Source organism: Pseudonaja textilis, chromosome 6 (assembly GCF_049901715.1).
Source record: "Pseudonaja textilis isolate UNSWEBS1 chromosome 6, rPseTex1.2, whole genome shotgun sequence".
Lineage (NCBI taxonomy): Eukaryota > Metazoa > Chordata > Lepidosauria > Squamata > Elapidae > Pseudonaja > Pseudonaja textilis.
In genome coordinates this window covers 2,416,347-2,487,451 of record NC_141995.1, presented here as the reverse complement: position 1 = coordinate 2,487,451, position 71,105 = coordinate 2,416,347, and the positions used below count along the sequence as shown (strand labels likewise).

Here is a 71,105-nt window from a genome sequence, read left to right as displayed (position 1 = left end):
AAACACTCGGCTCTGAATGGATCAACAACCCAGGGATTAGATCAGTGGCTGATGTCGCATTACGATGGGCTTGTTCAATGAGCTTTAACAAAGCCATTTAGTAGTTGTTACAGAGGGTTTTGAGATCTGCAAGAATTTCCACTGGCTTTGTCTCTAAAAATTCCCTCCGGGGTGGGTGTCTGTGCCCTCCAGATGTCCCCTGGGCATACAGAGGCTGGATGGATGGTGGCTGCTTTTTAAGCAGCCTTGGGATATTTCATTTCTATGCCTGTATTAAAGGAAGAGGTGACTGAGGCACAGAATGTAAGGGCTTCAGGCAACTCTGGAATGGTCAATCACCAGGAGACGGGGAGTTCTAGTCCTGCCTTAGGCATGAAAGACAGCTGGATGACTTTGGTCCAATCACCAGGAGATGGTGAGTTCTAGTCCGTCCTGGCGTTAGGTTCAGGAATGGTGAGTTGAAAACAACTAGGTGATTTGTCCAATCGAGCGTGAGTTCTAGTCCGGGCATGAAAACCAACTAGGTGACTTTGGGCCAATCACTTTCTTTTCAGAGAAAGTTGGAATGTGAGCTTCCATCTTTGAGAACTATATTTCTTAATCTTGGCCAGTTTAAGATGTATGGACTTCAACCCCCAGAATTCCCCAGCCAGTCAGTATGCACTGAACTACCTTATACTATGGTATGTAAGTTACTACGAGCCCATTCTTCTTGCTGGGTGAGCTAGCAGTACCTTCTAAGAAGTTAATTTTTGTTGTCTTCAGGGAACTCGTTCACACTTTTTATTATACAGCTGAAAAAAGGTGTGAACCTAATTTAATGCTGTCTTCAAACATTGTAAAAAAAAAAATTGTCTCAATATCTGCCCCATATATTCCAGAAAGCACATTTCATTATATGTGTCTGTGTGTAAAACTAGGAGGGGAGACCCGAATAATCTCCAAATCAGAAAGAAATTTGGTGACGGGAGCTTTCTAGATTACAAGCAGTCTTCCACTTACAACTATTCATTTAGTGACTTTTCTAAGTTACAATGGCACTGAAAAAAGTGAGTTAAGTTATGCCCGTTTTTTTATACTTACACTTATGACCATTATAGCATCACGTGATCTAAATTCAGGCGCTTGGCAACTGATTTTGCGACCTCCTGATAAACCCTATCAATAGGGATGCCAGATTCAATTAATGACCAGTTGCTTTGACCATCTTACTCAATTAAATTCTCTATTACCGTGTTGGCAAACCTATGGCACTCATGCTGGAAGGGGCATGCAGTGCCATTTCCCCTGGCACACGAGAGGTAGCCCGGAAGCAGGGGTGGAATTCTACCTGGTCGGACCGGTTCTATAGAACCGGTTGTCATGATTCTGCCTTGTTCGGAGAACCGGCAAATTGCGCCACTGGCTGGCCCCTCCCTTCCCCTCCCAACCGACTCACTCCTTAGCCGGCAAACTTGCCGGCTAAGTTGCTATTTTTCCTTTTTTCCCCACCCGACCATCAGCTGTTCTGCTGTGCCGGGAGATTTAGATGAGCTAGAAAGCAGGAAATCTTGGGATTTCTTGATTTTTAACTAATCTAAAAGCAGAACTGAACCTTCCTTAGGATTGAAGCTTCTATTTTTCAGTATTTTTCAGACTCAGGTAGCAGATTGCAGATAGATAGATCACTGAGTGAATCTGTGATTCTGTGAGCAACTCAATCTGCCTGACTGCTTTGCCTGATTTTGGGTAAAGGTTGCTCTTTTTTAAATACAAAATTAAATATTTACATAAATATTTACAATATTTACATACAAGCCATACCCAGCCAGTCACATGATCACTAAGCCACGCCCAGACAGCAAGCCATGCCTATCCAGTCACATGACCACTAAGCCATGCCCACAAATTAGGCCATGCCCACAGAACCGGTTGTTAAGAAATTTGAATCCCACCCCTGCTGGAAGTGCCCCACTGCGCATACACACGGGAGCCACCACCCGACAGCTGATTGTCGGATATCTAGTGCGCATGCACAGGGGACAGAGGGGGGCTATGCAGGAGACGTGTGCGCATGTGCATGGATGCGCTGTGCATGAGGGGATCGTTGTGCACGAGGGGGAAAAGTGTGTGCATGTGCAGACGTGCAGCGCATGAGGAGGGAGTCATGCATGCATGTGCAAAGGTGCACGTGCACAAGGGGGGAATTGCACAAGCATGCGCAGATGCATGGCGTGCGAGGGGGGAATTGTGTGAGCATGCGCAAAGACACACGGTTTATGAGGGGGGAATTGCGCAGGCATACACAGATGCATGGCGTGTGAGGGGGTCACACGAGCATGTGCAGGGGGCATGGGGGGGAGGCCAGCATGTATTGCCTTCTAGGTCCTGGCACACAAGCGTGTGCAAGCGAGCGCACGCATAATTATCAGTACGGGAGCCGAAAAAGGTTAGCCACCACTGGTCTATCATATCACATTCTAGATCTATTCATCCTGATTACTTTTTGTTCCCACCTCTTCCTCTCTTTTGCAACCAATGATATAACTTGTTCCAAGTACCATAGTATTCTGTTTCCTCCTTGTTTTTCAATTCTAAAGTTAGTCTATCTAGTTCTGCACAAGCCAGTATTTTCCTTATTATCTCTCCTTCTGATGCTGTATTAACATTCTTTCATTGCTGCACCTAAACCATTCTCGCCGTTGTCAGTATATGTAATATTAAATATGTTTGTGTCATGCCCCTGTTGGAATCTGATTCTGAGGGGGAGGTTGAGCAGCTGACAGGGAGTGGGAGTGTGGCTCTGGTGGCTGTGGAGGAAACTGGGGAAGGGCACACTCCGGCTGGGCATTCAAAGGAAGATCGAGGACAAACCCCTCTTCATCCTAGGGCACGCAGGGAGGAATGGAGAAGGGAGCAAACTGGCTTACAGGAGAGAAAAGGGTCCTGATCCCTTTCATTGGTTGCAGCTGGGAGAACAGGGTTTAGAAAGGGTGTTTGCGCACAGCAACTTGCTGGAAGCAAAGCGTGAATTATCTTTGTTTGTCAAGTCTTATCTGGGTTATGGTGTCCTCCCAACTATGTGTGTTTCGTTATCTTCTGAAGTCTTCAATTCCTTATCCTGCCTTATCTCGTTAATCGCTGCAGTGTGGTTTGTGTTGGTTTTTATTTATAATTTAGATGTACTTTGGGTTCGGACTGAATTTCTTCCCTTTAAAAACTGTTCTTGGGAGTGTTTTTCTCCGGCCGATGATAACTGGACGTTGGGGGCCAAGTTGGAGGAATTCAAGGGACTTTACCTACTTTTGTGACTTCGTTGCTTTTGTGTCATGCCCCCTTGGGTCATCACAGTTGAGCCTTTACTGTAGCTCTGTTATTATTCCTAATAGGAATCATTCTTATCATTGTATATGTTCTCCCACCGTTTGCCCTAACCATTTCTGACTCTGTCGCCAATATTTCCTTGCATGGTTACACGTCCACCACATGTGATAGTATGTTCCCGATACAACCTTGCATTTCCAACATTTCGGTGATAGATTTCTGAGCATTTTGGCCAGTCCTGCTGAAGGGAGATGCCACCTATAAAATAGTGGGCTCGATTGCGGTCACAAGTCGAGGACTACCTGCAGCAGGGAACAATTGTGCAATCCTCGGTGCCTCTATTTCAAAATAAGCAATTCCCTGCCCTAAAAAAAGGGATATGAAGTTAAGGGCCTAACAGCAGCATCTACCTCTGAAGCTGAGGCTGCCACTTGTAAAGAACCCACATCAAATGTTCTTGCCGTGCTAAAATATGCTTTGCGATTTCTGACATGTTTTCTTACCCTAAAAAAAAAAGAGGCTTTCACTTTTTCTGTGTTCTTTTAAGAGATTTGCTTTCATCTTTCTCTGGTGTTGGTTTTTGGGGGGTAGGGGTTGCTGACTTTATAGCTGGAAGCAAGCATTGATGCTGTTGGTTGAGATGGTTTTTGGGTGGGTTTTTTTTTAATGCTTACGCTTTGCAAGTTGAAAAAAGACACAGGAAAAGTTTCTTCTGTCTTGGACAAGAAGCGACGGATGGAAAGTAATCAAGGAGAGAAGAAACCTGGAACTAAGAAGGAATTTCCTGACAGTGGGAATAATTAATCGGTGGAATAACTTCAGAAGTTCTGAATAAAAACACTGGAAGTTTTTTAAGAAGAGATTTGTCTGAAATGGTACAGGGTCTCCTGCCTGAGCAGGGGGTGGTGGACTAGAAGTCCTCCAAGGACCCTTCCAACTTTGTTTATTCTGTTCTGTTCTGTTCTATTCTAGTCTAGCCTATATTCTGTTCTGTTCTGTTCTATTGTTCTATTCTATATTTCTATTCTATTCTGTATTTCTATTCTGTTTTTTGTATTCTATTCTATATTCTGTTCTGTTCTATTGTTCTATTCTATTCTGTATTTCTATTCTGTATATCTATTCTATTCTATATTTCGTTTTGTTCTATTGTTCTATTCTATTCTGTATTTCTATTCTAATTCTATTTTATTCTATTCTAAATTCTGTTCTATTGTTCTATTCTGTATTTCTATTCTGTATTTCTATTCTATTCTATTTCTATTCCATTCTATATTCTGTTCTGTTCTGTTCTGTTCTTCTATTCTATTCTATTCTATTCTATTCTATTCTATTCTATTCTATTCTATTCTAATTCTATTCTATTCTGTTCAATATTCTGTTCTGTTCTATTCTCCTTTGCATTGCATTGCATTCTATTCTATTCCATTTCTTCTATTACTATTATTTCCATTTCTATTTTGTTCTTAGGTGGAGATATCACTGAAGCAGCAAGCTGGGGACAAATCATTCTCAGGAAAGTCAGTTTTTGTGCTTTCTAAAAGTGGATAAATGGGAAGCCTGGCCGGCTGCAGAGAAGCAAATAAACAACGAGTTATGGGAGTTTATTTTAGTAGATTTTTACCCTGCCTTTGTTACTTTATCAGTAATTTAAGGTAGCGAATTTGCTTAATATTCTTTCCTCTTCCCCCTTTCCCACACAACAACCACCCTGAGAGGAGGGCTGACCCAGTTACCCAGCTGAGTTTCATGCCTAAGGCAGGACTAGAACTCACCATCTCCCTGTTTCCAGGCTGGTGCCTTCACCATTAAACTAAACCAGTCCTTTGAAGTAGGCATTACCTTTTCATTCATCCACTCTGTGCAGTTCACAAACTTCCTTGGGTGGCCTCCATTTTTGTGCAGGTCTGTGCAACTATGAAATCCCTCCTCTGTGCTCCCATTCCCTCCAAGGTCACCAAAGGACTTTCCGGGCTATTTGGAGAGTGAAATTTAGGTCACTGGTGATAATATTCTTAGTCTTCTGTCACCAGAACGGTTAGCATTCATAGGTTCTTGTTCTATATTAACATTTTCCAAATCCTGAATTCTGATTGGTCCGCACGGACCACAACCTGATTGGCCGACTAAACGGCCGGGATTGGTGCACTAAGAATCTACCACGATTGGCCAAGCCGATCGTGGGAGATTCAAAGCGATGTCATTTCATCTAGGTGCTTTTCCTTCCTTCCTTCCTTCCTTCCTTCCTTCCTTCCTTCCTTCCTTCCTTCCTTCCTTCCCTCCCTCATCCCTTTTTCTGCTGGTGCAGTGGTTAGAATGTAATATTGCAGGCTAATTCTGCCTACTGCTGGCAGTTCGATCCTAACCGGCTCAAGGTTGACTCAATCTTCCCTCTTTCTGAGATTGGTAAAATGTGGGCCCAGATTGTTGTGGGGCAAGAGGCTGACTCTGTAAACCGCTGAGTGGGCTGGAAAGCACTGTGAAGCGGTATATAAGTCTAAGTGCTAGTGCTATTCTCATAACAGAGATCGAGCTACAAACCCAGCCTCAAAGCTGTAGTGGGAACATATGTGTGTGTGTGTGTGTGTGTGTGTGTGTGCAGCGCGCTTCGGTTTACTATTAGAGTTCCAAAAAGAGATAGAAATCTCCCCTTCAGTTGCGAAACGGAGTGACTCATCGCTCAATTAAATTAAAAACTTATGTAATCTATTAACGTTATTTTAAAAAAAGCAAAAGTTAGTCCCTGAAGCGAATTGTGCAAGCTATGGTTTTTCACCGTGACCCTTCTCTGTGGAAGCCAAAGTTGGACTTGAAGGGAGAGAAAGGCAGCTTTGAATTTTGGTGTTGAGAAGATGCCTGAGAAGACGGTGGAGAGTCACGAAACATGAAAGCCATGAAAAAGTAATGGAGCATTGAACCAATGAAAGAGTGCAGAGAAGAGCAACAGAGATGGTTAGGAGACTGGAGGATAAAACATCGAAAGAACGGGTGCAGGAACTGGGCCTGGCTAGTCTGATGAAAGGAAGGACCAGGGGAGACAGGAGAGCAGTCTTCCAATATCTCAGGGGCTGCCCCAAAAGAAGAGGGAGTCAAGCTGTTCTCCAAAGCACCCAAGGACAGGACAAGAATCAACGGGTGGAAACTAATCAGGGAGAGAAGCAACTTAGAACTAAGGAGAAATTTCCTGACAGTTAGAACAATTAATCAGTGGAACAACTGGCCTCCAGAAGTTGTGGAAGCTCCAACATTAGACGTTTTTAAAAAGATGTTGGATAATCCTTTGTCTGAAGTGGTGTAGGGTTTCCTGCCTAAGCAGGGGGTTGGACTAGAAGACCTCCAGGGTCCCTTCCAACTCTGCTATTCTATTCTATTCTATTCTTATTCTATTCTATTATTCTGTTCTATTCTATTATTCTATTCTATTCTATTCTATTCTATTCTTATTCTTATGCTATTCTATTCTTATGCTATTCTATTCTTATTCTATTTTGTTCTTATTCTATTCTGTTCTTATTCTATTCAATTTTTATTCTATTCTATTCTTATTCTATTCTGTTTCTATTCTATTCTATTCCATTCCATTCCATTCTGTATTCTATTCTATTATTCTATTTTATTCTATTCCTATTGTCTACTCTATTCCTATTCTATTCTATATATTCTGTTCTATTCTATTCTGTATTTCTATTCTATTCTATTCTATTCTATTCTATTGTATTTTCTATTCTATTCTATTTTATTATTCTACTATTGTATTCCTATTGTATTCCATTCTATTCATTCCATTATTCTATTCTATTTTATTATTCTATTTTATTCTATTCCTATTGTCTATTCTATTCCTATTCTATTCCTATTCCTATTCTATTCCATTCCATTCCATTCCATTCTGTATTCTATTCTATTATTCTATTTTATTCTATTCCTATTGTCTATTCTATTCCTATTGTCTATTCTATTCCTATTCTATTCTATTCCTATTCTATTCTATTCTATTCTATATTCTATTCTGTTCTATTCTATTCTGTATTTCTATTCTATTCTATTATACTATTGTATTCCTATTGTATTCCATTCTGTATTCTATTCTATTTTATTATTCTATTTTATTCTATTCCTATTGTCTATTCTATTCTATTCTATACTATACTATTCTTTTTTTAAAAAAAATAATTGTCAATTGCTTACAAGATAATAGGTACAAGTAAAAAGATAATTGTATTCTATTCTGTATTCTATTTTCTATTCTATTCTATTCTATTCTATTCTATTCTATTCTATTCTATTCTATTCTATTCTATTCTATTCTATTCTATTCTATTCTCTCCTATATTCTATTCTATTTTCTATTCTAAATTCTATTCTATTCTAAATTCCTATTCTATTCTATTCTGTTCTGTTCCGTTCCGTTCCATTCCGTTCCATTCTATCAACCCAGAGATGTCACTCAAGGCACAAATGACCAAATGATCGAATTAGCCTCCTTTATGGACACATGATGTTTTCAGGGAATTGCGTGGCTGGTGTCTAAACTGAGTCAGAGACGCTGACAAGAACTTGTGGTTTTATTTAGAATTAGGATTAGAATTCTTTTTTGGCCAAGTGTGATTGAACACACACAAAGGATTTGACTCCAGCGCCGAAGCTCTCTGTGTACATACAAGCCATATGTGACAAATCATGATCGTTACAACCATAAGAAAGACATTTGTCACAAATCATAAGATACAACCGTCTCAGTGGTGGTCATAGGCTACTCAATAAGCAATCGACCCAAATCCAACTAGGATACTAAGTAAAGCAATTAATACAAATCATAAGATACAAGCCACGAAGTTATAGTCACAAGACGAGAAGGATAATAGTACTACTGCTCTACTAGGCAGTTTTGACATTGTGGGAATTAGTTGTTTGGCAAAGTCAGACGCAGGTAGTCCAAGAGTTGGAAGGGACCTTGTAGGTCATCTAGTCCAACCCCAAAGCGATGGCATGGTGGGGGAAATCAATATGTCCGTTTGTTTTGGCATGCAATGCTCTATAGCGGCCAATAGTACAAATAAATAAATACATAGTACAAAAAAAAAGGTACAAATGACAGACTCCATTATTCTTCTGTAGAATTGTATCAGCAGGTGCTAAATAAATACAGTATATAAATAAATAGATAAGAGAGGCAAACAGGAGCCTCATGAGGTAAATCATGGAGAGCCCCCTCGGCACATGAGGGGAAAAAGGCGGGAAAATAGGTACCACCCCCTTTACACTCAGCAACCAATCACAGCTCAGATTCCCTCATGCAGCGGCCATGCAGCAGCCTCTTTAATCAATTAGCTACACCTGCACAGTCTTTACTCGTTGTCTAGTCCTTCACTACTCCGTCTTTTAAATTTTAAATATCTAAACAGAGATTAAGACCCAGCTGTGTTGCGGGTGGTTCATGATCCAGATGTTTTGTGGGAGATTTTTTTAAAGAAGAAAACATCACCTAACTAATGTCTCCCTTAACAACAGAAATGTTGGGCTTCATTGTGGTCGTCACTCGAAGACTATCTGTATAGTTATAGGCACATGGTCATCGGCAGGCGAAGGGTCCTCCCCTCAGATGACTGCAAAGCATATAAATCCATCGTGTCATCACTTGTCGACAGCTACTTGTCTGAAATGGTATATAATAGGGTCTCCTGCCTGAGCAGGGGGCTGGACTAGATGGCCTCCGAAGTACCATCCAGCTCTATTCTGATCGATCGATGGACTAAAAACGTTGGCAGCTCTCTGGAGAAGGCTCCGATGTTGTATAAAGTAGAAGGAAGGAGAAAAAAAAGAAGACGACACAATGGATTTATATTCTTTGCAAAAAAATATATACCGGTAGTCCTCAACGTATGGCAAAAATGGAGCCAAACTTCCTGTTGCTCAGCGAGACTTTTGTTAAGGGAGTTTTGCGACCTTCCTTGCCACAGTTGTTAAGTGAATCACTGCAGTTCCTACATTAGTCACCCAGTCTTGTCACGAAAAGGTCACAAAAGGGGATCAGATGACCTCAGGACACAGCAACGGTCATAACTATGAACCAATTGCCAAGTATCTGAATTTTGATCACAGGATTATTATACGGGGAAGATCGTAACTGTGAAAAACGGTCATAAGGCATGAACGGTCACTAAATGAACTGTTGTAAGTTGAGGACTGCCCAAAATCCCAACAGCACTGGGAAAAAGTGAATGATGACCGTTTTTCACCCTTATAACCATTGTAGCATCTCTGTGGTGACAGGATCAAAATTCGGATGCTTGACAACTGGTTCATATTTATGACGGTTGCAGTGCCTCGGGGTCATGTGATTCGCCCCTCCTTTTTGACCTTCTGACAAGCAAAGTCAACAACCGTGTTACTAACTTAACAACTACAGTGATTAATTTAACAACCGTGGCAAGAAAGGGTGTAAAATGGGGGAAAACTCCCATGTCTCACATAGAAAAAAAGAAATTTTTGGCTCAATTGTGGTTGTAATTCAAGGACTACCTATCAATCTTTCCTTTCCCTGCCATTCACTTAGAACTGAAGAAGCTTCTTAAATGAGAAGTGAAACATTTTCAAGGGGAAAAACAAAAAACGAAAAAAAGTCCAGTTGCCTCTGGACATTTTTGGGATAAGACGTCAGGAGGGAATTCTTGGCTGAGGGGGTCTTATTGACTAATGCAGCTTCTTCTGTCACTTCTAAAGCAGAGTTCCTCTGAAATTGAGAGATTTTCCTCCATGGCAAAAGAAAAAGAAATTCAGAAAGAAAGAGAGAGAGAGAGAGAGAGAGAGAGAGAGAGAGAGAGAGAGAAAGAAAGAAAGAAAGAAAGAAAGAAAGAAAGAAAGAAAGAAAGAAAGAAAGAAAGAAAGAAAGAAAGAAAGAAAGAAAGAAAGAAATCCATTCCAATTCCTCCACCCACAAATATGCCAGAGAAATCAGTGGGAGATCTTGGCAAAAAGTAATCGCTCCTCAGCTAAATAGAAAAAGAAGATGAGGGAGAATGGCATTTTCTAATTTAAAATGGAAGGTGGAGGAGGAAAGGAAGGGAGACAGGCAGCTTGGCCCAGATGTGCCTTTCCCCCCCACCAGTGTTTGGGCATTGAAGCCCAGAACATCTGGGAGTATTTGTGTTAGGTATTTGTGGGAGAGGAAGGGAGGGAGGGGAGAGAAAGAAAGAAGGAAGAAGAAAGAAAAAAGAAAGAAAGAAAGAAAGAAAGAAAGAAAGAAAGAAAGAAAGAAAGAAAGAAAGAAAGAAAGAAAGAAAGAAAGAAAGAAGAAGAGAGAGAGCGGAGGTAGGGAGAAAGGAGGGAAGGAAGGAAGGGAAGGAAGGAGAGAGAAAAGGGGAAGGAAGGAAGGAGAAAGAAAGAAAGGGGAAGGGAAAAAGGAGAGTGGGAGGAAGAAAAAGGACAGGAAGGGAGGAGGAAGAGAGGGAGGAAGAAAGAAAGGGAGAAGGAAAAAAGGAAGGAAGAAAAAGGAGAGGGAGGGAGGGATGGATGGATAAAGAAAGGAAGGGGAAGGAAGGAAAGAAGGAAGGAAGGAGGGGAAAAGATGTTTAAAATAGCTACCGAGACATTTTGCAGAAAAGAAGGAGGGAAAACACTTTGAAGTATCCCACAGTTAATACCTGGATGGGAGACCACCAGAAGATCCCAAGGAAGAGGCCTACAAGAGGCTCCTTCGTCCATGTTTTTAATGCACCCTGCTAGATTGTCCTGGAGGGGCTGAGCTAGAATAGGAATGGTGAATAAGACAGTGCTACTATACGTCCTGCACAGACCAATCAACCTTCTACGGCGACTCGGTGTGTTGTGCGAACACAAACCAGCAATTCTGCCTGCAGGACCTGGGACAGCCTTCTCTTCTGCTACGTTTTGCGCCTGAGCAAAGGAGCCCGTCGAAAGCTGTGCCTCGGAGCCTCCATAACGCCTACAAATGTTCTCCTGCTGGATGAAAACAGATCAAATGCCAAAAGCCGCAGTTGGCAAAATTGCACCAACACGCAGATACTTTACCAGCGGGAATGTTCCAAAGGGGGAGGTTTGCAAACATGGCCTCCCCTGAGGTGGTATCTTAAACCTGGAGCTCCTTTCCTCCAGTTTCATGAGTGGGGTGGGGTCACCTCGCTAGGTGTTCATACACCATGCAGAAAACTCCTCTCCAGCATCCAGATAAGCAGGGATTAAGCCCCAGACAATCAAACAATCAAGCAGAAAACCATACCTCAATTAAGGAACTAAAAGGTAAAGTTTCCCCTCTAGTCGTTTCTGGCTCTAGGGGGCACCAGTGCTCATCTCCGTCACAAAGCCGAAGAAGAGCCCGCACTGTCCGAAGACGTCTCCGTGGTCACGTGGCCGGCTGGACAAAACGCCAAAGGCGCACGAAACGCCGTTACCTTCCCACCAAAGGGATCCCTATTTTTCTACTTGCATTTTTTTACGTGCTTTCGAACTGCTAGGTTGGCAGAAGCTGCGACAAGGAACGGGAGCTCACTCTGTGACGTGGTGCGAGGGATTCGAACCGCCGACCTTTCTGATTGACAAGCTCAGCGTCTTAGCCCCTGAGCCACCGCCTCCCTAATTAAGGAACTACCAAGGAGAAAATACCACCCTCCAATTAAGAGGGCATACTACTGTATATAATAGACATCATACCTCACTCTTTTCTAGCATTGATTATGTTACCTTGTGGGGTCATGAAACATCCGCCAGCAAACAATCAAGTGCAAGGACCCCACAGCCTTGCTCTCCCCTGCAAACTCCACTTCCTTCTAGCACTGATGATATTACCCAGTTCGGTAACACAACATCTGCAAGAAAATGATAAGAAGAACTCTTCCCGCAATTCTTCTTCTTTCAAACCCTTCTCTACCTTCAGGATCCTGACTTCTGCCTACCTCTTACCTTACTCCATAAAAATCGTGCCAAGTATTCCCGCCCCGGTTGAAAAAAAGACTTGTGATGCACCGGCGGCATTGCCGTTGTATAATGACTTTCACTCGTGTGCTTAGCAAGTTGGAGTTTATTTCAGCCCTGTCTCTATAGCAGCATAATATCCGTGGGAGATGGGAAAAGCCAGTGCAGGAATGGCAAAAGTACAGAACCACAGAGTTGGAGGTCTTCTCATCCAGCCCCTTCCTCAGGCAGGAGAACCAATAGCCGTCCAGGTGAATGGCTGTCCAGTCTCTTCTTGAAAACCTCCAGTGAGGAAGCACCCAGAAACTTCTGGTGGCAGGCTGTTCCACCGGTTTAATTGTTCTCACTGTCAAGAAATGATCCCTTAGTTCTAGGTTGCTTTTCTCCTTGATGAGTCTCCATCCGTTGCTTCTTGTCCTGTCTTCAGGGGGTTTGTAGAGTAGGTGGGTGCCCCCCTCCTCTCTGTGATAGCCCCTCCAAAGTTGGAAGACAGTTACCATGCCGCCCCTACTTTGTCTTTTCCTTAAACTACGAGACACACCCAATTCCTGCAACAAAGCTGGGTGCAAGGGTGCGAATGGGGGGGGGGGGTTTCCTGTGTGGGACCCTTGTCAAATTCATTACTTTATTAGCTGGAAGATGACCTGCCCTGTCCCCCCCCCGCCCCCCAAGAGTCCCCCGCCAGGAGATGGAAATTCAGGAGAGGCTCAGACTCAATCCAAGCAAGAGGGAGGAGCCGGTGGATTCCTCAGCCCACCAATGCCAAGATTAGATGGGTCACTGATGTTAGCCAAAGTTGGTTAGTTGCTGCCACCAGGCAGAGGAGCGACGGTAGCTTGGAGGACTTTTGACCAGCTCTGCATCACTTTTGCCTTGAACAGGGGCCACTCGGGGCGATTGCTTGCACCCTTGGTGTTCCTGGATTAGATTACTGCAATTCACTCTCCACGGGGCTGCCCTTGAAGACTTATACACAGCACCATCAATCAAGTGGGAATATCACTATCTATCTTTCTTTCCATAATATCGATCCTCCATCCATTTCTCTTTCTTTCTTTCTTTCTTTCTTTCTTTCTTTCTTTCTTTCTTTCTTTCTTTCTTTCTTTCTTCTTTCCTTTCTTCTTTCTTTCTTTCTACAATCTACTCCTTTGTCTCTCTCATCTATTCATCTACCTGTCCATCCATCCATCCATTCATTGTCCTATCTATCCATCCATCGTCCCATCCATCCATCCATCCATCCATCCATCTACCGTCCTATCTACCTACCTACCTACCTATCCATCTATCTACTGCCCTATCTATCTATCTATCTATCTATCTATCTATCTACCTACCTACCTACCTACCTGTTTCTATCTCTATCTACTGACCTACCTATCCATCCATCCATCCATCCATCGTCCTATCTACCTACCCACCCACCTATCCATCTATCTATTGTTCTATTTATCTATTATCTGTCTATCTATCTATCTATCTATCTATCTATCTATCTATCTATCTATCTATTTCTATCTCTATCTACTGACCTACTGACCTACCTATCCATCCATCCATCCACCGTCCTATCTACCTACCCACCTACCTATCCATCTATCTACTGTTCTATCTATATCTATCTATCTACCTACCTACCTAATCTATCTGTTTCTATCTCTATCTACTGACCTATCTATCCATCCATTCATCCATCCATCCACCGTCCTATCTACCTACCCACCTACCTACTCACCTACCTATACATCTATCTATCTATCTATCTATCTATCTATCTATCTATCTATCTATCTATCCATCGTCCTATCTATCCATCCATCCACTGTCCTATCTACCTACCTATCCATCTATCTACTGCTCTATCTATCTATCTATCTATCTGTTTCTATCTCTATCTGCTGACCTACCGACCGACCGACCTATCCATCCATCCAATCCATCCATCTACCGTCCTATCTACCTACCTACCTATTCATCTATCTACTGATCTATCTATCTATCTATCCATCGTCCTATCTATCCATCCATCCACTGTCCTATCTACCTACCTATCCATCTATCTACTGCTCTATCTATCTATCTATCTATCTATCTATCTATCTATCCATCCATCCATCCATCCATCCATCTATCCATCCATCCACTGTCCTATCTACCTACCTATCCATCTATCTACTGCTCTATCTATCTATCTATCTATCTATCTATCTATCTATCCATCCATCCATCGTCCTATCTATCCATCCATCCACTGTCCTATCTACCTACCTATCCATCTATCTATCTATCTATCTATCTATCCATCCATCCATCCATCCATCGTCCTATCTATCCATCCATCCACTGTCCTATCTACCTACCTATCCATCTATCTACTGCTCTATCTATCTATCTATCTATCTATCGATCGATCCATCCATCCATCCATCCATCGTCCTATCTATCCATCCATCCATCCACTGTCCTATCTACCTACCTATCCATCTATCTACTGCTCTATCTATCTATCTATCTATCTATCCATCCATCCATCCATCCATCGTCCTATCTATCCATCCATCCACTGTCCTATCTACCTACCTATCCATCTATCTACTGATCTATCTATCTATCTATCTATCTATCTATCCATCCATCCATCGTCCTATCTATCCATCCATCCACTGTCCTATCTACCTACCTATCCATCTATCTACTGCTCTATCTATCTATCTATCTATCTATCTATCTATCTATTTCTATCTCTATCTGCTGACCTACCGACCGACCTACCTATCCATCCATCCAATCCATCCATCTACCGTCCTATCTACCTACCTACCTATTCATCTATCTATCTATCTATCTATCTATCTATCTATCTATCTATCTATCTATCCATCCATCTACTGTCCTACCTACCTACCGACCTTCTATCTCTACCTACCGACCTATCTATCCATCTATATACCATCCTACCCATCCATCCATTTACCATCCTATCTACCTACCTACCTACCTACCCATCTATCTACTTTCCTGTCTGTCTGTCTGTCTATCTATCTATCTATCTATCTATCTATCTATCTATCTATCATCTATCTATCTATCTATCTATCTATCTATCTATCTATCTATCTATCTATCTATCTATCTGTTTCTATCCCTACCTACTGACCTACCTTTCCATCTATATACCATCCTATCCATCCATCCATTTACCATCCTCTCTACCTACCTCTCTACCTACCTATCTACCTACCTATCTATCTATCTGCTTCTATCTCTATCTACCTACCGTCCTACAGATCCATCTATATACCGTCCTATCTATCCATCCACCCACGTATCTACCTACCTACCACCCTAGCATCTGTCTCGATAATCTGTCTATCTGTCTGTCTCTTTCTATGATCTCCCAGTTCTGTATTTATCTGTCTACTCTCTACTCTATCCTCTTATCTGTGCCTGTCTGTCCATCCATCCAACCTATTCTATCATCTGTGTATATAATAGATAGATAGCTGGGCAGGGTGTCTGCACGCATCCACGCAACGACGCGCGCACACACCCGCAGGCATATATATATACCTGCACACGTGCAGCGCAGGCTGTTCGCCCAAGCCGATGCAGGCCCAACACGCAAGCGCGAAGGTCAGCCCCTTTCACACGACACCCTGCCTTTCGCTTCCCGGTAGGGGACCAGTCCCCGATACGCACCACCCAACCAAGCAGCACGTGGGGGGGGGGGCTTCTCCTCCGAAGCAAGCACCCCCTCCCCTTTGCATTCCCACGTTACGCTCCCTTCCCGCTTGCTGCACGTGGGAACCACCGGACCCGAAGCCACTCGCAGCCCCGGGGGCATCGCTCTGCGCGGGGCGGAGGGGTGGGGGGGAGAGAGAGTTACAAAGCCGGCGATCCACCCTCCTCCTCGATCCTGCCCGCTGATAGGCTGAGGCCGGAGCCGGCCGGGAGGGGGGGGCGTGGCCGCCGTTTGCCGCAAGAAAAGGGAGCAAAAGACGCGTGTCGGCGAGGGGACGCGGTTCGCGGTTTTGCCATGCCAGCCCGCCGGTCGCGGCGCTCGCTTTCCTCCTCGCCGGCTTGCGCGGGCCGTCCGGATCGCTCCGAGAACCGGCGGCGGGTCTGCCTGGGCTGGGCTCGGGGTTGAGGGAACCCCCCCCCACGCGATCCTATCCCAGCCGCCTTTGGATTGCAAAAAAAAAAAGCGCCCGAGCACCTGAGCTTGCAAAGAGTAAGGAGGGCAAAGCGCGCTGGAGGAGGAGGAGGAGGAGGAGGAGGGTGGGTGGGTGGGGTGGGGAATCCCAGGGGTTCCCCCTTCCCCTCCCTTTGCACCCCAGCCGGAGGGGATTTGGGGCAAGGGAGGGAGGGGGGCGTGGAAGAGGGAAAGCTCCGCTGGGGGGGCCGGGGGGGGGCTTTTGCAACCTGCCCCCCCCCGTGGCTGCTGCGTGAACATCCGCGGCTCCTCCGTGCTCGCGCCTGTGTGTGTGTGTGTGTATACGTGCGTGCAAAGCACACCCACCTGGGGGGAGAAGCAGCTACCTCGCGGGTGGGGAGGAAGGATGCTCGTGTGTGTCTGTGTGTGTGTGTGCGCGTGTGCATGCGTCGGAAGAGGAGTGTTGTGCGCTCCGTTGCAAATAAATAGGCATCGCCTGCAAAAAAAAAACAACGTTTGCTCGTTCCCCGTGCAAAAAAAAAAAAAAAGGTTGCACGGACGAGGCGCGTGCCTGTTTGCGTCTCCCCGGGGGTGCTGCAGACGCGTGTCCAGAGAAGGCGTTGTGAGGATTGGGGAGGGGGGGGAAGGAAGAGAGAGTGTGTGTGCGGGGTGGATGGGTGTGTTTGTGGAGAAGAAGAAGGATGCGTGTTGGGTGCAAGGGAGGTTTGGGTTTAGTTTGGATTTTTATAAATCGATTTTAAAAAAATGGGTTTGATTTGGGTCGGAGGAGGAGGAGGTCGTAAAGGCGGGGACCGTCCAGCGTCCGGGAGAGGATGGGGGGGGGCTGGATTTTGGAGAGCAGCCGGCGGCGGCTCCGATTATGTCATCCTGTGTGGGGAGGCTGCCTGATCACGCCACCCTTTGGGGGCTGAGTAATGATGCAGAGAGATGGGAGAAGAGAGCGGAGAGAGGCAAAGAATTTTAATCATAGAGAGACAGACAGACAGACTGACAGATATTTGCAAACCTATCTGGGCTTAGGACCAAAAAAAGCATCCTCTGGTTGTCATTGGGAATGCAGGCGGAGGCAGGATATAGAACCCCCCCCCACGATAGGGGTGGAGGGGGAAGAAGGACTGGACTTTATTTAAATATTGACCGGTCACTTTTTAAATATTGTAACCTCGGAAATAAAGTCCAGTCTTTTCCCCCCTCCTGATCGTTTGTGTGTGTGTCTATATCTATATCTCTATTTATCTCTCTCTCTCTCTCTCTCTCTCTCTCTCTCTCTCTCTCTATCTATTTATATATATATTTTCTTAAGTTTTCGCGGGTACTTACATGTATGGTATTCAGCTTTGTTCGGGTATTTTCCCACATCATTATAGTTGTGCTTTTAAAGTTGTAGCAACGTTTCGGCAGAATCTCATTTGACATCATCAGGCTTCTGTATAGTGTTCATCTGAAGTCTATACAGAAGCCTGATGATGTCAGATGAGATTCTGCGTCAAACGTTGCTAACTTTAAAGCACAACTATAATGACGTGGGAAAATACCCAAACAAAGCTGAATACCATATACATATACATATAGATACACACACACACACACACACACACACACACACACACACATACATACATACATATATATAAAAGCAAAAGACCACTCATGCATCATCACAAAATCTCCAGAACCGTCAAGCCTACAAACTTGAAATTTGGCCCGTTGGTTCCTCTTGGCTTCTAGGGGCTCCCTAAGAAAGGATTTTTCCAAATGACCATCAGAGCATTTAGAGCATTTTCTATATTATTGTTATTGTTATTATTATTATTAACACGCTCTAATGCTAAGGAGATCTACTCCCCCTCCCCACCTGGAAAGAAGTCCAAGGGTGGGATTCTACCAGTTTGCACTTACTCGCTAGAACAGGTTGTTAACATTCTAAGCAGTTCGGAGAACCAGTTGTTAGAAAAAATTCCTGGGCTAATCCTGTAAGGAAGGCAGGAAGGAAACATTCTGGTGTTGCTTACAGAAACTGCCTCTCTGTTAACCCTTATTACATTCTTGGCAGGTCTAGACTTCCTGTCTCTGGAACTTCTCTGGAGTTTATTTCCCCTCCTTTGCTGGTACTTTGCTTGTGTGGAGGGACCATTCCAAGTCACAATGGCACTGAACAAAGTGACTTATGACCATTTTTCACACTTACAACTGTTGCAGCATCCCCACAGTCATGAGAGTCCAGGCGAGGAGATGTGTGCCTCGATGCGAGTGATGTTGAGTTGGCCACACCCAGCCAATAACATGACCACCAAGCCATGTCCACCCAGTCACATGACCACCAAGCCACACCCACCACCTAAGCCACGCCCACAGAACCGGTTTTTGAATCCCACCCCCGAAGAAGTCTCTTCCAAATGCAAACAGCAAGCAGAGGAGAGGAGTTTCAGTCTCAGTCTCACAGCAGCACCAAGCAGCGCTAGTACACAACAGTTGAGCTCAGCCCTGCCCAGGCTCCTTGCTGTCTCCTTGCTCACACAGCAAATATTCTTTCACCCCTTCACTCTCTCACACACTGACAGGACGCTAGCCAGATGAATACCGATGGAGGCTGGTAGGCAGAGGCAGAATTTCCCCCTTATTTTCCTCCCCAAAAACTAAGCCCGACCACATAGTTTCATACATACATGCATACTTACACACACACACACACACACACACACGTACACACACACACACACACACACCGGTCTAGTATCTGATTTTTTTTCACTGTGCTTGGAGACAGATAGATGGCCTAAGACACTGGTATTTTTTTGAAAGTTTGTATTTTACTGGTTTTAATTGAGGTGAAATGTTAATATGCAAATCCCTGTTAAGATATGCCAGTAAGCTAAATAAATAAATACATTTAAAAAGTATCCTTTTGCTTTTTTTTGTTTTGGGCAAGTCTTTTGCTTTTCCCCTTGGTCTTTGATCCTATCCCCTTGCAAAAAAAACAACAACTTTTTAAAACCCTTTTAGCTGGAATGCAGGTGGGTCTCTCCTGCACGCCAAAAATTTGGGGTGTGTTTAATTACATTTTTTTTTCGTCCCTGGCGAATGTTTTAAAAGTCCATTCTTGTGCCTCTCTGGGTGGATTGGAAATTGGTCTTATTTTCCCCCTCCCTCAGAAAAATGTTGTTTTTTAAATCTCCTGTTGGAAGAAATATCCTTCCAAGTGGGGGAAAAAGACACTGGAAACATGGAGGCGGTTTGGAAGGTTTAATGGTGGACAGCAGGACCACGTGGCTTGAAGATCCAAAGTGAAAAGGAGGATCCCCTCCTTCAAGGGGAGGAGAGAAGGTCAAGAAAGAGGACCGAGATGCTGAGAGCGCCTGGGTTTTATACCCTCTGTTGGGATTTGAATTGGAGCTTGTATTCTGATTGGTTGTCAGACTCCCATGGGGCCGTGCGGGGGCAACTCTATAGGCTGTCCAGAGTCCCAAGCTTGGTTGAGCCTTGCTGGATGATGATGTCATGAAAAGGGCTTTGGGAAATTCCTGTTATAGCTCTACGTGGAGTAGATCTTTGTTATGTAGACTAGGCTGGCCCAGGCCTTAATGGCCCACTTATTAATGAAGGTTGGGGTGAACTTCTGCCTCTCCGAGTTTCTACTTTACTCTTTTTTAGGGGAAATATTCTGCCTTTTTAATATTTCCTAGGATATTTCATTTTTAGGAGAGGGGCAGAGGCGAACTTCCTATACTGAGCTTGCACCGATGTCGGGAGAGACATAAATTTTTTTCCTGACTGTCTAGCTAGCAGGAGAGGAGAGAAATAAAACGGCTTATTCTGCTGAATCTTATTATTATTTATTATTTTTAGATTCCTCACCCCACCCCCGCCCCCAATCGTGGTCCGGTCTGGTGGATGGCATGGCTGCAGGACAGATCCAGAGAGGGCTATTTTGTGTAGCTCGGCATCTAATCCCAGTGCTTTGGGGAGTGTGTACGTGCATTTTAGTGGCAGCTTTTTTTTTTTTTTTTTCCTTAAAAGAGTGAGAGCAACTCAAATCTGCAGGGTTGCGTTCAGGAAAAATCTAGGAAATAAATCCTTTTAGCTGGGTTCCGAGCGCTTGTGTTTTATTTCCAGACTGGCTGGGCATGTTATAAGTGTATTGGCAGGAGCAGAGATGAGGAACACACAAACACACACACACACACACACACACACACAACCGCACAGAGCTTGGCACCCTTGTCTGAGGCCGAGCAGTTTTTATTACAGGTAGTCCTCGAACTTACGACCACAGTGAAACAGTGGTTCATTTGAGCTTTGCCTCGTTTTAACAACCTTTCTTCCCATCCTGGTTAGGTAGACCCCCCCCCCCAGTTTTGTTTAGTTAATAATCCGGTCGTTAAGTGAACCATCTGGGTTCCCCATTGACTTTGCTGGTCAGAAGGCCGCAAAAGGGGACCTCACGTGACCCGGAGACCCGGCGGCCATCATAAGTGTGGTCACGTGATGCTTTCCCCCAAATGACTGCTTCATTTAGACCCGTGATGGAGAACCTATGGCACACGTGCCAGAGAGCTCTCTCTGGGGCACGCGCACCATTGCCAGCTGCTCGTCTGGTTTCTGGCATGCAGATGTGCGCCGGCCAGCTGGTCTTCGGGGTGCTGGAGCACCAGAAAACAGCCTGGGAAACGGCCATTTTCGGACCTGTTTCAGGCCTTTTTCAGGCCGTCCGCCGGGGCTTTTTCAAGGCGCTTTCAGGCTGTTTTGGGGGCCAAAAACGGCCTGAAATGGCCCGGAAAACAGCCCAGAAAACAGCCTGAAAATGGCCTCCAAAGCAGCCCAAAAACTGCCTAAAAATGGCCTGAAATGGCGCAGAAAACAGCCTGAAAACAGCCCCAAAAAACTGCCTGAAAATGGCCTGAAATGGCCCAGAAAACAGCCTAGAAATCAGCCTGAACATGGTCCCAAAACAGCCTGAAAACACCCCAAAAAACTGTTTGAAAATGGCCCCCAAATGGCCTAAAAAGGCCCAGAAAACAGCCTGAAAATGGCCCCCAAAACAGCCTGAAATGGCCTGAAAAACAGCTCCCAAATGGCCTGAAAAACGCCCCCCCCCAGGGCCAGAAACAGCCAAAAAACAGGCATGCGCGCATCGGCCAGCTGGTCTTTGGGTTTCTGACACTCTGGCGCATGCACCCATGTTCCAGTTTGGGCACTCGGTGCCGAAAAGGTTCGCCATCACTGATTTAGACTGTGGTCGCAATTCCAGTCTCGATTGAGGTTGTTGAGTGAGGACCATCGTGTGTATGTGTGTAAAAGCGTAGCTCAAAATTTAAATATGTGCTCCTTTTTCTTCCTTTCTTCATTGTTTTTATCATTATTATTATTGGACTGCCTACTGTAACTGTCAGGTACAGGGAGTCTTTGAGTTCATATAGTGACCGTTCGAAGTTACAACATCGCTGGAAAAAAAGTGATCGCTTTTCACATTTAACGACCGTTGCAGCATCCGTTACAATTTAGGTTGTCAACATTACGAGTATGAAAGGATTTGCCTTTTTCATCCAAAGGAGAGTAGAACAGGCAGCTGTGATTCCCATCCAAATAGTTGCGATGCAATAAAGATTTCAATCTTAACCTTGATTATTGTACACTAAAGTCTCCATTGTTTTGTTTCCTAGCATCTGTGTGTCTTTGTACATGCCGATGAAAGGAAGGAGAAAAAAAATAGAGAAATGAGGCAAAGTTAACAAGAATTAAAACACCAGAAAGAGGTGGTGGGGCGGGAAGAAAAGAAAAGGGAAAGTAAAAAAAGAACAGTTGGGTTTCTGATTTTTTTTTTTCCCTTTTAATGTATCTACTAATTTGCAATTTTTGTAGACAAAATATTCTAAATATTCCCATTTAGAAGCCAGACTGCAAGGGATTATATTGGGCCCGCTGTTCTTTAAACGGGATGCAAAACAGGCTCCAATAATAGTAATAACAGCAATTTATTAAATTGATATACCTGCTGACTCCCGGGGACTCTATTTTAATTATTTATTTTAATATGACAAATGGCATTATAAAATGCTAATAACAGCCTCTGCCTTTCTTGGGCCTTAAATATATACTTGTAAAAACCATCACTCTTGACACGTAGGTATTTTTCTAGGGGTTCACATACATTAAAAGGCAACCTTGTGTGGTGTTCATGTACTCGTACAAGCTCTGGTTTTGAGCAAAACCATATAGGTAATCCTCAACTTGTGGACACAATTCAGCCCAAAATTTTTGTTGTGACGTGAGACTGTCGTTAAATGAATTTTGCCCCATTTTGCTTGCCCCAATCCCATCAGTTGTTCGTTAGTCACACGGTTCTTAAGTGAATTTTGCCTTCCCCGTGGGCTTGGCTTGCAACTGTCATAACTGTGAGTCAGTTGCCAAGCGTCATAAATATATTTTTTTTGCAATCAATTTTTTATTTTTACATTTTAGAAACATCTTGTTCCGTGACCAATGTGGTTCCAGGTTTTTACATTTCACCACAAATATGACCTTAGTATATGTTTATCTTTCACATTCAATTATCTACTTCCATTTGACAATAAATTTTCTCCAATATTCTTACTTTCTTTACACTTATTAAATCCATGTTCAATTTATATCTTAACTTAACTCCTCTTTCTGTAAATATACTTTGTTTTATAGTCTAACATGCATATTTTTTTTATTCTAAATTCATTATTCCTTTATACTTTTATCTGTCATATTTGCAATTTTATCACATACTTTTGTTTCATTATTCAGTAAATTTCAACTTAAATCTATTAATACCAAAAATGTCCCCCTTTAATTACCAATTAGAGCGTGCCACCCTTTTATCTTATACACCCCTCAATTTATTCCCCTTTAATCCATAATCAAAATTTATAATATGATCACTATATAATTACCACATTCTAGTTTAATAACAACAATCTCCTAGCTACTATATGTCACATGTGCATATATGTATTTTAAGCAAGATTCTGCATGACATTCTTTTCCCTCAATTACTGTCTGAGTCATTTATTATTTCAAGTATATCAATCTATTCAGTTAATTATAGAAAACTGATATTAGTCTCTTCACTAGGATCCTCATAATTCATTTTAACGATAGTCTTTGTGTTCTTATCCGGATATAAATTAAAAATAATCCTTAAAAAACAATTAAAGAAAAAAGAAAATATATCAGTTTCATTCACATTTAAAAACTACATTCTTATGGTCATAAGTGTGGAAGGTGGTCATAAGTCTTCTTTTTTTTTTCCCAGACTCTTTTTGCAGTGACTTCTCCTCAGGCCTCAGTAGGCCTCCAGGCAGCTGCTAGGACACATGCGCTCCACACATCTGAGAAATCCTTTAATGCACCTCCATTTCCCTCCTCTTTCCCCATCGTTCCAAGTCGTGTGGCTTTTTAAGCATGGAGGCGAACACATTGATTAATTTAGTGGCCCCCGTGAATCAACTGACGAACGCGGCCATATATCAATTATTAGAAGAGACTGGGTAGGTCGTTGCAAGGCCATGTTCGCAGCTGCCCTTTTCGTCTCTTGCATAAAGAGTCACGGCGTGTATGAATAAAATGTATTTATAACATGCATTGGCTGCCCATCGTACCACAGGGTAATTCTGGGCAGCTCACAGTCCCAAAAATGTATCTCTGCATATACAGGTAGTCCTCTGCTTATGACTAGCGATTCTGTTGTTAAGCGACACATTTGTTAAGGCCCCCAAATTTCCTGCACCGCACAAGGAATCCTTGGTGCTCTCTCAGCTTGGTGGTTTTTCTTGCAGACGTTTCATGACCCAACGAGGTAACCGCATCAGTGCTAGAAGAGAGTGGGGATTGTGGAGAGGAGGAGGAGGAGGAGAAGAAGGAGGAGGAGGAAAATGACTGTGGGGTCCTTGGTGCTCTCTGAGCTTAGTAGTTTTCTTGCAGACGTTTCATGACCCAACTAGGTAACCTCATGAGGGCTAGAAGGGAGTGGGTTTGTGGAGAAAGGGAGGAAGAGGAGGAGGAGAATGATGACAATGGAGACTTTAGGGTCCTTGGTGCTCTCTGAGATTGGCTGTTTTTGTGCAGACATTTCATTACCCAACTAGGCAACTTCTTCAGTGCTAGAAGAAAGTGGGGATTGTGGAGAGGAGGAGGAGGAGAAGGAGGAAAATGACTGTGGGGTCCTTGGTGCTCTCTGAGCTTGGTAGTTTTCTTGCAGACGTTTCATTACCCAACTAGGTAACATCTTCAGTGCTAGAAGGAAGTGGAGATTGTGGAGAGGAGGAGGAGGAGGAGGAGGAGGAGGAGGAGGAGGAAAATGACTGTGGAGTACTGGGTGCTCTCTGAGCTTGGTAGTTTTCTTGCAGACGTTTCATTACCCAACTAGGTAACATCATCAGTGCTAGAAGGGAGTGGGGTTTGTGAAGGAGAAGGAGAGAGGAGGGGGAAGGAGGAGGAGGAGGAAAGCAGGAAGAGGAGGAGGAAGACTGTGTGGTCCTCGGTACTCTCTGAGCTTGATGGTTTTCTTGCAGGCGTTTCATGACCCAACTAGGTAACCTCATCAGTGCTAGAAGGGAGTGGGATTTGTGGGAAAGAGGAGGAGGACTTTAGGGTCCTTGGTGCTCTCTGAGATTGGCTGTTTTTGTGCAGACATTTCATGACCCAGCTCGGAAACATAAGTGCTAGAAGGGAGTACCGTTTGTGGAGAAAGGGAGAAGGAGAAGGAAGGTACTGTGAGGTCCTTGGTGCTCTCAGAGCTTGTTGGTTTTCTTGCAGACCCTTCATGACCCCCAAACCAGGTCACCTCATCGGTGCTAGCTATCCACCTGCGGCTAAGCCTGTTTCACAGCCAGATCTCTGGATCGGCCCGGAGATCTGGTGGTCTGATGGGCGGAAGGCACGCCATTGAGAAACAGGAGGAAAAGTTGCAACCAAGACCACGCTCAGATTAAAAAAAAGAAAAAGAAAAAAGAAAACTGAGTCCGGGCCAGAACTGTCACCTGAGAAAGCGCCTCAGAAAAAAAAACCCTCCCTAGTTCCCACGCAGGTAGAAAGAGGGAGGCAGGAAGTGCATTCAGACCTGCGCGGATTTTATTACTGTAACCTTATAGCCAGAGCAGGATTAGCCGGTGTGATTGTGGTTGGGTAGGTAGGGTCTACCTTGAAGGTTGACAGGTGAGTACAAGGAAAAGGTTGGTTCGAAAAACAACCTGATCCTCCTGTGATCTGGGGGACAGTGGCTACAGGACTGGAGGGGTGTGTGGGTGTGTTTGGGTGTGTGCGCGCGCATGCGCACATGCTAGCCTACATTTTTACATTATTTTTCTTTTATGTACCCATTTCAGGTATCCATTACTATGTTTACACATACTTGTTATCTTATAATTGCTTGACAAAATAAAATAAATCAATAAAATAAAATAAAATAAAACAGTGGCCAAGCATAAAGTATGTCGGATTGTGCCCAGGTAAAAGAGCTGAGCTTCGTCGACTGCAAGAAAGAGAAAACCTTGTTTTGAAACTGAACTAGGTAAAAAAGGATGACCTGGGTTTACCACAAGGGTTGATTTGAAAACAAAGTTGTGAGGATGCAGCAGTCAAAAAAGAGAGAGAGAGAGAGTCCAGAGGTTTAGTGATTGAGGCACCAGGCTAGAGATGGTGAGTTCTAGTTTTGCCTTTTAAGTAGGAAAACCAGGTGGGTGACTTTGGGCCAATCGCCCAGGAGGGTCTGAGTTCTAATCCCACCTTAGCATGAAAGCTGGATGGGTGATTTCGAGCCCATCACCAGGAGACGGTGAGTTCTAGTCCTGACTTAGGCTTTAAAGGCAGCTGGGTGACTTTGGGCCAATCACCAGAAGACGGGGAGTTCTAGTTCTGCCTTAGGCTTTAAAGGTAGCTGGGTGACTATGGGCCAATCACCAGGAGATGGTGAGTTCTAGTTCCGCTTTAGGCATGAGAGTTGGCTGGGTGATTTTGGGCCAATCATCAGGAGACTGAGAGTTCTAGTCCTGCCTTAGGCATGAGAGCCGGCTGGATGACTTTGGGCCAGTCACCAGGAGATGATGAGTTCTAGTCCCGCCTTAGGCATGAAAGCAGGCTGGGTGACTTTGGGCTAATCACCAGGAGACTGAGAGTTCTAGTTCTGCCTTAGGCTTTAAAGGTAGCTGGGTGACTTTGGGCCAATCACCAGGAGATGGTGAGTTCTAGTTCCGCTTTAGGCATGAGAGTTGTCTGGGTGACTTTGGGCTAATCACTAGGAGATGGTGAGTTCTAGTTCTGCCTTAGGCTTTAAAGGTAGCTGGGTGACTATGGGCCAATCACCAGGAGATGGTGAGTTCTAGTCCTGCCTTGAAAGCTGGCTAGGTGATTTTTGGGCCAGTCACTAGGAGACGGTGAGTTCTCCTGGTGTTGCATCCCATGTCTAAAATATTCTAATGAAACATCAATCACTTAACAAGGGAAATTTTGCACCCCGTATTGTGGTTGTAAATCTGCAAACGGCCCAAGGATTATCAGCTCTTTGCGGTACCTCCGAATTCTTTGGCGGTGTCCCAATCGGAGTCCCTTTTCCTGTCTGGCTTTTTTTTTTTTTTTGAAAATTTGCCAGCTTGCCAGAGAAGAGTTAACGAATCTGGCCACTTGTGAGCTTAAGGACTTCCTGGTTGGCTTCAGCCATCTGCAGGCACAAGGCTCAATCCTGCTTCAGTTGAGCGAACAGGTGATGGACGGACTTACTCCCAAGTATTAGCCTCTGCTTTTCCCTTTTTCTCTTTCTCCAGAGTGCCTACGAGGCGAGGAAACCCCCTTAAACCCGAGTTTCTGGTGGAATTATGTGAAGGAAACTCCCTGGGACATCTTCCAGGTAAGGGTCCGGAGAAAAAAATTAGGTTTCGTTTCCGAAACGTTTTTTGTGTGTCGTTCTTTGCATTCGTTCTTGCACGGAGAACTTTCTCAACGGGCTTTTACGAGCAGGCAAGTCTCTTTGAAAACTGATTGGAGGAGCAGGGGGCTTTCAAAGTACTTGGGGAGGAGATGGGGGGGGTTTCAGCCCCTCTTCCTGCTTGGATTTTGGGGAGTCTTCCTCCACCCCACCCTCCCACGTTACCTGGCTAAATTTCTCGGATTGTTTTGCTGAGCCTTGCCTGGAATTGCAACCCATATGTGAGCCCAGGGATCAAAGTTTGGGTTGAATTCACACAACCTGTTCAGCCAAAGATCAGCCCACTCTGTTTGGACTTAAGTGAGTTTTTCTGCATTCATCTCTTGGGGTGAGTTTGTGATTTGGGGGAGTGGCGGGGTTTGCAGCGAAAAAATCCTGATTAATTGAATCAAGGGGTGTATGTTTACTTAAGTGCGGGCAAAGGTTCTGGGTGAACGCAAGCCAAGAATGCCAACTATGAAGGCAGCGGGCAAATTATCTTGAAATAAACAATAATTGCACGTTCCAGTTGGAGCGGCACGCCGAGCGGAGCTTAAAAATAACTTTTATTTGGGTTCTTAAAGCCAGCCTTGACTTTCTATCTTTGGAGAAAATAAACTCTGGAGGGAGAAATTCGTGGTAGGAAAAAAAAAACCAGAATAATTTTTCCTTTTGCAATTGTGGGTCGTTGTTTAAAAATGGCTCTCAGGCAGGCTGTTTATATCAGAGGCATTTGGGAGAGTGGCAGTCAGTATGGCTGGCACTCTGCGTATGCATTGAGCAACTCTTTGTTTTTGGACAACAGCTCTGGCCTGCGGAAGAATTTCAGCTGGGTTTTTTTTTTTTAATAAGGACAAGAGGCTGAGTCTTTATTCTGGTTTGATGTGAGTTTGGACAATCGTGGCTTCTCTTCAGTGGGTTTATTTCTATAAACTCTCGGGCGGTTTTGCAAAGCAGAGGCAGCTTAAATGAGTAAAGGGTTTTTAATTTTTTAATTTTTTTTTGCCAAAATAAAGAAAAAAAGAAGAATCAAGCTGACTGTCACCTGGTACTAATAGTAAAAATAAAAAAGTGTATAAAAATAATAAATATATCATTCATATTAATATTCAGTGTAAAAAAACCCATCCTGTCTGAATGCTAACAAACATCAAAAGTATCTCATGTGTTTACATAACAGGTCTACAAATCGTTATAAACTTTCCCAAACTTGAAACAAATATTAGATTACATAAAACGTTCTCTGATATGGAAAGTTAGAGAAAAGAGTTTTCTGTTATGGTAAGCAGCCTGATAAGAGTTTTCTGTGAAATTTGTCCTTTCTGTTCTGAGTTCAAGTCCAGGCTTGGTCACTGAGTTCACTTGTTGATTGTGGACCAGTTGTGATATTTGCAGTTGACTTCCTCCGGAGGGTTTTGTTGTGGATCAAATTAAGGGAAGAGAAGGAAGGGAGGAAGAATGTAGTGGCAATGGAGGAAAAGAGATAGGCCTCCAATAAATGAGTGAATGTATGTAATTCTTGTAATGTAATTCTTGAAGAGAATTATTTGTAGCTGAGGGTTGAACTGTGGGGGTCCTTGGTGTTCTCTGAGCTCGGTGGTTTTCTGGCAGACGTTTCATTACCCAACTAGGTAACACCATCAGTACTAGAAAGGAGGAAGGGTGGGGGAGAAGAATGAAATTGCGGTGTCCTTGGTGCTCTCTGAGCTTGGTTGTTTTCTTGCAGACGTTTCATGACCCAGCTAGGTAACTTCATCAGTGTTAGAAGGGGGTAGTGTTTGTGGAGAGGTGTAGGAGCAGCAGGAGGAGGAGGAAGAAGAAGGAGAAGAAGAGGAGGAGAAGGAAAGAGGAGAAAGAGGAGGGCTGTAGGGTCTTTGGTGCTCCCTGAGCTTGGTGGTTTTCCTGCAGACATTTCATGACCCAACCAGGTAACATCATCAGTGCTAGAAGGGAGTGGGGTTTGCTCTCTTAAAGTACGAGTGGTTTGCCTTGCTAATGCTGGCGAGGCTGTGGGGTTTTTTTTTCTTGGTAGTTCCTTGATTTAGGGAATTACTTAATTAGGGAATTGCCTAATTATGGAACTTTAGCTGTGTTGCTCTCTGAGCTTGGTGGTTTTCTGGCAGACGTTTCAAGACCCACCTAGGTAACATCATCAGTGCTAGTGATGTTACTGATTGCTCTAGTGTTACTACAGCACTGATGATGTTACCTAAGTGGGTCTTGAAACATCCACAAGAAAACCACCAAGCTCAGAGAGCACCAAGGACCCCATAGTCGTCGCCTCCTCCTCCTCCTCCTCTTCCTCTTCCTCCTCCTCCTCCTCCTCCTCCTCCTCCTCCTCCTCCTCCTCCTCCTCCTCCTCCTCTTTGCAGCACTGATGATGTTACTTAACTGGGTCATGAAACGTCTGCAAGAAAACCACCCAGCAATCAGGATGAGTAGACCTAGAATGCGATATGATAGAGGATTTAATCGAGTAGGAGGGTCAAAACAACTGTAACAAAAGCAATATTGTACAAATAATATGAATGTTAATTGTTTAGTAATACTCTAGTATGTATGGCAGAGTAATGCCAAGACGATTGCACTGCGTTTTGATGCTTACATTTGTAAACAATAAAATATATATATATATATTTAAAAAGAAGAAGGAAAGCACCAAGCTCAGGGAACTCCGCAGAGCCCACATGTTGTCAAATTGCCGGCCCTCCGTTGAATGTTTACTTTGAAGGGGGCAGGAATCTAGAACCCGGACAATTCTAGAGCATTATCTATGCTCTTCGGCACCGCAGCAGTTCTTTAGAAAGTTACATCGTGGTGTTCACAGATATTGCAGGCCTTGAAGTTGGCTTGAGTTGAGCTGCTTGAGGGCTCGGCTCGTAACGGATTTGGCCCCAGAGCCGCGGAATGAAGTCACCGATTAGGGACTTCGGTTCGGGGGCGGAGTGTTGACTTGGATCCCAAAGGGTCCCGAAGGAGGGCAGAGAGAAGACGATCAACAATTGCATCAGCGCCTTGCTGGCGATGCGCACAAAACAGAAGGGAAGCCACTTGAGGAAGAAGAAGGTGTTTTATTAATTTATTAGTTATTGAGAAAATTGTTACGGCTGCCCTCTTCCCTCACGGTGACTCTGTGCAGCTTGCAGGGAAAAGTCTGCAGAAATTCTCCATCCTCCAGGTTCCGGTTGTCCCAAAGGGGCTTTTTCAGGAGGCAATTGGACTTTTCTTTTCTTTTCTTTTCTTTTCCTTTTCTTTCTTTTCCTTTCCTTTTCCTTTCCTTTCCTTTCCTTTCCTTTCTTCTCCTTTCCTTTTCCTTTCCTTTCCTTTCCTTTCCTTTCTTTCCTTTCCTTTCCTTTCCTTTCCTTTCCTTTCCTTTCCTTTCCTTTCTTTTCCTTTCCTTTCTTTTCCCTTCCTTTCCTTTCCTTTCCTTTCCTTTCCTTTCCTTCCTTTCTTTCCTTTCCTTTCTTTCCTTTCCTTTCTTTCCCTTCCTTTCCTTTCCTTTCCTTTCCTTTCTTTCCCTTCCTTTCTTTTCCTTCCTTTCCTTTCTTTTCCCTTCCTTCCCTTTCCTTTCCTTTCTTTTCCTTCCTTTCCTTGCCTTTCTTTTCCTTCCTTTCTTTTCCTTCCTTTCCTTTCCTTTTGTTTGGTTTCTTTTCTTTTCTTTTTGTTTCTTTTCTTTTCATTTCTTTTCTTTTTCTTTCTTTTCTTTTCATTTCATTTCTTTTTGGTTTTTTTGTTTCTTTTCATTTCTTTTCTTTTTGTTTCTCTTCATTTCTTTTTGTTTCTTTTCATTTTTTTTCTTTTCTTTTCTTTTCTTCTTTTCTTTTCAAGACGTTTTGCTTCTCATCTGAGAAGCTTCCCTTCCTCCACCATCCAGTCAGAGCGGAAGAAGCTTCTCGGATGAGAAGCAAAACGTCTTCAAAGAAAAACCAGAAAGTCCGTTTGACTCTTGAAAAAAAAGCACCTTTGAGGGAGGGGAGGGAGAGGAGAGAAGGGGAAAGGAAAGGAAGGAAAAAGAAGGGAAAGGAAAGATACAGAGAGGAGGGGAGAGGAAAGGAAAGGAAAGAAAGGGAAAGGAAAGGAAGAGAAAGGAGAGGAGAGTAAAATATCTACAGAGAGTCTCAGTCATCCAGATCCTTGGTTGTCCCAAAGGTGCTTTTTTAGGAGGCAACTGGACTTTCTTGTTTTTGAAAACATTTCGCTTCTCCTCCCAGAAGCTTCTTCAGCTCTGACTTCATGGTAAAGAACGGAAGGATTGATACTCCTTGCAGACAGCTGGTCATTTGCATCCTTTTTGGACAGTCATTGAGGCCACTTGGAAGTTTGTCTGTGTCCTCGGTTGTCCCAGAGGTGCTTTTTCAAGAGACACCTGGACTTTCTGGGTTTTTCTTTGAAGATGTTTCTCTTCTCATCCCAGAAGCTTCTTCAGCTCTGACTGGATGGTGGGGAAGGGAAGGATTGATGCTCCTCGCAGACACAGCTGGTCATTTGCATCCTTTTAGAACAGGGGTAGGTTCTGTGGGCGTGGCTTGGTGGGCGTGGCAGGGGAAGGATATACTGCAAAATCACCATTCCTTCCCCCTCCCCATTGACCTGCTTTCCAGCTCCCTTCTCCTGTGCAGGACAACCAAAGGACACCCAGCCGATCAGCCGGGACTCAGTGGGAGGCAGAGAAGAGGTGAGATTGGCGGGGCCAGTCGGAGGTGGGATTGGCCGCTTCTCCAGAACTACTCAACGTTTCCGCTACCGGTTCTGTAGAATTGGTCCGAATCGGCTGAATACCACCGCTGGTCCTCAGGGTCACCTCTAATCAATCGTTCCTGTAGTCTGCAGTTTTTTTCCTCTGGGGGAAAAAAATTGCTAATAATAACAACAACAATAATAATAATAGGATGGCTTTGGGCCAATCACCAGGAGACGGTGAGTTCTAGTTCTGCCTTAGGCCTGAATGCCAGTTGGGTGATTTTGGGTTCGTCCCTCATCCTCCGCCCCACCCACCTCTCATAGGTGTCAATACTGGGCTTGACAGGTGATTGCTGCAAGGAAAATAGGAGGACGAAGGTGGGCTGGATCTCTCAGGTGCCTTGAGTTATTTTGTACAAATAAATAAACAACAAAGACAGTTTATAAATGACAAAAGAAAGGGAAACTGAGGCTAGGAAGCAAAATTCAGCGCCTTTTCCAAGTCCCAGCTGCTGAGAGAGAAAGAAAAGACACGCTGCATCTGTACGAAGGTGCAAAGTTTACACCCGTCTTTAAGAAATGCAAACGTCCCCGAAATGGTTTGAGCTCCCATGCCAGGAACACAAGGCCGATTTGTCATTAACTAGGCATAAAGATTTTCAAGGCTAAGTAGTCCAGTTCCCACCCACGCCCTCCTGGTCTGGCACCAGCAATTTTGGGGTGGGTGGGGCTGAGCGACAGCTAGAAAGGAAGAGAACCTGAAGTTACAAACTCTGTACCGCTAGTCCCTGTCTTATGACCACAAGTGATCCCAGCATTGATGTTGCTAAGTGAGCAATGGCAGACCAAAGTCACCCAGATGGTTTTCATGCACAAAGCGGGACTAGAACTCCCCATCTCCTGGTGATTGGCCCAAAGTCACCCAGCCGGCTTTCATGCCTAAGGCAGGACTAGAACTCCCCGTCTCCTGGTGATGGGCCCAAAGTCTCCCAACTGGCTTTCATGCCTAAGGCGGGACTAGAACTCACCGTCTCCTGGTGATGGGCCCAAAGTCTCCCAACTGGCTTTCATGACTAAGGCGGGACTAGAACTCACCGTCTCCTGGTGATGGGCCCAAAGTCTCCCAACTGGCTTTCATGCCTAAGGCGGGACTAGAACTCACCGTCTCCTGGTGATTGGTCCAAAGTCTCCCAACTGGCTTTCATGCCTAAGGTGGGACTAGAACTCCCAGTCTCCTGGGGATTGGCCCAAAGCCACCTAAACGGATTTCGTGCCTAAGGCGGGACTAGAACTCACCATCTCCTGGTGATTGGCCCAAAGTCACATAGATGGCTTTCATGCCTGAGATGGAACTAGAACTCACCATCTCCTGTTGATTGTGATCATAAGCTGAGGACCACCTGCATAAAAGAGGTTATTTTCAGGAGAATAATGTAGGCAGGTGAACCTATTTTTTTTAATTTTTTTAGATCATTGTGGTCGTAAGTTGAGGACCACCTGCATAAAAGGGAGCCTTTTCACGGAGAAAAAAAACTAGGCAGGAAAACCTTTGTATTGTTATTTAAAAAAAAAAAAAAAAGATTATTCGTTTCTGGGGCCTGACATCAAATACGGGAAAGTCACAATGCTCTTTTTATCTTCCCGTGAGACCCGAAGACTTTGCAAAACCGGCTGGAGCCAAGCCTGATTTTTCTGGCAGGGACCGACGGCTTTTGAGGCCGAAAGAATTCTGGTTTTGGCGCAGGGCCCTTCTCGGCTTTTGTTCCGGGTTCGGTTTGAACCAAAAGAGACTAGGGACGTCGTGAAACAGGACAAAGAAGCCAAATAGGAAGGGCTTCCGACCATGACCTGGGCATTCCCCCCAATGTGGTACAGGAAGTCCTCGATTTATGACCTCAGTTGAGGTGCCAGGAGAACGGTTGTTCAGCGAGTCACTCTGGAATTTACAACCTTTTTTCCCCTCACGTTTGTTAAGTGAATCGCTCTAGTCGTTAAATGAATCCAGATTCCGCCATTGGCTGGGCATTTCCCCCAATTAGGTACAGGATGTCCTCGAGTTACGATCTCAGTGGAGTTGCCGGACGAAGCGGTTGTTCAGCGAGTCACTCTGGATTTTACAAACTTGTTTCCCTCACGTTTGTTAAGTGAATCGCTCTGGTCGTTAAGTGAATCCAGATTCTGCCATTGGCTGGGCATTCCCCCCAATTCGGTACAGGGAAGTCCTCGACTTACGACCTCAATAGTGTTGCCCAGCAAAACAGTTGTTCAGCGAGTCACTCTGGATTTTACAACCTTTTCTCCCTCAGGATTGTTAAGTGAATTGCTCTGGTCTTTAAGTGAATCCAGATTCCACCAATGGCTTGGCTTTTCAATGATCACGTGATCCCGAGATACTGCTGTATATGCCAGGTGCCAAGCGCCGAGATTCAGATCATGCGACTGTCAGGACGCTGTGATGCTATACATGTATAAAGTGCTAGTCATAAGTCACTTTCTTCGGCGACGTTGCAACTTCGCTAAACGAACGGTCGTAAGTCGAGGACTGCTGGTATTGTGCCTGTCAAATTCAACCAACGGCAGTCCTCGACCCCAATGGAGCCCCAACATTTCCTTATGTTAAGCGAGACGTTTGTTAAGCGAGCTTTGCCTCATTTTACCACCTTCCTTGTCACCGTTGTTAAGTGGATCGCCGACGACGCTAAGTTAGTAATCCGGTTGTGAAGCAAATCCGGCTTCCCCATTAACTTTGCTTGTCTGGAAGTTGCAAAAGGGGATCGCGTAGCTCCAGGACACACCTGTCAGGATGTTCTGACCCAAACCCTTTTCCAAGAGAACAAACACGAACCAACGAGAACAGAAATCTTTTAACGGTTCGTACAAATCCCCAATTAAAAGGCTGCTGCAAACTAATTAACTTTGGTAAGTATGAGCCTCGGCAAAACTGTGCGAGGCTGCCAAGAATCACCGATAAGAAATATTTTACAACACAAGTCTTCAAATACCAACTTAAGATACTGCAATGTCCACGAGGCTGAGTTTCAAAAACGTCTTTGCTTCCTGCAAAGAACGTCCGATTCACAGCTGGCTTTTATCTTCTTGAAGGAAGGGCCATCACCTTGCAGCCTTACTCCCGAGTTGCCCGTGCTGCTCTTTCCTGTGAGCAGCCCTGCGCGCACGTGCACTTGGCACAGGCTCCTCGGGAACCTCCTCATCGCTGTTGCTGCCCCCCACAATCTCTAAAGGCAGCGCTTCACTCCCTGATGGTCCTGGCCCCTGCTGCCGGCTAACCACGATACAGGATTCCAGCAGTGACCCCCAATTTAAATCATGAGTCTTGAGCCAAACTTCCAAAACTTCCAAAGGATTTACTGGGAGTTGACATGTCCGCCACTGCCTGGGTGTAGCCGACTCTGAGACACATAATTCATTGTCTCCCTTGACCCTGGTTTTCCCCCCGTACCTCCTGGGTGTATCCTAATTCATATTCTCCAATGGGACACGTCCATAGCCCAGAGTCATCAATCGGGCTCTCCGGTTAGAATTTTGCGCAGCAGAAACTTCAGTCACCTGGTCACTATCGTTGAAAAACTATTTACGGAATGCACTTTCGGTTTCCAAGCTGCTGCACTGCTCTTTCAACCCCCTTCCCCCCCCCCCTTTCTGTTGGCAACTTTAAAAAGACCATAGAAATATTTGATGAGTTGGCACAATGGTCATAAATGTGAGTCAGTTGTCTAGGGTTGGAATTTTGATCACACACGATCATGCTGCAAGGGTCCTTACTGTGAAAAAAAAAATGGTCACACCTGTATTCCAGGTGTGGCCTTACTAAGGTTTCATAAAGCGGTACTAATCCTTCGCGTGATTTGGATTCCATGCTTCTTGTTTATACAACCAAGGATCGTATTAGCTGTTTCGGCTGCCACCACGTTTAAGGGATCGTCCACTCGGACTCCAAGGTCCCCCTGACAGTGACTGTGTCGCTCCTAATAAATCTTTTGAAGTGTTTTGAAACTTAGCACGAGGCTTACGATTTAATTAGGGCAATTGCCGGAATCCTGACAAGTCTGTTTTTGAGCCAGGTTTCGCCTAATCCATACTTGTGCCCTTGGTTTTTACCTGCCCAGGTGTAAAACCTTGCTTTTCTCCACGTTAACAGATAACAGGTCGTCAGAGTTGGAAGGACCTTGTAGGTCATCTAGTCCAACCCCCCGCCCAAGCAGGAGACCTTACACCGTTTCTGACAAATGGCAGTCCAGTCTCTTCTTGAAAGCCTCCAGGGATGAAGCTCCCACAACCTCTGAAGGCAACTTCTGTTCCACTGAATATAGAATAACAGAGTTGGAAGGGACCTTGGAGGTCATCTAGTCCAACCCCCCCACCCAAGCAGGAGGCCCTACACCATTTCTGACAAATGGCAGTCCAATCTCTTCTTGAAAGTCTCAAGCGATGGCGCTCCCACAACTTCCGAGGGCAACTTCTGTTCCGTGCGTTGATTGTTCTTACTGTCAAAGTTTCAATTTCAATTTATTGGATAAGGTCCCTATCAAAATCCTTTGGGATCCTGAACTTGCCCTCTGGGGTGTTTCCAGTTTGGGGATCATCTGCAGATTTGATGAGTTTCCCCTTCTATTCATTCCTCCTAAGTCATTTTCTCTCATCTTAGTCAATTCTATTTATTTATATTATTTATAAGGACAGTTTTCCACCACGCGCCATCACTCAGCTAAAGAACTAACTCCCACAATGCTGTCAAATTGCTTAGCAAGACTGCGTTACAAATTATTCTTCTCATCTTTCCTATTACCTATCTCTTCCCAGTTATGACTGTAACCGTGTTGCTTTTATCTTTACAACTTATATGGTTTTATTTGTTTTTCTAGTATGTTTTGATTGCGTATTAGTAACCCATGACTATCACTAAGTGTTGCATTTTACGATTCTTGATGAGTGTATTTTATTTTTTGTCTTACGCGCACGGAGAGCTTATGCACCAAAGACAAATTCCTTTTGTGCGGAATAAAAAAAATAAGTCAGATTGAAAAAAATCGTTCTCAGGATAGGGTTATCCTGAGAAGTCAGAACATTTTTTTTTCTTTTTCCAGGACCTACATGGTCGAATTTAACATGGATGTATGGGAAACTGAGGACACAGAAGAAAGTTCTGGTTTTCTGTCATTGTTATCATTGCACAGTTGTTGATTTCAGTCAGTGTCAAGTCTTAATTGTCCTTTGTCTTCCGATGGCTTCCACCCATGGGTGATGCAAGCCAGAAACGCAATATTGTTTTCCAGACAAGAAAACCCTACAATTATCTCATTATTGGCTCACAAAGGACACAAATAAGTCTCTGTGTTTTTCTTTCCTCCGAAAGTCTCTGTGTTTTTCTTTCCTCTGTGCAAACGGAGGGTTTTTAGGAGCTCCCAAACTCACTGGGGCGTGTAAAAATAAATAAAATTTGCAATTCTGGGGACTCCTTCAACTTCTCCAAAGTTACTCAAGTCGGGCTTTGAGTTGGGGGCATAAATAAGGTATAAATAATAAGATAAATGTATAAAAACACAGGAATAACGGTTGGAGGAATTGGGTTTGGCTAGTCTGGAGAGAAGAAGGACCAGGAGAGACATACTATAACAGTATTCCGGTATTTGAGGGGCTGCCACAAAGAAGAGGGGGGGTCAACTTATTTTGCAAAGCCACCGGAAGGTAAGAGAAGAAACAAGGGATGGAAATGGATCAAGGAGAGAAGAGAAGCCAGTTGAAATGAATTAAGGTGGAATTTCCTAACAGTGAGGACAATTCCCCTGTGGAACAGCCTGCCACCAGAAGTTGTGGGTGCTTCACCACTGGAGGTTTTTAAGAAGAGATAGGGCAGCCATTTTCTGGAGTGGTATAGGGTCTTCTGCTGTCATGGTTCGCCAACAGCAGGTGCGGATGGTTGAGGTCTCGGAGAGCGAGGACTCGGATGAGGGGCCTGCGTGGGATGCAGGGGTGGGGCCAGGACCCTCAGGGAGGGGAGTGCTGCCTTCGGAGATCGTGGAGGCTGACAGCAGTGAGGAAGAGGCCCCCGAGGAGCCTGTGCCAAGGGCCGCTTGTAGGAAAGAGCAGCTGCAACAGCACGGGCGACTCGGGAATAAGGCTGCAAGGTAATGGCCCCTCCCGTAAGAGATAAAAGCCAGCGGAGAAACCGGAGTTCTTTGCAGGAAGCAAAGAAGTTTTTGCACTCAAGCCTTGTCGACGTTCGGACTCCCTTAGTTTGTGTTTGGAGACTCTTTGTGTTTGAACTATTTCTTGGCAACTTTATCTCGTGTTCTTGGCAGCCTCGCACCACCTTGGCAAGGCTCCTTCTTATCACAGACAATTAGTTTGAAGCAACCTTTTAACCGGGAAGGAACGGAATTTGTAAAGAATCATTAAAAGGTTTTGCTGTTACCTCCGTTTGGTGTTTGTTTCCTTGGAACAAGGTTTGGGTCAAAACACCTGCTTGAGCAGGGGGCTGGACTAGAAGACCTCCGAGGTTCCCTCTAGCTCTACTCTGATTAAGAAAGCAAATACGGGCTAAATAAAAACATCCCTTTTCCCCTTTGAAATCCTGCAGAATTTTCTTGCCAATAATGTTGTGAAATATATATTTTTTCCTGGAAATGTCAAAACCCTGCAGAGAAAAAATCTTTCATGGCACCCTTAGTTTTTTTGTTTTTTTTCCTCCTTTCCCTTAAATCCTCTGTGAGTAAAGAAATTTAGAGATTGGAAGGAAAAAAGCGACTTATGACCCTTTTTCACACTTTGTCTCATCCCCGTGGTCACGTGATTAAATTCGGAAGCTTGGTAACTGACTCATATTTATGACGGTTACGCGTCCCCTTTTGCGACCAGCAAAGTCGAAGCCTGGGTTCCTTAACGACCAGGTTACTAACTGAACCACTGCAGTGACTCGCTTAATAACCATAAGCAAAGAATGGGCGTAGAATTGGTCGAAACCCCCTTAAGAAACGTCTCACTTAACAATAGAAATTTGGGGCTCGTTTGTTGGTCGTAAACTGAGGGCTACCTATATTATAATCTGGCCAAAAAGAAAAAGGGAGGGAATTTTGAGTTTGCTTTTTGAAGGTTTTTGAAGAGGGGGATCGAACCTAGAATTAGCAAAGCAAATAACTCCCAATTCAGCCGCCGCCACCCCTCCCCGGGGAGTTGGCCGCTGAGATTGGCCTCGATAAAAGAAAAGCACTTTTTGTCTCTCTTTTTTTTAAAAAAAATATCTTAATAGAAACTCAGTGACTTTGGAGTGGGGAGGGGCTGGTTAAATATTGACTCTTGGTTTAGTGGAGTTTTGTGGAGCAAATCCTTCCCAGCTTCAGCCAGAGGAAAACAAAAAAGCATTCTGGATAAAAGCAGTAAGAAAAGACGGGAAAGAGTTTATTGCTAATTGCATTAGAATTAGGGGGGGCGGAAAAATCAGCCTTCCGAACAAAATTTTAGGGTTAAAATTTTTTTTACTTACTGGTTCTGTGGCCGTGGCTTGGTAGGCGTGGCAGGGGAAGTTTACTGCAAAATCCCTATTCTATTTATTTATTTATTCATTTATTCTATTTATTTATTCTATTGTTTTTATTTTTTTTATTTATTTATTTATTTGGTTTGTCAATTGCTTACAAGATAATAGGTATAAGTAAAAACATAGTTATGAATACATGGATACATATAAGAAAATAAAAAATAAAAGAAACAATAGGACAGGGACCGTAGGCATGTTGGTGCGCTTATGCACGCCCCCTGCAGTCCTCTTAGGAAAGGGGTGAGGTCAATAGTAGACAGTCTAAGGTTAAAGTTTTTGGGGTTTGGGGAAGAAACCACATTCTCTCCCTGCTCCTGGGAGGAAGGATTTCCTGCAAAATCCCCATTTCCTCCGCACTCCACTAACCTGCTTTCCAGCTCCGTTCTCCTGTGCAGGGCAACCAAAGGAGACCCAGCCGATCAGCTGGGACTCAACGGGAGGTGGAGAAGAGATGGGGGTTGGCGGGGCCAGTCAGAGGCGGGATCGGCCGGTTCTTCAGAACTACGCACAATTTCCGCTACCGGTTTTGGAGAACCAGTCTGAACCGGTTGAATATCACCTTTGCTTCCAGATAGATTTGCTAGAACGATCTGGCCATCCGTCTTGGCCAGGTTGAACAGCGAGGACGAAATCAGATCTCGGGTTTAGAAGGGGAGGTTGGCCCAGTTGAGTTCGTGAAGACCTTTAATGCAGTTCAGCTAATTAAAAAGCAAGAGGCTAGTCCTCTGTGAGTCTAGCAAATCCTCTTCAAGTGCAGTGTTTTCCAAATGTCGAAGGATGCTTGCTGGAGAGTTGTGAGAGTTAAAAAAAAAAAAAAGGAACCTGTGGCATACAGAGCCACTTCCGTAGGCATGCGAGAGGTTGTACATGTGCAACACAACACTCTGTGCATGTGCACACAACACCCCCCCCATGCAGCATGCCTTTGTGCATGCGTGCGCTTCTCCCATGCAGGCGTCTTCCCCCCATGCATGCGCAGGAAATACCTGACAATCGGCTAGTTGGGGCTAGGACAGTGGTGGCTAACCTTTTTGGGCTCCTGTGCCAAAAATTCTGTGCGCGCTTGCACACTTGTGCTCGTGTTCCAGCACCCAGAAGGCAATGCACACCCCCTCATGCCCCCTATGCACGTATGTGTAATTCCCACCCACCCACCCCTCCACCTTCTTTCCTGCACTGTGCCTCACATCTGAATTTTTGGCCAGTTTGAGGCCTTTTTCGGCCTCCTGGACGCTTGAGGAAGGCTTCTGCAGGCTTTACAGGTCGAAAACTAGGCCCATTTCAACCCCTCCGGTATTTCCAGAAAAACAGGAAGTGACAAAACGGGCCTAGTTTTCGGCCTGCAAAGCCTGCTGAAGCCTTCCTCAAGCCAATGGGAGGCCGAAAAAAGACCTGAAACCAGCCGAAAATCAGCTGTGAGGTGCATGCATGCACAGTGAGGTAAATTTGGCTGCAGCTCATGTGCCGGCACAAATGGCTCTGCGTGCCACCCGTGCCACACATGCCATAGGTTCGCCATCATGGCTATATACCGAAAAGAATTTACCCTTTCCTGCCCTCTTGTGGCTGGCTGGATATTTGCCACCCGGATTTAGTTTTAGTTTTTTGTTTTTTAATAAAATGAGCTTGAAGGAAAGGATTATTTTATTTTTGCTGTGACCCAATTCCTGGGCTTTTCACAGCTTAAACGAGAGGCAGCACACAGAATGTTTTTTTCTTTTCCTGATCTCTGCATCTCCGTCGGCTGCTCTGCCGGCTGCTTCCAGGCAGTTCTCTCACTGTTTAGAAAGTGGGAAAAGTAACACCTCTCCCAATCACCAGGTGTTAACCACGGCCAGTTTTTAAAAGCATCTGTAAAGTTTGTTGGAAGGGCTCTCTCGCTTGCAATGGATGGTTGGTGGGTGCCTGTACGTTAGAAGCCAGAATCCAAGCAAGTTTCTTCAGCTACCTGTGCAACGCTCGTTCACTTTTTCTCCTTGTTTTGGAACAAGGCTGGGCCTTCTTTCTTCTGTTTTGCACCTGATGATGTTACCTACTTTTATTAAATGAACCATAAATTCTGCCAGAGAGCAACAAGGACCCCGCTCCTCCTCCTCTTCCTCCCTGCAAACCCCATTCCCTTCTTTCTAGCACTGATGATGTTACCCAGCTGGGTCTTGAAACGTCTGCAAAAAAACCATCAAGCTCAGAGAACACAAAGAAACTCATAGTCCTCCTCTTCTTTCCTCCTCTCCTCCTCTCCTCCTCCTCCTCCTCCTCCTCCTCCTCCTCCTCCTCCTCCTCCTCCTCCTCCTCCTCCCACTTCTAGTACTGATGACATTACCTAATTGGATCATGAAATGTCTGCCAAATAACACCAAGCTCAGAGAACAACAAGGACCCCACGTCTCCCTCCTCCTCCTCCTCCTCCTCCTCCTCCTCTCCTCCCCACTCCCTTGTAGCACTGAGGATGTTACCTAGTTGGGTAATGAAACGTCTGCAAGAAAACAGGCAAACCCAGAGATAACCAATGACAGTCCTCCTCCTCCTCCTCCTCCTCCTCCTCCTCCTCCTCCTCCTCCTCCTCCTCTCCACAAACCCCACTCCCTTGTAGCACTGAGGATGTTACCTAGTTGGGTAATGAAACGTCTGCAAGAAAACAGGCAAACCCAGAGATAACCAATGACAGTCCTCCTCCTCCTCCTCCTTCCTCCTCCTCCTCCTCCTCCTCCTCCTCCTCTCCACAAACCCCACTCCCTTGTAGCACTGAGGATGTTACCTAGTTGGGTAATGAAACGTCTGCAAGAAAACAGGCAAACCCAGAGATAACCAATGACAGTCCTCCTCCTCCTCCTCTTCCTCCTCCTCCTCCTCCTCCTCCTCCTCCTCCTCTCCACAAACCCCACTCCCTTGTAGCACTGAGGATGTTACCTAGTTGGGTAATGAAACGTCTGCAAGAAAACAGGCAAACCCAGAGATAACCAATGACAGTCCTCCTCCTCCTCCTCCTCCTCCTCCTCCTCCTCCTCCTCCTCCTCCTCCTCCTCCTCCTCCTCCTCCTCCTCCTCCTCTCCACAAACCCTACTCCCTTGTAGCACTGAGGATGTTACCTAGTTGGGTAATGAGACGTCCGCAAGAAAACAAGCAGGCCCCTCCCCACACATGCAATTCAACCTGGAGCTCCAAATATTCATCCTTACTCCTGGTCCAGGAGTAAGGCCCCTGTCTTCTCTCCCAGGAGGTTGTGCTGCGCAGCCTCCGTGTTTCTGTAATGTTCGCTCCTGCCTAGAAAGAAAGAAAGAAGCAAATAGCATTTTTTGTCGTCTTCTCAATGCTTTTTTTTCTCTTTTGAGGGGGCTGTTTTCTTCTCTTCCAGAGCCACCGACGCCCACCTTTTCCGATGGCCAAGTTAGAGACCCTCTCGGTCCTGAGTGATGCCAGCTACCACAGCCAGGAGACCTTCCACGCCTTCCACCCGAGGACCTCCGAGTGCTCCTCGCAGAGCAGCGTGGGCAGCGGCCTCGCTCACGAAAAGGACTTTGCCGGGAAGAGCCTGTTGGTCGCCAGGCCTCAGAACCCCAGCCAGCAGCTGGACGGGACGCGGAGTAGCTACTCCCTCGCCCCGCGCCACGCCGGGGAGGAGAAGGCGGCCTCCAGTTCCGTCTACATCAATGGGGACGCGCACAAGAGCGAGGTCGGTGGGAGTGTGGCGGCCAACAACGAGAAGAACCTGCCTCCACCGCTACCCCAGTACAGAGAAGCCAATAAGCCACCAAAGATATTGCCAGTCTCTGGGAAACTGGACCAGGTGGGTGTCCTGTCTTCAGATGAGAAGCAGAAGAGTTGGAAGGGGCCTTAGAGGTCTTCTAGTCCAACCCCCCAAGATGGGGGTGGGTTCTTTGCCAGTCAACAGAGAACCTAATGGGTGGGGGACTGTTGCCCGTTTAGGCTTGTGGGCTTCAAATCCCAGAATTCTGGGAGTCATAAAAGGGCCATAGTTCCCCATGCTGGCTGAGGAATTCTGGGTGTTGAAGTCCACAAATCATAAAGGGGTCATCATTCCCCATGCTGGCTCAGGAATTCTGGGAGTTGAAGTCCACAAGTCATAAAATGGCCGTAGTTCCCCATGCTGGCTCAGGAATTCTGGGAGTTAAAGTCCACAAGTCATAAAATGGCCGTAGTTCCTGAGGAATTCTGGGAGTTGAAGTCCACAGGTCATAAAAGGCCCATCATTCCCCATGCTGACTGAGGAATTCTGGGAGTTGAAGTCCACAGGCCCTAAAAGATCCACAATTCATCCCTGACCTAAAATGTTGCTTTATTTACTTATTAAATGTATTTCGATTTACGACCGCAATCGAGCCCCACATTTCCGTTGCTCAGCGAAACACCTGTTAAGGGAATTTTGCCGTTTTACAGTTGTAAAATGAACAATTGTTAAGCGAGGAACACATTTGTTAAGTGAATCCGGCTTCCCCATTGACTTTGCTTGTCAGAAGGTTGCAAAAAGATATCACGTGGCCCCAGGACACTGCGACCGTCATAAATATGAGTCAGTTGCCAAGCGCCTGGATTTTGATCACGTGACCACGGGGAGGCTGCAACAGTCGTAAGTGTGAAAAACATTTATACGTCACTTTTTTTTCAGTGCCGTTGTAACTCTGAACGGACTCTAAATGAACTGTTTTAAATCAAGGTCTTCCTGGGAATGTAATAAATAAATAAGTCCAATTTAATAAATGTGATGGATGAAGAGAGAGAGAGAGACTGTAGGTAGGTAGGTAGATAATGATAGACACAGAAAGAAAGAGAGATGGATACCGTAGAGAGATAAATTAGAGAAATAGATACAGGTACATAGATACAGATAGATAGATAGATAGATAGATAGATAGATAGATAGATAGATAGATAGATAGATAGATAGATAGAGACAGACAGATAGATAGATAGATAGAAAGTGAGAGTGGTAGATAGATAGACACAAACACAGGTACGATAGATAGATAGATAGATAGATAGATAGATAGATAGATAGATAGATAGATAGATAGATACAGACAGACAGACAGACAGATAGATAGATAGAAAGTGAGAGTGGTAGATAGATAGACACAAACACAGGTACGAGATAGATAGATAGATAGATAGATAGATAGATAGATAGATAGATAGATGATAGATAGATAGAAAGATAGATATGTAGGGAAAGACAGATAGATAGATAGATAGAGGTGAAAGACAGACAGATAGATAGATAGATAGATAGATAGATAGATAGATAGACATAAACACAGGTACGATAGATAGATAGATAGATAGATAGATAGATAGATAGATAGATAGATAGATAGATAGAGACAGACAGACAGATAGATAGATAGATAGAAAGTGAGAGTGGTAGATAGATAGACACAAACACAGGTACGATAGATAGATAGATAGATAGATAGATAGATAGATAGATAGATAGATAGATAGAGACAGATAGATAGATAGAAAGTGAGAGTGGTAGATAGATAGACACAAACACAGGTACGATAGATAGATAGATAGATAGATAGATAGATAGATAGATAGATAGATGATAGATAGATAGATAGATAGATAGATAGATAGATAGACAGATAGATAGATAGAAAGTGAGAGTGGTAGATAGATAGACACAAACACAGGTACGATAGATAGATAGATAGATAGATAGATAGATAGATAGATAGATAGATAGATAGATAGAAAGAAAGAAAGAAATAGATACACGGATGGATACGATAGATAGGTGGGTAGGTAGGTAGATAGATACAGATAGATAGGTAGGTAGATAGTGATAGATGGATAGAAAAAGATGGATGGATGGATGGATAGATAGATAGATAGAAATAATACACACACACACACACAGAGATGGATACGATAGATAGGTGGGTAGGTAGATAGATAGTGATAGATGGATAGAAAAAGAGATGGATAGATAGATAAATAGAGATGGTGGATAAATGGATAGATAAATTGTTTTATTTGGTGTCTTCTTCTTCTCAGTTTCAGAATACTGAGCCCTTAGTTAGACCTTCAGCCTTTAAGCCAGTTGTTCCTAAAAACTTCCATTCCATGCAAAACCTGTGTCCACCGCAGAACAACGGCGTCGCCACCGAGAACCGGAAGACTTTAAACCACACGCACAGCAATAGTCCTGCCCCGGTCAAAAGCGGCCTGGAGAAAGCCAGCCTTAACAGGACTACCAACCCAGGAGTCGGCCTCTCCGATTCTGGCCGCAACTCTTTAACCAGCTTGCCCACCTACGGCACGGGCTACAGCCAGCACGTGGGCCCCATGAGCGCCTCCACCAGTCACATCAACCGTATCGGGACCACCTACGGCGAGAAGAACGTTGTGGGATACAACGGGATATCTACCTCAGACAGCGGCCGATCTTCCACCAAGAGCACCTCTTCCTTCAGCCGACTCAACCATCTCAACGAAACGATGCCTTTCCACTCGCCTTCCACGGACGACATCATCCAAGACTTGGAAAACCGGCTGTGGGAGAAGGAACAGGAGGTCCTCCAGATGAGGAGGAACCTGGACAAGAGCGAGGCGGCCATCTACCAAGTCTTCGAGGAAAAGCAAAAGATTTGGGAACGGGAGATGGACGAGCTGAGACAGAACTATGCCAACAAACTCCAGCAAGTCTCCAAGAAAACCCAGCGAGCTCAACAAGCGCTCCAGCTCCAGATCTTCAAGCTCCAGCAGGAGAAGAAGAAGCTCCAAGACGACGTGGCTCAACTCCTTCAACAACGAGAAGAGCTGGAGAAGAAATTTGTGGCTTTCAAAAAGGAACAGGCGGAGTTTCTTCCCAAGATTGAAGAGACCAAATGGGAGGTGAGAGTCAGCCAGGTTCAACACCGTACGAGGGACTCAACCAACGTTGTGAGTGGCCTCCTAGGGTGGGTAGTCCCCTACAGTAGTCTTCTCCTACTCCTTCCTTTGCCAGCTACAGGTAGTCCTCAACTTAACGACCATCCATTCGGTCACCCTGAGGCACCGTATGCTCCAAGTAACAACTGCGACAAGGGAGCCAGGATTGCACAGGTTGTGCAATGACCCCAATGATGTAGGACCCTAATTCTCTGGTCAACGGCGGCCCTAAGTTGAGGATTTGGAGAAAATTCAAATACACTTGTCACTTGAGAGCGCTATGCATGTATTGTCTCTACAGCAGGGTATTCTGACCTCAGCTTCCCCCAAAAACACTAGGCCAATTCTTTGTCTCGGCAAAACCCCTTTTATTAAACAAAGGTGAATTTCTTGCATTCACCTTCAGTCAAAGGCCTGGCCAACTGTCTTTCAGGGGTGTAATTAGGAGCACAGACCTTATCTAGCTTGGAGAGCTGCCAAGTAACTATTTCCAAACGCAGTGCTGACAAGGAAGGGCTCGGCAGAGTCTCTGAGATGCACAGGCAGATCTTCACACCGCTGCAACGAACGAATTGTTTCCTGCAAAAGCCCCCCTCCCCTTTTGCTCCTCTTTTAATCCCTCTGGGAGGGGCCATTCACTGTCCATCTGTGGCCTTACTGCCACGTCGACCCTTAGTTCGTAATTGTTCTTTTCTTTTGGCAGCTCTGTGCATGCGCAGGCTGGGAACCAGTTCTAGAAGCTTCCTCACCTCACTGCTGTCTGAGCCTGAATGCAGCTGACGACTGCCAGCCTCATCTCTGGCACAGAGCCCATGTCCGAGCCTTCCTCAGCCTCCAGGACTGGCCTGGATTCCTCCCCAGCCTCCTCACTGTCCGACTCTGCTGCCAGCTCTGCTAGCCGCCAGCAGGCCACAACACGGGGGTGCTTAGATCTGACCCGCGGGGCCACTTTGGAAACAGCAAAGCATTGTCCCGCGGTGCCTCTGTCAGCGAAAACAGAACTTGGGAGAGCCACATATGGCCTCCTCAGGCCCCGTTTTCAGCCACGACAGCTGCTCTGACCAAGGCTTCCTAGACTGTAATTACGGTTATGTTTATTTTAAAAACAAGACTTATTTTATTGCAATGCTGGGAATTGTTTTTATTCCCAGTTGGTAATGAATCTCAAAACAGTCCCTCGAGATAAGCACTCACCTTTCTTCCCTGTGAAGTGCTGCCAATAACAGAAGTGTCCAATGAACTAGGGAAAAAAAAACAGCCGAAATACAAAGAGCTTCAAGAATGAGTCTGAACCGAACGAACGACTTTGCTTCCTGCAAAGGTTTCGTCACCTTTGCCTGTCCTTTATCCCTTATGGGAGGGGTCCCTTTAGTTTCAGTTGCTCTCGCCTTCTAGCAGCTCTGCGCATGGGCGCACTGGGAACAGGCTCCCCTGGGTCCTCTGCCTCGTTGCTGCCAGGCTCCGGAGGCAGCACCCCACTCCCAGATGGTCCTGGCCCCATCCCTGCATTGAATGCAGGGCCCTCATCCGAGTCCTCTCCAGACTCCCAGACTGGTCCCCGTTCTTCCCCACTGTCCGATTCCACAACAACACCTTCCTGCCGGTGAAAATGGAGAAAATGCTGTAGAAGGCTATCTCTCCTCATCCAAGAAGCTGAGGAAGCTTCTTGGACGAGAAGCAAAATGTCTTCAAAGAAAAACCAGAAAGTGCCTCTTGGGGGGGAGAAAAAAAACACCTTTGGGGCGGCCTACCAGGCGATTGTAGGACTCCCCAAGGGCTCAGTTTGTTTCTTGCACAGCTCTGAGACTGCATTTGGTCGTGCGCGGTAACCGGCTTTGTTGAAGAGGTTACCTGATGTGACTCTCTCTCTCTCTCTCTCTTCTAGGTGTGCCAAAAGGCAGGTGAGATCTCCCTGCTGAAGCAACAGCTGAAGGATTCCCAGGCTGACGTCTCCCAAAAGCTGAACGAGATTGTTGGGCTGCGTACCCAACTCAAGGAAGGCAAGAGCTTCCTCCGAGAGAAGGAAGAGCAGATCTTGACGCTGAAAGACTCCTACGGCACCAAAAGCGTCAGCCTGGACTTCTGCGAGAACGAGCTGCAGCTCAAGATGGCGGAGGTCCAGATGCTGAGGGAGAAGCTCAGCCAGTGCGAGCTGGAAGTCTCCGGCTTGAAGCAGACCTTGGCTCACCTGGGGGGACCCCCGAACCACGTCCCGTCGGAGCTCCCCGAGAAGCTGGCGCGGGACCCCTTGGCTTGCGAGAGCGACGAGGCCAAGATGAAACGGCAGAGCGAGGAGAGCCTTCACGCCCTGAAGAGGGAGGTGGAGAGGCTCCAGGCGGAGTTGAACGCCGAGCGCCAGTCGCGGCAGCAGCAGGTGCTGGACTTCGAGGAGGAACGTTGCACGTGGCAGGAGGAGAAGGAGAAAGTCATCAAGTACCAGAAGCAACTGCAGTTGAACTATGTAGAGATGTATCAGAAGAACCAACTCCTGGAGCACAAGCTGAACGAGATGGCCAACAAGGCCACCAGCCTCTCCCACGCGGAGGAGAAAAAAACGTGGACTCCATCCAGACTGGAAAGGATAGAGTCCACGGAAATCTAAGGGAAGAAACACAAGGCATTTTTGAGTACAATTTTTTCTTTCTTTCTTTCTTTCTAATTATGGTGCCTGGAGATCTTCCCAAGTAGAATATGTGACGTAACCAGCAGCATAAATCTTTGCACTTGGCCCCTCAAAATACACTTTGGTGCTCTACAAATTAACTTTTTACGGGGTGGGGGTGAGGGGTGGGGAAAGCCACAGGTGTACTTTTGTGTTCCGGGGATGATTTTTGACATCAGGAGTTCTTGTGCGTTGTTGTGTTGGGCTTTGAGTTGACGCGGTTTCTGTTATGACTCCATTAGACGATGCACTTCTCAAATTCTTCATATGGCGTGTTTAGCTCCGTGGGGTCCTGGTTGTTCTCTGAGCTTCGTTGTTTCCTTGCAGACGTTTCGTGACCCAACTAGGGAACATCAGTGCTTTGTAGGATAAACAGGCATGAGGAAAACTCCTACATGTGGACAGCTCAAACTATCGTTGGGAAAGTGTGATCATCCTAGACCAAGTTAAGCCCATAAATACTAGAGAATTCCTTGAAGCTGGACACTCAGACGAATCAGCCATCAACAGACACATAGGGATAAAGAACATTTACATGCCATTCAAAAGAGACAATCAAAAAGCCCAAAGGGAAACCAAAACACGCCCTCACCGGCAAACATCACCCAGATAAAGCAGAGATTAAAACCCAAGATTAATACCAGACAAACCATCAAGAAGCAAACAATGTACCCCAGTCAAGGAACTAACAATTCGGACAAACAAACTAACAATAAACGACAGCCTAATCAAGGAACTACCTAGAATACTTCCACTAATACTAACTTGTATATAAACAGAGAGTAAACCCCACTCCTTTCTAGCATTGATGATGTTACCTAGCTGGGTCATAAAACGTCTGCAAGAAAACAGCCAAGCTCAGAGAGCACCAAGGAGCCCAAAGCTGCCTTCTTCCCTTCCCTGCATAACCCCACTCCTTCCTTCCTTCCTTCCTTCCTTCCTTCCTTCCTTCCTTCCTTCCTTCCTTCCTTCCTTCCTTCCTTCCTTCCTTCCTTCCTTCCTTCCTTCCTTCCTTCCCTCTTCTTTGCAAGCCCGCTCCCTTCCACCACTGATAACGTTACCAACTTGGGTCATGAAACATCTGCAAGGAAACAGCCAAGCTCAGACAGCCCCAAGGACTCCTCATTTCAACCCATGGCTACAGATATTCTCTTGAGCCTCTGAACTCCTGGCAGGTGGGATTATTCTCGCCCACTTCCTCCTTTGCCCTTCCCTCTCCCTCTCCCTCTGTGAAACCCTTAACTTCCATCACTCCGGGAGAAGGCGGTGTCTCCCAAAGAATACCACGTTTCTCTAAGAGAACCACCATCCCCAAGGTTCATTGAGAGGAACCCTACCTAGTTATGGAGATGTTTAAAAGTAGTCTTCGACTATAGGATACCTCAAAAGGCGTTTTTTTTTTAAAGCCTGCCGGAAATTAAAGGACATCATTGGAATCCTTTCAGAGCAATCTTAGGTTCGGAAGCAACCCTGACCCCAACCATCAATGGATGGTGGTGACTGGGTCCATCTGGCACTGTCATATAATTGTGGGGTATGCTGAGGTCCTCTAGACCAAAGATGGGAGCTAGTGAGAAGTGTGGGAGTTCAGGAAGTATCTTAGTCTCCTCGGTTGTAGCTCTTGTACAATCCTCCCTCTCTCCCATGTCATGTTCCTGATTTGCTGTTGGCAAGGTCTTCATTGCAGGTGAAGGTTGCGGATCCAAAATTGGTGTTTTGGTGGGGAGGGCTGACGTCGCGACGATACGACGAGCGATTCTGGGGCTCCAGAACTGGCGTCGATACCGCCGCAGCTGGACGGTCCATGAGAACCCAAACCGTCCCGTAGAGACGGTGGTGGTGGAGAGTGCAGCCTAATTCTAACCCTAACCCCTTACAGACGAGTGGCCTTTAAGATTCTCTACAGGTAGTCCTTGCCTTACGACTGCAGCTGGGCCCAACATTTCGGTTGCTAAGTAAGACAGTTACTTACTTACAAACTCCCTTGACAAAGAGGGAGTTTTAACCCCTTTTTATGACCTTTCTTGCCACAACCGTTAAAGAGAAGCGCTGCAGATGTTAAAATTGGTTAACATGGTCGTTAAGCGAATCTGGCTTTCCCCATTGATGTTGCTTGTCCTAAGGGATACCAAAGGGGAATCACCATGATCCCCGGGGACACTGTCACGGTCATAAATACGAACCAGTTGTCGAATGTCCAAACACTGAGATGGGTCGTAAGTGTGAAAAAGTCAGAAGTCCTTTCCTCCACTTTGAACAATCACTAAATTAAACTCTTGGAAATTGAGGACCAGAGATGAAATGCTGCCGGTTCGGCCCAGTTCACCTGAACTAGTAATAAAAAAAAAAAAAAGTGCTACCGGTTCAGACCAACCCGATATTTCAGACGATCAGCTAGGGCAACAATCAGGTGTGCCGCAAGATTTAGATCAGCTAGAAAGCAGGAAATTGTCGGAGTTCTTGCTTTCTAGCCAATCTAAATCACGCGGCACGGCTGATCCCGTTCTTCGCTGTTGTACTTCCCTCGGACGGCTTCAAAATTTTTCACCACCCAGGAGGCTTCCCTATCAGATAATAACAGATAATCAGAGTTGAAAGGGATCTTGTAGGTCATCTAGTCCAACCCCCTGCCCAAGCAGGAGACCCTACACCATTTCTGACAGATGGGAGTCCAGTCTCTTCTTGAAAGCCTCCAGGGAGGAAGCTCCCACAACTTTTGAAAGCAACTTCCATTCCATCGGTGGATTGTTCTCACTGTCAGAAAATTCCTCCTTATGTCCAGGTTGAATCTCTCCTTGTTCAGTTTCCATCCATTATTCCTTGTCTGGCCTTCAGGTGTCTTGGAAAATAGCTTGACCCCTTTCTTCCTCCCTGTGGCAGCCCCTCACATACTGGAAGATGCTCTCCTGTCTCCCCTGGTCCTTCTCTTCACTAGACTAGCCATTCCCAGTTCCTGCAACCATTCGTTGTAGGTTTGAGTCTCCAGTCTCCTCATCCTCCTGGTTGCTCTTCTCTGCCCTTTTTCTAGAGTCTCAACATCTTCCTTATAGTGTGGTGACCAGTAGGTCAAAAACAGGGTGCGGGGTATGTGTGTGTGTGTGTGTCCTGTGAAAGAATCTTTTTTTTAAGTCATGTCCACCCAGTCACATGTCCACCTGACCACGCCCACAGAACCGGTAGTTACAAAAAAATTGAATGCCCACCGCTGTTGAGGACTACCTGTGCTTCGTTCCTGTTTTCAATTCGTCCCACCAAGAACGGAACTGAACTACGGAAGGAAGAGAGGATGGGACGAGCGAGGAGAAAGAGGCTAAAATGGAAGAGAAGTTCTAGAATTCAGCTCCTAAAGTGGGACAAATTTTGGCCCCCGCTGAGAGCCGGTGGACAGATGTTCTCAAGAGTCAGGATTCCAATCTTGCTGATCGATAAGAAGATCCAGGTGTAAACTAGTTGTCAGGAAGACAACTTCGATGAGATACCCTGGTTGAGTTGGAATTAGAGAAGATAACCTTCTAGAGAAAGCTAGCTGTCAGGATTCCGGCAATTCCCCCCATTTAAATCATGAGTCTTGAGCCAAACTTCCAAAACTGCAGAACGATTTATTGGGAGTTAACATGTCCGGCACTGCCTGGGTGTAGCCGACTGAAACACGTAATTCATTGCCACCTTTGACCCTTGTTTTCCCCCTTGCACCCCTGGGTGTATCTTAATTCATATTCTCCAATGGGACACCTCCATAGCCCAGAGTCATCAATCATGCTCTCCAGTTAGATATTTGCGCGGCAGAAACTTCGGTCACCTAGTTGCTATCTTTGAAAACATTTATGGAATGCACTTTCGGTTTCCAAGCTGCTGCACTGCTCCCCCCTCCCTTTCTGTTGGCACCCCTAAAAAGACCAGAGAAACATTTTATGAGTTTGACAGCTGGTTTTATCACGTTTTCTCTTATTTCTATACCGGTAGCCTTCAATTTATGACCACGATTGAGTCCAAAACTTCCATGGCTAAGCGAGGCCGCTGTTAAGTGAGCTTTGCCCTGTTTTATGACCTTTGGCGCCACAGCTGTTCAGCAAATTGTGAGGCCGTTCCGCGAATCTGGCTTCCCCCACCTGACTTTTCTAGTCAGAAAACTGGCTGGGAAGGATGCAAATTCTGATCATACGACCGTGCCCGTTGCCCAAATTTTGATCCTGTGCCCGCAGGGATGCTACGACATAAGTCGTAGGCATGAGAACCAGTCCTAAGTCAGTTTTTCCAAGTAACATTGCAAATTCGAACGGTCACTAAGCCGACGGTTGTAAGTCAAGGAGTACCTGTGATCACTCCCCTGCATCTAAAACCAGTTGGATTTGCTAGGAGTTTAAAAAAAGCTACGCCCAGACTTCTAGTTTTAAGGGGCAAGAAGGAAGCTTCTCTCTTTACCGCACAGAAAAATGATTTTTTAACCTACAACCCCCTGCAAAATTGCCATCTCTTGTTCCCAAGATGTTAAGTTCTGTGTGTATTTGTATCAACCAAGATTTCTCTTTCCTCTATTCCATTTCTGTTTTCTATTCTATTTTCTCTTCTCTTCCATTCCCATTTTCTATTGTATTTTCTATTTTCTCTTCTCTTATTCCATTCCATTTTTGTTTTCTACTATTTTCTATTCTCTCCTCTCTCTCCCATTCTATTCCATTTTGGTTTTCTATTGTTTTTTGTTCTTTTCTATTTTCTCTCTTTTCCCCTCTTTCCTCTTCCTCCTCTCCTCTTTTCCACTTCTTCTCTTCTTCTTCCTCATTTCCTCTCCTTCCTCTTCCTCTCCTCTCTTCTTCCTCTCAATTCTCTTCTTTCCCTTATTCCTCTTCCCCCTTCTTTCTCTCTTCTTCCCTCATCTCCTCTGTTCTTCCTCTTCCTTTCTTCTTCCTCTCTCCTTTCCTCTTCCCCTTCTCTCCTTCCTCTTTTCTTTCCTCTTCCTCCTCTCCTCTCTTTTCCTTTCCCTCCTTTTTCCTTTCCTTTATTTTTGTGTTGAGTGACTCAAAAGACTGTCAGGTCTTTTCGTAAACTGACTTGTCTTGCCTGTGGGAAGACATTTATCAGATTTTTTTTTTAAAAAGGCACTTTTTTTTTGTACCTCGCCTGGTAAGAGAAAACATACATATATATTATAAATCTATACATATGCTGTCTTAGTTTTTAGAGACGATCTGCCGTTCTTTAAATTGAGCACAGAACCTTCCATCCGAGACCAAGGCAAACCGATGGATAGGTTGCCTGTAAGTGGAAATGAATATAGATGGAAACGCAAAGAGAAGAATTTACTAATTAATGCTGCTGAAATTATACAGAAGCAAGTTACTTGGATGTAAATACTCTCTTGTATCTGTTTATGTGATGATTAAAGCAAAAAAGAAGTATATAAAGAGAGGGCGGGGGAAAAATATATATCTGTGAGCAGTAACTACTACGTTGTGCAGTAAGAGCAGAAAACTCCACAACAAAGTTTTGGATTATCAAAGGACATCTTGCCAAATTCTCAAAATTTTGAGGTTCATACGGTACCAAAGTCATCCTGGATTATTCCAGCATTACAAAAAGACAAATTCTTTTCTGTTTAGGTTGTTTCCTCTCTCTGGGTTCATAATCTTGTTGGGCTTTGGTAGATTGAATCAGAATGGAGCTGGAAGGTACCTTGGAGGTCTTCTAGTCCAGCCCCCTTGCTCAGGCAGGAGACCGTATACCTGTGATGGCGAATCTATGGCACGCATCCCACAGGTGGCCCGCGGAGCCATCTGTGTGGGCGCGCGAGCCCCAGCCAAACTTACCTGCGCTACACATGCGTGCGCCTCCCAGCTGATTTTCAGCCTGTTTGAGGCCGTTTTCGCCCTCCTGGAGGTGCGAGCGAAGCCTCTTGCAGCCTCAGGAGGCTGAAAACGGGCCTTCTGGAAATACCAGAAGTGCCAAAACGGGCCTGTTTTTCGGCCTACAAAGGCTTCCCTCGAGCCTCCAGGAGGGCGAAAACTGCCTCAAACGGGCCAAAAATCAGCTGGGAGGTGCACGCCTGCCCAGGGTAAGTAAAGGGGCAGGGTGCGGGTGTTGTTTGTGCATGCGCAGGGGAGGCGCGGCGCATTGCATTGTGGGCCATGGAATGCTGCTGTGGTCGTAAACGTGAAAAATGGTCATCGTTCACTTTTTTCCGGTGGCGCTGCAACTTCGGCCACTAAGTGAACCGTTGTAAGTCAAGGACTGCCTGTAGTTTGGAAGCAAAATGGCCTTGATGTTCTTTTATAACCTTATTTAATCAAAAGCCTCAACCGGGTTTTTTTTTTTTTCTGCTCTTATTGCGAATTTTCAGATGGGCGTCTCGAATCAAAACTGTTTATCCTTTTTTTTTTTTTTTTGCTCATACTCGACCGTTGATTTTTTTTCTTTTTGGAACTATCTTTTGAGGCGAGTTCATTCTTCTCAAAAGGGAAAAATAAAAGAGAATTAAAAACGATAAAAAAATTTTTTTTTAAAAAAAGAATTCTCTTATCTAGTTTTTGCATTCAAACTTTCTTTGATCGACTTTGCCTTTCTGATCGTTTGCATTTAATAAAAGAAAGTCACGGTCTTTTTGTATAACAAAGAACACTTTTTAAAGAGTTGCTTAAACCTATGGCACAATTCAATTTTCGTCCCTCGTCTAAAGACGAAAACAGCTATTGCCTTCCAAGGTTTTTTAAATTGATAATTTAAATATATATGTATATGTGTGGGTGTGTGTATATACACACCCACACACACACAAAGCTATATAGAAGTATTGTGTATATACGTTTGTAACATATAAATATATACAGTCTCTATATAAATACATTATATGTGTACTGATCTGTCTTAATCGCCACCTGGCTCTGAAAAGATTTTTAATCAAGGTGGAAAAAAAAAAAACAAATGGAACAAGACTCTCCTTTCAAAAGGTATAAAAGAGATGGCAGCGTTGATATTCCTGAAAATCAAAATACAGATACAGCGAGTTCCAGTCCCGCCTTAGAAATGGAAGCTGCTGGGCCAGTCCTTCTCTCTGAGCCCTAAGAAGGAAGCAACGGCAAACCACTTCTGGAACACCTGGAAAAGACTAGAACGGAGTAATGGAACAAGAGTTGGAAGGGGCTCTAGTCCAGTGGTCGCCAACCAGTAGGCCAGGGACCACTGGTGGTCCGTGAGAAAATTTGGGTGGTCCGCAGAGAAATGTCCACCCCCGCCCCAAAGCAATTACTCCAGGCTGTGTGGGAATACAAAGCTGCGCCGCCCACATGGCCCGCGGGAACACAAGGCTTGCGTCGCTTGCATTGCAAACACTATGAAGTAGTGAGAAGAGGGGGGGAAAGGGCAGAGGGGGGGAACTTGCCCCTCTCACCCCACGCGCCTGGCCTGGCCACCGGGCTGCTTCTTTCCGCTTCTTTCTTCTGCTTTTGGCTTCACGCAAGGAAAGCAGCCGAAGTCTTTCTTTCTAAATCCCACAAACTCCGCCAGAAATGAGTCTTTGGGACCCTGCAAGGCCTCCTGCTCCAAGAGGCTGAGCCGGCAAAGACTCGTTTCTGGCGGAGTTTGGAGGAGAGAAAGAAAGACTTCTGCGGCTTCTGCTGTTTTCCTTGCATGAAGCCAAAAGTCTCTCTCTCTCTCTCTCTCCCCCTGAGAACGGAGCTGGAGCTGGTATACTGCGATCCCAAATAAAGAATGATTGAACAGTAGGAAAATGGGGTGGGGAATTTTCCTGCAGACTATTTTGGGGGGCATTTTCCCAGGGTCTCTGGTCCGCGGGTTGCAAAATGATGGTCCCTGAGGTGCAAAAGGTTGGCGACCCCTGTTTTAGAGGCAAGGGCTTAATTTGGGTAGAGGGCTACGGGAAGACCCTCTTCCATTACCCTGCCACACCTGGAGCATCCATGGGGCGAGGAAGTCCTTCGGCTCTCGAAGGGAGCCTCTGCTGAAATCCAGCCATTGGGGAAGCTTTCCCTGTTGAACATCCACCGCCTGCCACAAAGTCTTGGGCAGGGGCAGAAGGGAAGGATGCCATGCCCAGATCATCGATGAGGCAAGAGAGAGGGAGTTTGGAAGGAGCCTCCGCTGTAACTCCAGCACTTGGAGGAGCTTCACCCGGTGAACACCTGCCTGCTGGAAAGCTCTGGGCAGGGTTAGAAAGGGAGGCTGCCAGATCTTCCACCATCCTGCCATGCCCTCGACGGAACAAGGAGACGATTTGGATCTTGGGGGGAAGCCTGAAGCTCCAGCAATGGGGGAAAAGTCTTGGGCAGGGCCTGAGTGGGAGATACGCACCCTCTCGGCTGGTCCAAAAGGGCCGGGGAACCCCGCTTAGGGCGATTTGGAGAATGGGAGTACATTTGGGGCAGTTAAAGGACCCCGGGCGTCCCTCTCGCAGTTACTACTGTGACAACTTCACAGATAATAAATAAAATATCTATCTATATAAAAGCGGAATGCCCCTCACGCATCATCACAAAATCTCCAGAACCGTAAAGGCCACAAACTTGAAATTTGGGCATCTATGTTCCTCTTGGCTTCTAGGGGCTCACTAAGAAAGTTTTTTTCCAAATGACCATCAGAGCATTTAGAGTATTTCCTATATTATTATTATTATTATTATTATTATTATTATTATTATTATTATTACTACGCTCTGATGCTAAGGAGTTCTACTCCCCCTCCACACCTGAAAAGAAATCTCTTCCAAATGCAAAACACAAGCAGAGGAGTTTCACTTTCACAGCAGCCACCAGTTTTAGTCCAGAACAGTTGAGCTAAGCCACGCCCAGGCTCCTTGCTGTCTCCTTGCTCACACAGCAAATACTCTTTCAGTTTCCAAACAGCCCTCAACTCTCTCAAACATTGACAGGACGCTAGCCAGATGAATACTGATAGAGGCTGGTAGGCAGAGGCAGCGTTTTTCCCTCCTTATTTTCCTCCCCAAAAACTAAGCCAGACCGCATAGTTTCCTAGCGAAGCATGGGCACCTTTGCTAGTATTTATATATGCTGTATTCAAACACAGAGAGGAAGCAGCATTAATTTAAAAAGATGAGCAATATAGACTCCTCACTGCACTTATTCTGGGAACTTGTCACAGGCCAATTAAGGCCTTTGTTAAACAGCGGATTTAATTAATGAGCCTGTCATCAATTTCCACGTTATTTTAGTCATGCCTCTTAGTAGAGCCTTTTTTGGGGGGGAAAGTCATCTTGCTCGGAAAACCTGACTTCTAAATTTGTTAAAGGAGTGGTTTTTATTTTTATTTTTTTTAACGTTCGTAAATTATTGAGCTAAAAGTCAACAGGGGTGAGACTTCCTAGACGCCGGGATAACTTTCAGCTAAATTAGATTGTAATTCGGTGTTTTTTTTTTTAAACAAAAACCGACAGCGGTATTTACCGAAAGAATTTTTGTCCTGCCAATTTAGGCATCGAAATGTAAACCTTGGATTGTAAATGTGGAATGTTTGTTCTGGAGAACACTGAAAAAAAAAAGAAAAAGTGATTGATTCTGGTTATTTATTAGCTTGGCCTTCCTCGGTCTGCCTCTCTGCTGATAAGAACAGAAAACTTGGAAAAAAGAGTCCATTTCGGAACCCTTTCAAAGATGTGCTTTGATGTTCAAATAGAGGTCATGTACCCTTGGCAGGAAGTTCAACAGGAAAAGCTTCCCCTAATATTATCTATTTGGTTTTACCTGGCGAATGCTCTCCTCATCCTTATGACCACACAGAGCCCAAAATTTCTGTTGCTAACTGAGACATTTGTGAAGTGAGTTTTGCCCTCGTTGTACGACCTTTCTTGCCACAGCTGTTAAGTGATGTTCTGACCGAAAACCTGGTTCCAAGGAAACAAACAGGAAATGGAGGTAACAACAAAACCTTTGAATGATACTTTACTCCGTTCCTTCCCGGTGAAAAGGCTGTTTCAAACTAATTGTCTCTGATAAGAACAAGCCTTGCCAACGTGGTGCGAGGCTGCCAAGAACACGAGATAAAAGTTACTAAGAAATATTTCAAACACAAAATGTCTCCAAACACCAACCAAGATATTCCGAACGTCGACAAGGCTCGAGTGCAAAAACGTCTTTGCTTCCTGCAAAGAGCTCCGGTTTCTCAGCTGGCTTTTATCTCTTAAGGGAGGGGCCATTACCTTGCAGCCTTACTCCCGAGTCGCCTATATTGCTGCAGCTGCTCTTTCCTTCAAGCAGACCTGCGCGCATGCACACTGGGCACAGGCTCCTCGGGGGCCTCTTCCTCACTTATGCCAGTCTCCACGATCTCCGAAGGCAGCCTTCCACACCTTGATGGTCCTGGCCCCATCCCTGCATCGCACGCAGGTCCCTCACCTGAGTCCTCGCTCTCCGAGACCTCAGCTGTCTGCACTTGTTGCTGGCAAACCACAACAAGTGAATCACTGCAGTTGTCAATAAGTTAAATGAATCTGTTTTCCCCGTTGATTTTGCTTGTCAGAAGATCACGAGACCTTGGCACACAGCAACAGTCATAAGTACATGCCAGTTGCCAAGCGCCTGAATTTGGATCACGTGATCGTTGGAATGCTACAAAGGTTGCAACTGTGAAAAACAGTCATAAGTCCCTTTTTTCAGTGCCGTTATAACTTTGGACAGTCACTAAATGAACAGTTATAAGTCAAAGACTACCTGTATACTAAAGGCAGAGACGTTTCTGATGGAAATATATGTCAACGCACATAATTATGTTTTATACCGGGTAGTGGTTGGGATTTTAACTTGTAGGTGATGCTGCAGTACTCAAAAAAGAAAAAAGAAATGAGAAGAATCCACGCCAGTTGTAAAGTAACTCTCCAAATTGCTTTGTAACTGTAAGGAAGAATAACAAAAACGGAGTGAATCAAAGATCCTGAAAGGAGAAAAAACACCTGAAACTTAAGAAGAAAATAAGCCCTGGAGAGACGGATGTCATATGTTCCGAAATATCTCAATGTTTGAGCCGGATTTAAGGTGTTTGGACACTTTTTAAGAAGGGTCAACATAGAAATGGGAAGGCCTGGAAAAAAAAAACCCAGAAAAAAAAACACCCCAGGTTTTTTTCTGGGGGCGGGGGCCTCAATTGCGGTTGTATGTTGAGGACTTACCTACACTGGAATTCAACGTTATGCAACTACGAGCAGTAGACCAAAGCCAGACTAGAGTTTGGGCCTTTAAGAGGGCCGATTTCAATAGATTTAGAGAGAGTTTGGGAAGGATTCCATGGATGAGCATCCTGAAGGGCAAAACAAGCCAAGAAATGGAATGGAATGGAATAGAAATAGGAAAGAATAGAATAGAATAGAATAGAATAGAATAGAATAGAATAGAATAGAATAGAATAGAATAGAATAGAATAGAATATAGGAAAATATAGAAAGAGAAAAGAGAAGATAATATAGGAATGGAATGGAATAGAACATTAGAATAGAAATAGAATAGAATAGAATAGAATAGAATAGAATAGAATAGAATAGAATAGAATAGAATAGAATAGAATAGAATAGAATAAGGAATTGAATGGAATAGAACAGAACAGAATAGAATATAGGAAAATGTAGAAAGAGAAAAGAGAAGAGAAGTTAAGAATGGAATGGAATGGAATATAGAATAGAATAGAATAGAATAGAATAGAATAGAATAGAATAGAATGGAATGGAATAGAACATTAGAATAGAATAGAATAGAATAGAATAGAATAGAATAGAATAGAATAGAATAGAATAGAATAGAATATAGGAAAATGTAGAAAGAGAAAAGAGAAGAGAATATAGGAATGGAATGGAATAGAATATAGAATAGAATAGAATACAATAGAATAGAATAAGGAATGGAATGGAATAGAACAGAACAGAACAGAATAGAATGTAGGAAAATGTAGAAAGAGAAAAGAGAAGTTAAGAATGGAATGGAATATAGAATAGAATAGAATAGAATAGAATAGAATAGAATAGAATAGAATAGGGAATGGAATGGAATAGAACATTAGAATAGAACAGAACAGAATAGAATATAGGAAAATGTAGAAAGAGAAAAGAGAAGAGAAGTTAAGAATGGAATGGAATGGAATATAGAATAGAATAGAATAGAATAGAATAGAATAGAATAGAATAGAATATAGGAAAATATAGAAGGAGAAAAGAGAAGATAATATAGGAATGGAATGGAATAAAACATTAGAATAGAATAGAATAGAATAGAATAGAATAGAATAGAATAGAATAGAATAGAATGGAAGGGAAGGGAAGGGAAGGGAAGGGAAGGGAATATAGGATAATGTAGAAAGAGAAAAGAGAAGAGAAGGTAATATAGGAATGGAATGGAATAGAATATAGAATAGAATAAGGAATGGAATGGAACAGGAGAATGGAATAGAATAGAATAGAATATAGGATAATATAGAAAGAGAAGAGAATTGAATATAGGAATGGAATGAATAGAATAGAAAGAATAGAACAGAATAATAGCATTGGAAGGAACTTTGGTGATCTTCTAGTCTCCTGCCTAGGCAGGAAACCCTACACCACTTCGGACAAATGGTTATCCAACATCTTTTTAAAAACTTCCAGCGTTGGAGCATTTACAATTTCTGGAGGCAATTTGTTCCACTGCTTCATTGTTCTCATGTTCAGGAAATTCCTCCTTAGTTCTAGGTTGCTTCTCTCCTTGTTTACTTTTCCACCCATTGCTTCTTGTCCTGCCCTCCAGGGGCTTTGGAGAACAGCTGGACTCCCCCTTCTTTGGGGCAGCCCCCGAGACATCGGAACGCTGCTACCACGTGTCCCCTGCTCCTTCTTTTCATTAGACTAAATAAAAGAAGTTTGGGAAAAGTGAGATGATTATTAAAAGCCCAGGCCTGCCCCATTTAGCTTGAAAACGTGGAAAGTGAAGGCCGTGTTAACAGGATCCCCAGTGATTCTAGATCTACACCACGGCATTAGAAATTTAATCAGATTTAATCAGACGTTAAATGCCACTGCATTCCAAAGGGCTCCAGGCTAGGATTACCACGAACTTTAACAATACTTTAAAAAGATTAGACCGTATAGCGTGACTATCTTCTGAACAAACACGTCGAGGATTATTAAGGCTCGAAGCCGATTTAACTCTGGCTTAAATTAGCTGCACAGCTACCTCCTTGCTGGAATTCCCATTTGAAAATATGTTGATTTAGGGCCATTTATCAAAAGCTGTGGGGGAGCCTAGATTTAATCCATCAAATATAGGCAGTCCTCGCCTTGCAGCATTCATTTAACGCCCGTTCAAAGTTACAACTGCACTGCCAGAAAGGGGACTCACGACCGGTTTTTTTTCGGAGCTGTGACCACTGCAGCCATCATCCCCATGGTCACGTGATTTACATTTCAATGCTTGGCAACTGCTTCACATTTATGACGGTTACGTGATTCCCTCTTTTGCGACCTTCTGACAAGCAAAGTCCATGGGGAAGCCAGATTCACTTAACCACCAGGTTAGTAACTTAGCAAATGCAGGGATTCCCTTAGCAACTGTAGCAAGAAAAATTGTAAAATGGGACAAAAACTCACCTAAGCAAATTGCTCACTTAGCAACGTCAATTTTGAGCCCAACTGTGATTGTAAATGGAGGACTACTTGTAACCTTTTGAGGAAAACTCGGCTGAGAGAAACCGCAGCGGTAACAACAACTTGAGCCTCCTTTTGACTTGAATTCAAGCCAATATTTTAAGCTTTAAAAAAAAGGGCACTGCTTCCTCCTCATTTTATGGAGAGTCCTTGACTTAGCCCTCCCATACAAGCACCTCTTACAATACTACGTCAATGCCTGGAATCCTCTACCTAACTCTGTGGTTTCTTCCCCAAACCCCAAAAACTTTAACCTCAGACTGTCTACTGTTGACCTCACCCCTTTCCTAAGAGGTCTGCAGGGGGCGTGCATAAGTGCACCAACATGCCCACCGTCCCTGTCCTATTGTTTCTTTTTATTTTTCTTATATGTACCCATTTCATGTATTCGGAACTATGTTTTTATTTATACCTGTTATCTTATAATCGCTTGACAAAAAAATAAACAAACAAACAAACAACACAGTATCAACAGTAGAGACCGTCAAATGTCCAGGTTCTATCATATCACAAGTCCTAAAATGGACACCCATCATCAAAACCGTCATCAAAAAAGCCCAACGAAGAAGGTTCTTTCTGCGCCAACTCAGAAAGTTCAAATTGCCCAAGAAGCTGCTGATCCAGTTCTACAGAGGAATTACTGAGCCTGTCATCTGCACATCCATAACTGTCCGGTTTGGTTCTGCAACCCAACAGGACAGACACAGACTCCAGAGAGGAATTAGGACTGCAGAAAGAACAATTATTACCCACCTGCCTTCAACTGAGGACCTGTATATACTGCAGGACTCAAAAAGAGGGCTGTGAAAATATCTACAGACCCCTCACATCCTGGACATAAACTATTTCAACTCCTACCCTCAAAATGACGCTATAAAGCCCTGCACACCAGAACAACTAGACACAAGGGGAGTTTCCCCCCGAACGCGATCACTCTGCTAAAGAAATAATTCCCTCAACGCTGTCCAACTATTTACAAAGTCTGCACTACTACTATTAATCTTCTCATCACTCATCACCCATCCCCTCCCACTTGTGACTGTATGGCTGTAACTTTATCGCTTGTATCCTTACGATTTATATTGACGGTTTCCTAGTATGATTTGATGGCTTATTGTACCCTGTGACTATTATTGTTGGACCTTATGATTCTTTACTCTTGACGAATGTATCTCTTCTTATGCCCACTGAGAGCATTTGCACCAAAGTCAAATTCCTTATGTGTCCAATCACACTTGGCCAATAAAAAATTCTATTCTATTCTATTCTATTCTATTCTATTCTATTCTATTCTATTCTATTCTATTCTATTCTATTCTATTCTATTCTATTCCATTCCATATTCTATTCCATTCCATATTCTATTCCATTCCATTCTATTCTATTCTATTCTATTCCATATTCTATTCTATTCCATTCCATTCTATTTTCTATTCTATTCTATTCTATTCTATTCTATTCTTACAACCATTTATTTAGTGACCGTTCATGATTACAAAGGCACTGGAAAAAGTCACTAAGGGCTGTTTTTCACCTTACAACCGTTGTAGCATCCCCGTAGTCACATGGTCAAAATTTGGATGCTCAACAATTGACTCGTATTTTTGACGGTTGCAGTGCCCTGGATATGTGTGAGACGTCATCATGTTTTGTGGCCTTCTAGTCCAACGCCCCCCCCTCCCCTTCTCATTGTTAAGAAGTTCTTCTTAATTCCAGGTTGCTGGAATTTCACCCTTAAGTGGGAAAATAGATCTCAAGTCCCTTTTTTGGGGAGTGCCATTGTAATGTTGAACGGGTCACTAAACGAACGGTTGTAAGTCGAGGACTACCTGAGGCTGCCCCATCATCCCTTCTGATTTCCTCCCCCCTCTGGCCACTTGCCCGCCAGCAGATGCACTGCCTGAAGGTGAAGCGTGCCCGTGTTGCCAGTGAGAACGCTCCAAAACAATAAACAAGAGTTGGGAGGGACTTTCGAGGTCATCTAGTCCAACCCCCCCAAGCAGGTTTTGCAATGGGGAAAGCGGCTTATTGCAAGAGGCCCATCCAAAGGGACAGGGCACCTAGCAAATCTCATCCTATATACGACGCGCCTTATTTCTCCCCGCAAAATAATTTCCTCCTAATTATGAATATTAACGAGCCGCTAAGGGGAAAATTGGGGACTCCACGACTGCAGAGTATAACCACCATAACGCCCCTGGCGCCTGCGCAGTGCCGTCGCCATCTACTTTTTTTCACACACCCGGGTATGCGCGCGCAGCAGAAAAGGCGCCGCCTCCTTTCCCTTCCCGGCCCTTGCTAATCTTTCCCAACGGCGCCTGCGCGAGATTCTCGTTTCGGCGAGGTTAACTCCGGCCGTTGAAGGGGGGGAAGGCTCTCTTCGCCGGAAGTGCGTGAGGCCACCCGACCGGAAGTGGTCCTGCGGTGGGAGAAAAGAGGAGCCTCGCCGAGCGGCCGTGGCAGGAAAGGAAAGGGAAAAGGACCGCGGTGAGTGAAGGGCCGGGAGAAGAAGGGACGGCCCGTGCTTTTCAGGCCGAGGGGAATGAGGGGACGAAAGAGACCGGTTCGCCTTTACCCGCGCCCCTCACACAGAGGGCGAAAAGGTTGACGCATTCGCGGGGGAGGGGCTGGCGCAATCGAAGCCTCGCCCTTCGCGCGTCTTACGTCACAGCCCCCCCCCGCCCTGCGTGGCCACGCCCCCGGGCAGGACTGCTGGGTGGTTGGGGAGGCGGCTCTGCGTGGCGGTGACGTCATTCCCCAGGAATTGCGCAATCGGCCGGTAGGATCGAGTGGGGGGGGTCTCCTGTCTCCCCTCCCCCCCCATTATCAGGGGCGCCTGCTGTCATCTCAGATTGCTGGAGCCTGATAAGAAAGCGAGGGGTGGAGCCTCTTTGGGGGGCGGGGCAAGGGGCGGGGCTTTGGTATCCAGCCAAGACTTTATGCCCTGGAGATCTTTCCCCTCTGCCCACCTAGGGAGCCAACCACAGGTAGTCCTCGACTTACGACTTACAATTGACCCCCAGCATTTCCGTTGCTAAGCGAGACCCGTCCCAGTGTACAACCTTCCTTGCTGCTGGTCCTTCTGTCAGGAATGGTGTAAGGTCTCCTGCTTGGGCGGTGGGTGGGGTGGGGTTGGACTAGATGACCTACAAGGTCCCATCCAACTCTGTTAATTTGCAAAAGTAAAGTGTTAAGTGAAGAATTAAAAAAAAATAAGGGGGAATCTTGAGTACTATGAAACGTGAAATAAATTCTATCAGTGGTTGCATAAAAGAAGGCAGGAATTCCGGGACATAAAAAAAAAGTTGAAATCCACGTCTTACACTCGTAAGACCCTTGGCTTATATCTTGCAAGTCTGGCTAGCCCAAGGGTCTTCCAACTTGGCAAGTGTAAGATTTGTGGACTTGAACTCCCAGAAGTCCTGAGCTAACACGATTGGAGGAGGAATTCTGGGAGTTGAAGTACACAAGTCTTAAAGCTGTCAAGTTTGAAGCCCCTGGGCTAGATATTTATATAATCTATGTCACCTGTCTGTCTATCATCCATCCAGCCATACACTATCTAGTTCTGCATCTAGATCTTTATATGATCTATATCATCCATCTCTATCTATCCTATCAATCATCTATTTCTCCCTTTCATCCAGCTAGCCCAAGGGTCTTCCAACTTGGCCAGTTGAAGACTTGTGGACTTCAACTCCCAGAATTCCTGAGCTAACAGGACTGGAGGAGGAGGAATTCTGGGAGTTGAAGTCCACAAGTCTTAAAGCTGTCAAGTTTGAAGACCCCTGGGCTAGACTCTTGCAAACGAGTGATCAACCCTCGAGAAATCTCATCTGACCCATTTGTAGAGCTGTTCTGGTTGCATTCGCTCTAGTTGTGGAGATCTCTTTCCTCAAGTAATGAGCAGTTTTAATGCTTAGGTAATTATCAGTTGTTCAAGGAAAGTCAGCAAATACCCTAGGAATTATTTTTTTTTCTCCTGTCAAATCCTGGTTTGGTTTTTTTTTTTTTCCTTAGTGGAAGAAAACCCAAATGATCTAGTTTCCCCACATTCGGCCTATATAGATTGATGCAGCCTCTCTCACCTAGGTCAGGGAGGGCCCGCAATAATGCACTCTTAGTGAGCTTTCCACCTCTTTTGTTAAAATGCACAAAATGTCTACAGCGTGGGGTCGATGGAGGCTGCCCCGAGGCCGTTTTCATTCCTTCTGCTTTGGTTGCAAGGCCGTACATATATACAAACAGTGTGTCGGTTGGTTCATCAGTTTTGTGCATTCATTTCGTAGTCTCAATTATAGTTATGTTACATAATAACACTAATTATCAATCCAAACTTATATGCCCTCATATCATTATTAAAAAATCATTTGACTATAATTTTATTCATTCATACTTTATGAGATAACTATAATTTAAGTAATTTATTCTATAACAAATCATATAATCATTCCAAATCTATCCTAAAAAACACTTTATAGATGTGATGTCAAATAACAAAAGAAAAAGAAAAAACAAAGATATTCCTTATTAGCTAACATTCTAGATATTCTATTATTGTATTTTATCATCCAACCATTGATAGAAAAGGTCCCAAGTTGTATAAAATTGTTTATCTTCTTGCTCTCTCATTTCAAATGTCAATCTACTCATTTCAGCACATTCCAATATTTTCTTAATAATTTCTTCCTGCAATGGAATTTTCTCATTTTTCCAATTTTTAGCAAATACAATCCTAGCCGCAGTTAGTACATTTGCAATCAGATATTTCAAGTCTTTACAGAAGTATTCAAGTATTTGAGGGGATGCCAGAAAGAGGAGGGGGTCAACTTATTTTTCAAAGCACCTGAAGGCAAGGCAAGAAACAATGAATGGAAACTAATCAAGGAGAGAAGCAACCTGGAATTAAGGAGGAATCTCTTGGCAGTTGGAACAATTAACCAGTGGAACAATTCAACCTCCAGACATTGTGGGCTTTTCCTCGCTGGCGGTTTAAGAGGAGACTGGACAGCCACTTGTCTGGAATGGTATAGGATCTCCCGCTTGACCAGGGGGATGGACTAGAGGACCTCCAAGGTCCCTTCCAGCTGTATTCTGATTGAAACATTCTGCTGTTGGTTGAGCATTGCAGCTGCCCTAGATAGTAACTTTTGAATGTTTAGTACCCCCTTTTTAAAAAAAACTTCCATTGTTTCTCCTCCCTATTGTAGCCTCCCCGATTCAGGCTCTGTTTTTCAGAGGAGCGCTGCTATCCTTTTACTACTGGTTGTTCTCAGCACTAGGTGGCAGTAACGGATCGTAGTTTCCCTCCCTTTAATCCAAAGCGTGGGCACCCCCTGTGTGCGCCTTGCGCAGTCTCACGAATCTCCTTGCCCGTTTTGGGGCTTTTCTGTTTCTATTTGTTCTTTTTTTTTTTTTCCCCTGCAAGGGATTGATTTCAGGGATAGGAGCAGATGGAAAGGAGAAGGGTGAAGGAGCCTCCATCCATTTTACACCATTTTACAGACCCCAGTGGCCTCCTTTCCTCCCTGAAGACTAAAAGCAAAATGTCCGCTCCAAAATCTTACCACCAGCTGTAAACAAGTCCTGCCTTTATATTATGCATCGTTTGAATGCGTGGATGGGACACAGAGTGAAAATGAAATGAAATGAAAGAATAGAACTAAGGAGAACTTTCCTGACTGTCAGGACAACTAGCCAGGGGAAGGACCTGCCTCCAGAGGTTGCAGTTGCTCTAACATTGGAGGTTCCTAAGAAGAGATTGGACAACCATTGGTCTGAAATAGTAGAAGGTCTCATGCTTGAGCAGTGGGTTGGACTAGAAGACCTCTAAGTCCCCTTCCGCCTCTGTTATTTTGTTAAGGCTCAGGCTTCCCTAAGACCTGAGAGCACCTAATAATACTTAAAAGGCTGTACAGGAAAGAGAGGACAATTTATTCTCCATAACACCCAAAAGCAGGACGAAGAAGTAATGGATGAAAGACCTCCAAGGTCTCTCTCTCAGCTGTGTTCTTCTGAATGATACAACTCATATGCCTTTTGTAGACCAAAGGTTGGTTTTTCCCACTACAACAACCCTGTGAGGTGGGCTGGAGAGAGAGAGAGAGAGAATGGGACTAGCCCAAAGTCACCCAGCTGGCTTTCATGCCTAAGGCGGGACTAGAACTCACCGTCTTCTGGTGATTGGCCCAAAGTCACCCAACCGGCTTTCATGCCTAAGGCGGGACTAGAACTCACCGTCTTCTGGTGATTGGCTCAAAGTCACCCAACCGGCTTTCATGCCTGAGGCGGGACTAAAAGTCTCTGTCTCCCAGTGATTGGCCCAAAGTCACCCAAGCAACTTTCATGCCTAAGGTGGGACTAGAACTCCCCGACTCCTAGTGATTGGCCCAAAGTCACCCAGCTGGCTTTCATGCCTAAAGCGGGACTAGAACTCCCCATCTTGTGGTGATTGGTCCAAAGTCACCAAGCCACTTTCATCCCTAAGATGGGACTAGAACTCACCGTCTCCTGGTGATTGGCTCAAAGTCACCCAGCTGGTTTTCCTGCCTAAGGCGGGACTAGAACTCACTGTCTCCTGGTGGTTGGCTCAAAGTCACCTAGCTGGCTTTTATGTCTAAAGTGGGACTAGAATTCACAATAAATAGTCTGATTTCCAGCCCAGCACTATAGCCACTATTTTACTGTTCCACAAGCTCAGCAACTTTTTAAGTTGTGTGGACTTTGACCCTCAGGTTGGAGGCCCCAGTGCTTCCTAACCTTTTAAGAGTGTAGAAAATAGAATGTTTCTCCTTTTAGTTGTACCGGCCAAGAAAGGGTTCTGCTTGACTCAGTATTCTTATTGTGGGGAAATAGACTCTTAGGTGTCATGCCATGCCTTAGTGTGAGAGCTTTGCTGCACCAAAATCATGATATCCGTCCAGCATATCTAGGAAAGGGCACAGAATTGATCGAAAGAGAAACCAGGATGGGATAACATGAGAGGGAAGTTTTTGGCGAAGAGACTGAAAAGATGGGTGAGTAGATAGATGGATGGGTGGGGGGATGAAAGGAAGGAAGGAAGGAAGGAAGGAAGGAAGGAAGGAAGGAAGGAAGGAAGGAAGGAAGGAAGGAAGGAAGGAAGGAAAATGGGGAGGGAGGAAGGAAGGAAGGAAGGAAGGAAGGAGAGAAAATGGGGAGGGAGGAAGGAAAGGAAAGGAAGGAAGGAAGGAAGGAAGGAAGGAAGGAAGGAAGGAAGGAAGGAAGGAAAATGGGGAGGGAGGAAGGAAGGAAGGAAGGAGAGAAAATGGGGAGGGAGGGAGGGAGGGAGGAAGGAAAGGAAGGAAGGAACGAAGGAAAGAAAGGAACAAACGAAGGAAAGGTAGGTAGGAAGGAAGGAAGGTGTGTTCAACAATTAATATCCATGTGTGTTCTTGCATACTTGTTTGAGGGAGGAAGGTAGACTTATCAATGGATTGCACGCTTCTGTATTTTTATAAATAGAAAAGTGATATATGGGTCAGTAGTAAGAAACAAAGTTGAGGGTGGAAAACTTTCTAATCCTGGAATAATTGACTCCATTTCTAGGTTGGTTCATTCATTCCTTCATTCCTCACCTTTTCTCATTTTTACGAATACCTCAAGGCGGTGAATATATCCAACACCCCTTCCTCTTTTTCCCCCATAACAACTTGGAATAGCGTTATTGTCACTTTGAATCTACACCTATCGGCATATATTAAAATGAAATTTCGTGGCATACAGTTCTCAGAAGGGTCACCACCTCCAATATACAGCCCTGTGAGGTAGGCTGGGCTGAGAGAGAGGGACTGAGCCCAAGTCACCTACCTGGCTTTCCTTCCTCAGGTGGAGCTAGACGTCAGGGCTGGCCCAAATTCTATCTTAACAGAAGGGGAAGGGGAAGGGGTGGAATTATTGGGAGCGTCGGGAGAGGCCACGCCTGAGAAAGTTCCAGCACTTCAAGGTCATGTTATGGAAACTTTTCCAACGGCGCAGACTGTTTCCCAAAGCACAAAGAATGTGTTGGGATTTGTGGACAATGGACAGTGGGTGGCCTAAAGAGGGAATTCATTCACGCTGCTTTCTGTGGGAACCTTTAGAATTGGCTTTGCTTCTCCTGTGCCTCTATCCATGATGGTGAACCTATGGCACACCTGCCTCAGGTGGCACGCAGAGCCATTTGTGTGGGCACGCAAGCCCCGGCCAAACTTACCTGCACTGTGCATGCGCGCGCCTTCCAGCTGATTTCCAGCCCGTTTAAGGCCATTTTTCCCTCCTGAGGCTTGAGGGAAGCCTCTGCAGCCTCAGGAGGCCAAAAAACAGGTCTTCCAGAAAGACTGAAAGTGCCGAAAAGGGCCC

At 44.9% G+C, this 71,105-nt stretch overlaps 3 protein-coding genes, 1 long non-coding RNA gene and 1 pseudogene across 8 annotated transcripts in view; all 5 read left to right on the top strand.

Moving 5' to 3' along the window:
- Window positions 1-13,517: 13,517 nt before the first annotated feature.
- On the top strand, window positions 13,518-15,390 carry LOC148125370 (uncharacterized; annotated as a pseudogene).
- An 11,695-nt stretch (window positions 15,391-27,085) lies between these two features.
- On the top strand, window positions 27,086-55,960 carry LZTS3 (leucine zipper tumor suppressor family member 3). 2 transcript variants are annotated; one of them, XM_026722916.2, is made up of 4 exons: window positions 27,086-27,275; window positions 42,923-43,354; window positions 45,586-46,425; window positions 48,347-55,960. In XM_026722916.2, exons 2-4 carry the CDS (start codon window positions 42,947-42,949, stop codon window positions 49,061-49,063), a joined length of 1,965 nt encoding a protein of 654 aa, XP_026578701.1. In that variant the 5' UTR covers window positions 27,086-27,275; window positions 42,923-42,946; the 3' UTR covers window positions 49,064-55,960. The 2 variants fall into 2 exon arrangements, with proteins under 2 accessions (XP_026578701.1, XP_087791797.1); XM_087935671.1 differs by having other exon boundaries at window positions 42,900-43,354.
- On the top strand, window positions 29,033-55,960 carry LOC148125369 (uncharacterized). Its single transcript, XR_015744020.1, has 2 exons — window positions 29,033-29,090; window positions 49,481-55,960. It is a non-coding gene; the product is annotated as an uncharacterized LOC148125369 (long non-coding RNA).
- A 9,182-nt stretch (window positions 55,961-65,142) lies between these two features.
- The window catches only part of UBOX5 (U-box domain containing 5), a 20,634-nt gene continuing 14,671 nt past the window's right edge, over window positions 65,143-71,105 (top strand). For all 4 annotated transcript variants that reach the window (XM_026722922.2, XM_026722921.2, XM_026722919.2 and 1 more), the window contains exon 1: window positions 65,143-65,234. The gene's annotated coding sequence lies outside the window, so the exon portion shown is untranslated. The remainder of the gene's footprint in view (window positions 65,235-71,105) is intronic.
- Window positions 65,143-71,105, top strand: part of FASTKD5 (FASTK mitochondrial RNA regulator 5) — a 9,173-nt gene continuing 3,210 nt past the window's right edge. The window contains exon 1 of the mRNA XM_026722914.2: window positions 65,143-65,234. The gene's annotated coding sequence lies outside the window, so the exon portion shown is untranslated. The remainder of the gene's footprint in view (window positions 65,235-71,105) is intronic.

Bases quoted from the DNA above. Each gene is read 5' to 3' on its own strand.
- LZTS3 (XM_026722916.2), top strand. From the start codon at position 42,947: ATGGCCAAGTTAGAGACCCTCTCGGTCCTGAGTGATGCCAGCTACCAC. The intron at 43,355-45,585 runs GTGGGTGTCCTG...TCTTCTTCTCAG, and splicing joins TCTCTGGGAAACTGGACCAG to TTTCAGAATACTGAGCCCTT. The intron at 46,426-48,346 runs GTGAGAGTCAGC...TCTCTCTTCTAG, and splicing joins TTGAAGAGACCAAATGGGAG to GTGTGCCAAAAGGCAGGTGA.